At 36.9% G+C, this 72,089-nt stretch overlaps 4 protein-coding genes across 5 annotated transcripts in view; all 4 read right to left on the bottom strand.

Moving 5' to 3' along the window:
• Positions 1 to 1,852, bottom strand: part of LOC107780446 (putative transcription factor PosF21) — a 6,257-nt gene extending 4,405 nt beyond the window's left edge. The window contains exons 1-2 of the mRNA XM_075219360.1: positions 1,684 to 1,852; positions 307 to 1,373 (exon numbers count right to left, since the gene is read on the bottom strand). Coding sequence (XP_075075461.1) covers positions 307 to 1,007 — 701 coding nt within the window. The 5' untranslated portion in view covers positions 1,008 to 1,373; positions 1,684 to 1,852. The remainder of the gene's footprint in view (positions 1 to 306; positions 1,374 to 1,683) is intronic.
• Positions 1,853 to 24,920: 23,068 nt separating this feature from the next.
• LOC107788525 (F-box protein SKIP16) lies at positions 24,921 to 30,709 on the bottom strand. Its single transcript, XM_016610203.2, has 5 exons — positions 30,295 to 30,709; positions 28,063 to 28,785; positions 27,740 to 27,958; positions 26,551 to 26,657; positions 24,921 to 25,356 (listed from the first exon to the last, which is right to left on the bottom strand). The coding sequence occupies exons 1-5, from the start codon at positions 30,496 to 30,498 to the stop codon at positions 25,278 to 25,280; spliced, it is 1,332 nt and encodes a 443-aa protein (XP_016465689.1). The 5' UTR covers positions 30,499 to 30,709; the 3' UTR covers positions 24,921 to 25,277.
• A 1,256-nt stretch (positions 30,710 to 31,965) lies between these two features.
• LOC107788536 (flowering time control protein FPA) lies at positions 31,966 to 44,913 on the bottom strand. 2 transcript variants are annotated; one of them, XM_016610213.2, is made up of 6 exons: positions 44,470 to 44,913; positions 41,179 to 41,424; positions 40,064 to 40,204; positions 38,505 to 39,373; positions 36,604 to 37,994; positions 31,966 to 32,226 (listed from the first exon to the last, which is right to left on the bottom strand). In XM_016610213.2, exons 1-5 carry the CDS (start codon positions 44,713 to 44,715, stop codon positions 36,623 to 36,625), a joined length of 2,874 nt encoding a protein of 957 aa, XP_016465699.1. In that variant the 5' UTR covers positions 44,716 to 44,913; the 3' UTR covers positions 31,966 to 32,226; positions 36,604 to 36,622. The 2 variants fall into 2 exon arrangements, with proteins under 2 accessions (XP_016465699.1, XP_016465707.1); XM_016610221.2 differs by lacking the exon at positions 40,064 to 40,204 and having other exon boundaries at positions 44,470 to 44,912.
• A 9,195-nt stretch (positions 44,914 to 54,108) lies between these two features.
• On the bottom strand, positions 54,109 to 60,312 carry LOC107784170 (putative hydroxyacylglutathione hydrolase 2, chloroplastic). Its single transcript, XM_016605252.2, has 8 exons — positions 60,155 to 60,312; positions 59,326 to 59,508; positions 57,801 to 58,004; positions 56,983 to 57,106; positions 55,841 to 55,941; positions 55,213 to 55,287; positions 55,024 to 55,122; positions 54,109 to 54,539 (listed from the first exon to the last, which is right to left on the bottom strand). The coding sequence occupies exons 1-8, from the start codon at positions 60,209 to 60,211 to the stop codon at positions 54,393 to 54,395; spliced, it is 990 nt and encodes a 329-aa protein (XP_016460738.1). The 5' UTR covers positions 60,212 to 60,312; the 3' UTR covers positions 54,109 to 54,392.
• Between the last annotated feature and the right edge of the window lie 11,777 nt (positions 60,313 to 72,089).

The following is a 72,089-nucleotide window of genomic DNA, read 5'->3' as shown; positions in this document are numbered from 1 at the left end:
CATATAGATAAAATGCCTCACCACCAATGGAACAAATGATTATCTTCAGAAGGAGCAGGCATTCGCAAAACAGCACTGTATACTGTAGCACTAAATCTAACTTTTTTTTAAACATCAAGAACATATTCAGGAGGCTCATAGTTTAGGCCCCTCCATCAATAGTCTGCCCCTAGACCTCTACGTAAGATTTAATCCCAAGCAAGACCATGTACCAGAAAGCAAAATGCAAAGGTATAGCCAAGCTAAAATAACGTGAAACAGACTGCAAACTTAAATGAGAAACAACATTTCCATCTAAAGCCTTACCGCTTGGCACGTTTTGGATCAACAAGAGCGAGTTCAGCAAGCTTCGCTGCAGACGTTGCTTTCTTAGTTTCAAGTGGAGATGCCTCATCTATACCTGACATAAGCATCTCCGGCTTGATTGTAGTTGAACCATCCATGGACTGGCTATGCTGATGTCTAACCCTTGGCTTCGCGCTAGCAGTGGGGCCCACATTATCTGACCCTGAAGCTGCTGAAGCCATTGCTGGAATTTGCAATGAACCTGAAGCTGCAGCTGCCGAAGAAGAAGACTCGCCCACTTGAAAATCAGAAGACACAGATGAAGAATTAAACTTATCCATGTCAAGGTACATTGAGAGGAAGTCCTCCTCAGTCTCATCCGACAGAGACGGTCCATCCAGTCCACCAACAACACCAAGATCACTATCAAAGCTAATATCATCAGGAAGAGTAAGAATCTCCGAGTGGGCACGCCGATGACCAAATTTCTTAGGCGGATTATCAGGCATTCGGCTTATATCATGACTAAATCGGCTAGAATCAGCCGACAAACCATGACCAAAATGACCTGATTCTGAAGCATTTCCAGGGCCTAAGGGAGGTAAATTAGCTAATCCAGATTGTTCCAACTTTGCATTGGAACTACCCCCAGGAGGTGAAAACAATGAGTATCTCCCGAGTGGAGGCAACGAACCTACTGTATGGCTTGAAGACTTATCCATATAAGTTCTCCCAGTCCACACAGTATATATTATAAAACCTACCCTTCAGGTTAATGATCTTCAAATGCTAAAATATCACAGAGCCAAAAAATCCAACTTTTACACATATACAATATATACTCCAGACCGAACAACCTTGATAACAGAAACACAAAAATCAACAGGTAATAATTCGTTTTTCGCTTAAAGCAAGAACCTTCTCACAATGTAAGTTGTTTTATTCTGCATCTAAAATCCTGAGGTATTCAAATTCCACCAAAACTTAGCTATAACAGAACATGAAACCCCTTGCTGAGACCCTGTATTGTTGATTTCAGAAATGCTGAGCAAGCTTATCTCAGATCAATTTCCTCTGTAAAATGCAACCTGAAAAATGGAAAGAAAAGGGAAATGAGCAAACCCCATAATATCTTTGATAAAAAAAAAAAAAGGGATATTTTGTTATCAGAAATCTCAGATTCAAGAAGAGACAAAAACACAAACACGGAATTCAAAGATTCAAAGAAATTTGAACCTTAACAACCCTTTTGAAGAATTTAACAGACACAAAAAGGACAAAATGCAGAGCACCAAAATGAAAGAGATATATAATAAAAAAAACGAAAAAATAAAGATTACAAATTCATTTTAAAAAAAAAACAACAAAAAAGAGGAGAAGAGGGAGAAATTCTTACACGGTTTCTTTTAGATCTCCAGAAAAGGGAAAACAGAATCAAGCAGCTTTTCACATGGGGATAAATCATACGCTAGAGAGAAAAAAGAGAATGTGAAGAGAGGATAAAGAAAAGAGGCAAAATCTGAGAAGAGTGTGCTGCGCCTGCGGTGGAAGGAAAGTGCAAATTTGTAATTATAATAATGCTTACGGACATGCTATAAATTCGGACAGGGATTCATATCCGGACATGTTCGGACATGTTGACATGGGCACCTTATTCTTTTGGAATCATTGCACTTTTGATCCCTCAATTATTTATGAATTAAGTCATTTTTGGTCCTTGCATTATAAGCATGTTTAATCTTGAATTGATAAAATGTGTGTTTTTTTGTCCCTTTACATATGATATATAAATATTATATTTAGATTGTTGTAGAATTACATTACCTTCAAATATGGAGTAACAAAACAAATTTACTTTAAAAATATTAATGATATTACAGCTAATATTCGATAATCTTGTAAAGATTCACAAGTATAAGAATCAAAAAGCATCATTAAAGGTCGAATATGCTTAACATAAATAACTGTTTGAAGTTCAATAAGACAACAATTACTGTGAGACTATTGAAATTTCAACTCATATATTGTCAGCATCGAATGTTATTTAAAAACAATTGCTTCATGTCGGTTTAGAATTGCATGTGTAATTACTAGGATAGTAATTGCATAACCTAGTAACTACACAGTATAGTAATTATAATGACTTGTTTATTTGTCATAACGTAATTACAATTTAATTTTTACTATATGATAAACATATATGTAAATAAGAAATATCAAATATTATGAGGTATTCAAAATGAATAATTTTTTGTAAGAATATATTAAATTATTATAAATTGATAAATAATATCATAAAAGTATCTTCCAAATAAATAATATTATTATTTAAATTAATTAATAAAAATTTCAATAACGGATTTATAACTTTTACCAATTCATGTGAATATAAGAAAGTTAAATATGACCTACGAAAGTATTTTATATTAAATATTTGTATTAATGATTAGAAAATAAACCTAGTACAATAAAATACCGTCTTTTATTGGGATATGAACAATCTAATGAAATATCAAAATCTAATACAAAACAATCACATGAGTTGTTAGAGCTGTCAAAACAGGCAGCCCAGTCCAAGCCTCGTAGGCTTTTAAATTTGACGGGCTAGGACGGGCCGGCCCGCCATATAAATTGGCCTTAAAATAGCCAGCCCAACCCAACCCTAAGAGGGCCGCGGGCTAAGGCGGGCTGGCTCTTTATTTTTTTTTAATTTTTTTTTAAATCCTTAAATATTTTTTCGTGACATAGTCGATTAATCATGTAAACAACTTCTATTTGCTTAGAGCGTACAAAAATGTTGATATTTGACGAGAAATCTCGTAATTGAAATGCAAATTCTCTATATCTCTTGCTCTTCTTTTTTAAAGTTACATGAATATTTTCTTAATACCTTTCTTTTATTTTCCTCAGATTCAAGGATTATTTTAATAAGCTTATGTGCTGAGGTTTTTTAATGTAGGATTAATATCATTTGTTGATTTCATCATTATAGTCCATAAAAATTTTAAAATTCTTGAAATTTGCTAGTGGTCAATTTTGTTTGTGTATTTAAAACTGATCTTTATCTATACTGAAGAGTAGTTTAAATAGTAATAATATATTAAAGTAATCCAAACTGATCATTGGTTACTTAAAGTAATATTTTCTTTTGAGAAAAGATTTTATTGGCTACCTAAGACTTTTCGAGTTCGTTATTAATTAAGCAAAAGAAAAACTAATTTTGTCATATTACATGCATATCAAAAATCTAAATTCTAGTTGATATCGAAAGGTAAATGAACAATTTAGGGTTGGGAATGGGGATTATAGTTAATAGTTTTTTTACTTTTTACTTTTTTTAAATATTAAATATTTAATAGTAATTAATTTGAATTTAATTAATATTTGACCCACGGGCCGGCTCAGGCCCAGCCTCGGTCAAGCCTCAAGGGCTAGGGGGAAGTGCACGGTTGGCCACTAATAACACATGTATTTATTTTTAAGCCACCGTTTAAAACGTCTTTAGTCTTTAGCCACTGCTTTAATAAATTTTAACTGCCCGGACGAAAATACCCTTCTGCTCATGTCCTTAACTTCAGGACTACATGTCCTTAACTTTTGAACTTGAAACTCTAAGTTCAGGACTACATGTCCTTAACTTTTGAACCTGTAACTCTAAGTTCAGGACTTCAGGACTACATGTCCTTAACTTTTGAACTTGGAACTCTAAGTTCAGGACTTCAAGGCTAAATGTCCTTAACTTTTGAACTTAGAACTCAAACTTCAAGACCAAGCGTCCTTAACTTTTGAACTTGTAATTGTAAGTTAAGGTCTACTTGTCCTTAACTTTTGAACGTGTAACTGTAAGTTAAGGATTGTCTGTCATTAACTTTTGAACTTGTAACTGTAAGTTAAAGACTGCTTGTCCTTAACTTTTGAACGTGTAACTGTAAGTTAAGGATTGTCTGTCCTTAACTTTTGAACTTAGAAATCAAAGTTAAGGATCTATTGTCCTTAACTTTTGAACTTGTAACTGTAAGTTAAGGACTGTCTGTCCTTAACTTTTGAGCTTGTAACTATAAGTTAAGGACTGTCTGTCCTTAATTTTAGAACTTGTAACTGTAAGTTAAGACTGTCTGTCATTAACTTTTGAACTTGTATCCTTAACTATTGAACTTAACTTTAGGACTTCAAGACTACATTTCCTTGCTACCAAGTACTTGAATTTCATCTGAAGTGACTGAAGGAGTTTTCTGTTCAACATTTTGCGAGACTATTTCTATCTCTAGATCAATATCATAAGGAACTTCTTCGTCACTATCATCATTTGACTCAGAATCCACAATCTTTGTATTAGCAGTTGTTTTCAAAACCAAAAGCATCATTGCCAATCATAACAGTAGTGAACAAGCGCAAATTAAAACGAAGTTTTTATGTTTTGAATGCATCAGTGTATTTCCGTTTGGGGAGGAAAGGATAACACGGTCTTTTCATATTATTTTTAATAGACTAGTGGCTACTATTGCTAAGTATTAAAAATGTTGGATAAAAAGTAAATACCAGCTTAAACAGTGGCTACCCCACGCCATTTCTACCCAGCGGGTTGACTTGGGCCGGGCTTATAAGTCTCAATTTTAAATGGGCTCAATAAATCCTAGCCCAACCCTACCCAAGTAGCGGGTTGGGTTGGGCTGGCCTCACGGGCCAAGCCCATTTTGACGGCTTTATGAGTTATTCACATAGCAAGAGAAATGAGCTCTATTATTAGCATAAGCTGCATTATGCAATAAATTAGTGTTGAGTATTTTACTGTGATATCGATTATTAATATATTACCTTATTGACCATGTCACACCTCCTTTTTCGCCCGCGCCGTCGCAAAGGGACGCGGAGGGGAGTTTTTTCCAATTAAAGGATAATCGAAACGGGATTTATTTATTTATTTCAGAGTCGCCACTTGGGAGATTTATGGTGTCCCAAGTCACCGGTTGAATCCCAAATCGAGGAAAAGAATGACTCTGTGTAACAGTCTGCGCACCAGAAATCCGGATAAGGAATTCTGTTAACCCGGGAGAAGGTGTTAGGCATTCCCGAGTTCCGTGGTTCTAGCACGGTCGCTCAACTGTCATATTCGGCTTGATTATCTGATTTTATACAATTATGAACTTATGTGCAAACTTTAAACTCTTTACCGCTTTTATTATTATTATTATTTTAACAGGGAATTACAACATTGTGAAAAACGTATCTCGAACAACGTCACATCAATGTACCCGTGGTTATCGACACATTTCGACTCTGTTGAGATTTGGATTTGGGTCACATAAATGTGCACCCGAGTTTAAGAAAGTAATTTGTTAAAGGCGCGCCTAAAGCGACTAGCGTATCATTATTTTGGGTAAGGCCGTGAAATTTGCTGAACGGCCAATCCTGAAGTCTATACAATTATTAACCAATTATTGAGGGCCCCACAACTTGTGCGTTTTATTGGGCGAGACTCATCTCATTTATTTTAAAAGGATAATCCTAAAGTGCCTAAATTTTTTCTATTAAATTTGTCTCTAAAAATGAAAGAAAAAAGGTCCTAATTTATTTACATGCTTACGAGTTGTTATAGTCGGGTTCCGAACTCAATTTGTTAAATCAGAATGTAAACACAATATGGACAGCCCGTTAGCCAACGTGGGCCCTGGCCCAACGTGTATGGCACAAAACTGGACCTGGGTCATCTCATTCACATGTTACTACCTAGTTACATTATACTACGCATGCTCACAGTTTGCCAAATTAAAGAACTTGGCAATCTAATTTAATCCTAAACCATTTACATGCTGAAATTAACAAATAGTATCTAGCTAAACAATATTCCTACAAGTTCCGAAACGGGCTATTCGTTTAATGAGCTAACTGTTGAATGTTTAAGAATAGTCTAAATCAGCTAACATGAATCAGCTAACATGCTTTTTGAGACATGATAATCATCAAACAATAACGAACTAACTGAACAGAGCTACTACACCATTTTTTTTACTAGCAATACATAGACAGTTCGTCCACTAAGCTACTGTCAGATGTTCCATTATATATATTAAGCAACTACATGATTCTGATTAGAGGAAGCTAAATAATGTATATATACAACTAAAATTCAGAATATAACTAAGATAAATTCAGAACTTCAACTCTTCATTTCATAGTCATGTTTCATGTTTCAGCTTACAGTAACCAGCGTGTCAGTTGTGTACCTGATATTGGAAGCAAAAGAAGAGGAAGCTCAGCAGAAATGCAGTAGCATATAACAACAGCAACACCCCGCAACCAGTAACAAATTGAACATCCAGGGATGGATTTTAAAACCAACAGAGATGATTCCACATCCAATAACAAATTCAAAAATAACCCGATAGCAATACCAATACCAGAAACCCAAACATTCAATGAAACAGCCCTCCAAAACCAAAAGAAAACCCAAGAAAACCAATCTGAAAATCAGTAGTACCAAATGCAAACCACAGAAGCAGTAACAATATTCTGATCCTCAGTAGTAAAGAAAGGCTTCACTTTCAGTTTTTTAATTCTCAAAGACTGAATTTCTTAAGTTCTGACAAATCAGTTTTCTTTTCAACTTAAGCTCTGAATTCTTTTGATGATAAAATCTAGTCTATTTTTTTTAACTCTCTAACTCTGACTCTCCAAGATTTTTTTTTTAAAAGTCCCTCCTTAATTCTGCCCAAACTCCCCTTATTTATGTCCAAAAACAGACCACTTTAAACAATTAAACAAATAAAGAAAAGGTCACATCTTCTTGAGCCCCGTAATCCCACTACTACATGTCTTGTCCCCTGTAAGCACGTGATTTTTGACCCTCCCCGGGAATTTTTACATTCTTAGCTTAAATATTTAATTTAGGACTAATATAGCTATTTTGACTATTTTTACTTTATTTTTCTCGCAAAAGAAAAAATTACAAAAAAAATATATATATAAATTTTAGTTTATGTATCCCTCATAAACTTGAAAAAATCAAAAATTGCACTTTATTTTGGTACTTTATATAAATTCGAAAATTACAAAAAAAAAATATATATATATATAATTCTATTAATGTTTTGTAGTCGTTTTAATACAAAAAATATTATTTTATATTTTGTCTTTATTAAAAAACGAAAATTACAAAAAATAGTTTTATTAATATTTTATAGTCATTTTAAATCTTGAAAAATATTTTTTAAAAAAAAGATATAGTTTTGTTTAAATACTAGTCTTATTTTTGGTAGTTATTTTGTTTACGTAGGACTAGTTAAGCAACGTTTTCTATTTCTCGGGTCCGAGCAAAAGAATAATATTCGGGTTCAAACTACCCGGTTTTAGGCCTAATTTCGGACCTAACCCATAATAAACCGTGTCCAGGACACATGGGGAACCTCACCACGCGTGGGGGACATAAACCTTGAACCCCACCACGCGTGGGGCTCATTTTTCTTGGCAAAACATTACAAAACACGGACAAACACATTTGACAAGGAGGGGAACAAAACAGACTTGGGAAATTTTTAAAAGAAAGAAAAAACGGACAGGAGGACTGGGGGATTTTTTTTAAAAAAAAAAAAAATTGGTTGGAACGGTACTGTTCATCTTCTTCTTGAGAAGAAGAAGCAGAAAAAACCTACGACGCCATAACCGAAAACCCTCACGTCCCGCGACCAACCAGTCACCACCGTCCGACACCACCACAAACGATCCCCTCTCGTCGTCCCTAACCAACGCCTAAACCCCAGCTCCCCCCATCCCTTCCGGCACCCCCACGCACCATCCCCATTGACCTACTGTCACAAACGCCCACCTCCATTAACGCCGGCACCCCCACTGTCGAAAACCATCAGCTTCACGTCCAAAACCACCAACATCACCAAACGTCCGACTCCCTCACGTCAGCTTCCCGCCATTGCAGCCTCATCGCCTTGCCTAAAACGACCCTTCAGCCCCGTCAAGCAGCAGCTATTGCTGCTGCATCGTTCAGCGCACAGTAAACTCCGTTCAGCCTCGTCGACCCTACTGTCGCTTCGTCGATCGGGCAGCAGCTGTAGTCGCGTGCTGCGTTGCCGAGCAGCCGTTGTTGCAGCGGTTCGTTTCATCACCTCCATACCCGTTTCTTCCTCACATCCAAGCGATCCCTTCTGCTTTAACTTCTCGTATCAATCTGTGGCGTCGAAAGAATAAAACCAGCAGTCAGCCAACGCCTCGGGTCGTCGACAGTCTTGGTCCGAGTTTTCTGTTTCAGTCCGTTGAGGTCGTCTCTTGTTCGTCGAGGTCCGGTACGTTGAGGTTGTTCGTTGAGGTCGATGTAGAGGGTTGGTCCGTGGCTCTATCCATTTCTGTTTTTTTCAGGTTAGTAAACCTCAAGTATAGATAGGGAAACGTTACGTTGAATGTTCGAGATGCAATATAAAAAATTGGTATGGAAATTTTCTGCCTATGTTTCACTGTCTGCATTTTGGTTCATTTTTATGTTATGTTACTCCTGTTTATTTGATGTCATTTAATTAAGTTGGACTAGTCGTTCTATGACACAAGTTTGACGTTAATCTGTTTGTCCTTTCCTTTGCTTAGGACATTCGAAAAAAATTATTAGTATTAGTGCATGTTGTTACTTCCCGAAACACTCATTCGCTAAACTCCTTTTATTAAACTTCTAACAAGTTATGGGATTTGAGTTGTAAAGAGGCCGTAAGGTTTAGTATTGTTAAAGGCGTAAAAATGGCATCCTTTTAAAAATAAATAATAAAAAAAACGAGACAAGCTTCGCCAAAAAATAAAAATGTACAGATTGCGGAGCCCTCACAAAATATATGTATTAAATACTTAGATTCCGGGACGGGCCGTTTAACAAATTTCACGGCCCTAGCCCAAAATAATAATGCGCTAGTTGCTTTAGGAGCGCCTTTAATAATGCTATCTCCCTAAACTCGGGTGCACATTTATGTGACCCAAATCCAAATCCCAACGAAATCGAAATGTGTCTCTAATCACGGGTACATTGACTGTGACGTGGTCTGAGATGCATTTCCATGACGTTGCAATTTTTTTAATGAATGAGACGAGCCTCGCCAAATAAAAATGCAAATTGCGGGGCCCTCAATAATTAGTCATAATAAATACTTAGAATTTGGGATGGACCGTTTAGTGAATTTCACTGCCTTCCCTAAAGATAATAACGCGTTAGCCTCTTTAGACGCGATTTAATCAAATTACTTTCTTAAACTCGGGTGTGCATTTCATGCGACCCAAATCCAAATCCTAAAACATCAAATAAAATATGTTTCGGATTGTGGGTGCATTTCATGTGACACAGTCCAAGGATATGTTTTAAGCGATGTTCACATTCCTAAAAAATAATGATAATAAAGCGGTAAAAGATAAAATTTGCACATGGTTCATAATTGTATTAAAAATCAGATAAATAAGCCGAATATAACAGTTGAGCGACCGTGCTAGAACCACGGAACTCGGGAATGCCTAACACCTTCTCCCGGGTTAACAGAATTCCTTATCCGGATTTCTGGTACGCAGACCGTAATATAGAGTCATTCTTTTCCTCGATTCGGGATTAAAATTGGTGACTTGGGACACCCTAAATCTCCCAAGTGGCGACTCTGAAATAATTAAACCAATCCCGTTTCGATTGTCCTTTAATTGGAAAAAACTCCCTTGTACCCCCTCGGGTGCGGAAAAAGAAGGTGTGACATCCCCCACTTTTATTAAACAAATGTATTATTCCCCACTAACATATGTCTTGTCCCCCACTATATTATTTTAATACCTTATTTTAATATTATTAGTGCTTAGTGGACAGAGCACTCAAAATAAATAATAGTTCAAATTTTCAATTCCAAAAATACCCCTCTGAAATTACTGAAATTACCATTCTACCCCTGAAAATACTGCAATTTACCATTCTACCCCCATCAGCTATAACCAATTCCTAATCAAATTTCATCAACAAATTTAAGCTAGAAACTCAGATTATGTCAAATATCATCAAAACAAAGACTAAGAATTCAGGGAACCAAACCATATGATGAACAATAAAGAAATAACTGAAATCATTTTGACTGAACAATATTTTTAACAACAAACATATTTTCCGATTCAATAACAGTAACAAATTGAACATAACAAACAAGTAGATTCAAATCACTAAACTCAAAAATCAATTTAACTTCAAATTAAATCTAACAACATTACAACCAACACACTTCTATATTAAACTAAACAAGAACAAATGAATAAAAACAAACTGAAGAAATAATCAAGAAATGATAAACAACGAACAAGAAAAGAATCAAACATATACTGATTTCAGATCCGAGAATATCAAACAAAATACAGACAGAAATGAAACTTAAACCAACTAACCGGAAATGACCGCAACGGAACAAAAACTCGGACAACAACCTCGACGTACCGGATATCGACACAACGAAAACCCACCTTTTCTTTTAACCTCGACGAACTCAGAATAACAAACGACAACCTCGACGGATTGAACCTGAAGAATGACGAGACAGCAGCTGAGTTTGGTGTTCGATGAATGACGAAGCAGCTATGGTTGTTTGGACGTGAGGCTGTGTGTGTGTTGAGCAGCTGTTTGACGACTAGTGGTCGCTTGGGATGAGGAGATGAAGCAACAGCAATGGCTGCTGGACATGGAGCTGATGGTGGTCGTGGGACTGTTTGGTCGACGGGATGGAGGTGTCGTACTGGTTTTTCCGGCGACTGGAGAGGTCGTTCATGGATGAAGCTGGACGTTGGGTGGTCGTTCATGGTTGAGCTGGGGAAGAATAAGAAGAAGGAGCAGCAACCATGGGGAGTTGGTCGTCGATGGCTGTTCGTGGTTGGTCGACGAAGTTGCTACTGGTGGACGACCTCGACGATGGTTAACGCTGCTGCTGGTGGACGACCTCGACGATGAGATGAAGCTGCTGCTGGTGGACGACCTCGACGATGAGATGAAGCTGTTGCTGGTGGACGACGAGGCAGCGTGACTGGTCGACGCAGCAGCGCTGCTGCTCGTCAATGGCGGACCACGGTCACCGCTGCTGGTTGAGGGTCTGTCCGGCGTGACAGTAGGTTGGCTTGGGTGGTCCGACGACGGAAAAGAAAAATGGACGGGGAGGGGGGCTGGACAGTGGTGAACGGAGGGGGGGCTGTGGGGTTTCGTGGGGGGGTGAAAGAAGAAGATGAAGGGAGGGAGGATGCATGGGTCCGGCGGCTAAGAGAAAGAGATGGGGTGTCTTTAGGGGTTTTTAGGTAGTGAGTAGCAAATGAAACAAAAATGAGAGAAAGAGTGGGGTGGGGCGGTTGGGCTTGGGTCAAGGTGTTTTGGGTTGGGTAGAGGTGTTTTGGGCCTAGGTTCAAAATTGAAGAAGAGACCCAATTCCGATTTTCTTTATATTTTTTGCTCCCTTTTCTTTTACTTTCTAATTAATAAAACTAAAATTCTAAATTAAGTTATAAACTAAATTAACTTATCAAAAATACTAATTAATTCCTAGCAACAATTATCATACATAATTAAACACCAATTAAAACAAAATTGCACAATTTGACATTGAATGCTAAAAATGCAAACGATGCATATTTTTGTAATTTTCATTCTTGTAAAACAAACTTAATTACTTCTAATTGTAAACTTAAATCCTAAATGCAAATGCGATATATTTTTGTATTTTTATTAATTTAACAAATAAATATGCACAGACAAATACTAATAATTATCCAAAAATGCCACGAAAATTCTCAAAATTGCACACAAAGGAAAATTATTTTATTTTGAATTTTTGGGAGTAATTCTCATATAGGGCAAAAATCACGTGCTTACAGCTGCCCCTCTTTGTCCGAAAACACGAAGAGTTTTCGTGCAAAGATAAAGTGAGCGATACGAGCGATTTTTTCCCATCCGAGTACTCCGTGTGAAGCATTTTTTTGAAAGATTTAATCGAGCCTTTGCTTCGAAGGTTTCCTACATATCCCTGGCTAAAAGGGAATCAGGTTAATGTAGTTCGGGAAGTTTTGGTAGCTGGGACTACCATGAGACTGCAATGTTTCTGCTGTTGCATGTTGTTATTACTGCTTGTCGACCTCCTTATTACACCATGCTGAAAGGAAACAAGAAGCTAGACTAAACTATAGTCTATGAATTACAAAATCTTATCTAGATCTTCAGTCGTGCTCTTGTGTCTCTTGTTGCTTTGATGTCTCGGCGACTCCTCGGGTATTTCTTTACTTCTGATTTGTCTTGTATTCTCCCTTGACTGCCGATCTCGAACTGCTTATTTCCTTCTCGTGAGCTTTGCATTATTTTTCATCGAATCTTGAACTGCCTTCCTCTGCTGGGGATTTTTGTTGTTTCCCGCTGGGGATTTCGGTTGTATTCCGCTGCTTTAGTGACTTCAAACTTCAATGTATTCCTCTGTTATATGGGCGGGCTCCCAACTTCAAAACTTGAGATGTAAAGACTGAAATGTATTCCTCTGTTATATGGGCGGGCTCCCAACTTCAAAACTTGAAATGTAAAGACTGAAATGTATTCCTCTGTTATATGGGCGGGCTCCCAACTTCAAAACTTGAAATGTAAAGACTGAAATGTATTCCTCTGTTATATGGGCGGGCTCCCAACTTCAAAACTTGAAATGTAAAGACTGAAATGGGCAGGCTCCCAACTTCAAAACTTGAAATGTAAAGACTGAAATGTATTCCTCTGTTATATGGGCGGGCTTCCAACTTCCAAACTTGAAATGTAAAGACTGAAATGTATTCCTCTGTTATATGGGCGGGCTCCCAACTTCAAAACTTGAAATGTAAGACTGAAATGTATTCCTCTGTTATATGGGCGGGTTCCCAACTTCATAACTTGTGTTATCTTCCATCTTCCCCAAGTGGGTATTTGATTTCAAGAAAATTTTCGCAATGAGAGAAAATTTTCTGCCCCAGTTTGATAATCTTCTTTGTGGCCATGTCTTCCTACTGTCAATAATATTTCCTTTCCATGTTTCAAATCAAAGAGAAATTTGTTAGTTTAAAACGTGGTGAGTGGTCGTGCCACTTCTGCTGGGATGGTTTTTCCCTTTTTCCTTTCCCTGCATTGCTACAAAACTTGCTGGGGATGATATTATTTGCTGAGGATGATACTTCTGCTGGGGATGGTTTTTCTTTTCTCTTCCTTCCCCGCTCTGTGTTGTCCGATCATTGCGGAACTTGGTCGAGAATCTGTCAGAGTTGTTCCTATATCTCGCAAATCTGCTGGGGATCCTCATAACCTTTTAACTGTTGCTTTTTCCGTTTCTCTCCAACTTCCCCTGGAAATTTGGTCCTCTTGGGATCTAGACCCATTCATCATTTGGTCTTATAACAAACTTCTTTTCGCTTTGTCGCCTTATTTTGGCCTGTCCTATTCGCCTTTTTGCTTTGCACCGTTTTGGGCAACTGGTAGTAAGCTCTGAAAATCCTTTTCAAAAATAGATTGCTGGGTAGGTAAAGTCTTTAAACCAAGAAATGAAAAAGTGATGATTTCAAAAAATAGAAAAAGAAGAAGTCTTTCTGAACAAATGCTGGGGAGAAAGAAAGAAAAGAACTTATCTGGATGATATAACCGATCCCAACGATCATGTCGTGCATTCCGGATTAATCATCCCAGTCTATTTATATCAATCAATCCTTCGGACAGCCTCATCTTGCTGGGGATAAACAATCACTCAACTCTTTGCCAAATGCGGATCTTTCCCGCCAATCTTGTCTTGTCGCCTCATAGTGCCCTTCGAGGAGTTTTCACTAATAAAACTCTCTCATTTCTCTCAACTCCCGTCGTCTTATGGTGCCTGTGAAGGTTTTCACCGATAAGACTCTCTCGTTTTATTTCTCTCATCTTCCGTCGCCTTATGGGGATCAGAGTGTTACCGATATGACTCTTTCTGCTAGGGATTCTTTTCGGCTATCAATTCATTTCCAGTTTATGATCCTCTTCTCTGCTGGGGATCAGAGTGTTGTTCACGACTTCCGTTTGCATGACTTGGCACTTCTCGAATATTGATCGGGAGGTCTTTTTTGGAAATCAATATGGGTTTTTGTGTATGGGTAAAGGGGTATCAAAAGTTCAAAATAATTTGGAGGGGCGAAACAGTACAACTCTTGGAATCAAACTTTCTTTCCAAAATTATAAACACAACTTCTGCCCCAGTTCTTCTTGCTTGGGGATTTTTATTTTTGTTACACTATGACCGAGCCGTGAGGCGCCTACGTATCCTTCTTTGAGGAATCAGGTCAAACGTAGTTCCCAATTCCTTTGTTTTTCTTGTGACTTTTGTTGTGTTATATTTTTTTTTTATTTTTTTTCATTTCATTTTCGATACTGATTCCGAGAGAGGGGTATGAAAGAATAAATAAGGCTCAAAAGGGGAAGCAAAGGTTAAAGTGTTTGGATAGAAGAAAGAATTGCCTCCGTCATTTCATTCTCCGATAAATGCCAAATACAAACAAACAACAATTACAATTACAAGAAATCATACATAATATCTCTTAACTGCGTCAGAATTGATAGTCATGTCGACGCATTTCCCTTCTATATCTGTTAAACATAAAGCGCCAATGGTCTTGCTCTGTTCAGATTGCGATAATCAACACACACCCTGATTTTTCCATCTTTTTTGGCACTGACACCATATTAGCCAACCGATCAGGATATCGAGTGACCCGAATAACCTTAGCATTCAGATGTTTGGTTACTTCTTCCTTAATCTTCACACTTACGTCGGTTTTGAACTTCCTCAATTTTGCTTGACGGGAGGAAATGCCGGGTCGGTGGGCAATTTGTGAACTACTAGATGGGTGTTTAAACCCGGCATGTCGTCATATGACCATGCAAAACATCTTTGAATTCAATAAGTGCTTTGATTAGTTCTTCCCTGATGTTTGATTCAATGTGGATTCTTATCTTAGCTTCCCTGATATCATCTGCATCCCCTAGATTGACGGCTTCCGGGTCATTTGAGTTGGGTTTGTTTTTTTTTTTTCAAATTGGCTCAACTCTCTGTTAATTTCTTCGAAGGCCTCATCCTCATCGTATTCCGACTCATCATCCAATCTTGTACTATAAGTTCGAAATCAGATTGATTTTTTTTAGACTAGGTTGAAGATCCGTCGTGCATGCCATGTCATTAGAACCAGTATAAAGAGAACTGTTCAGAAGAGAAAGAGAAGAAGAAAAATTAAAACAAAATAAGGAATGAAGAGGAAAAAAAAACTTTCACTTTATTAAAATACGGGATAGTAAGGTTTCACACTTTGGCGAGCATAAAAAGAAATCTGGATTACAACCCTGGAATAATCCTGACAACAAGAAAGAAAATCAGAGCCCACTACTAAGACTCCCTTCGGATAGGAAGAGGAGTAGCCATTCAATTGTTGATTTTTGCTTTCACCCCCATAAACTGTACATTCGCCTTGCTGGAGCCTTCCCCCATCACCATAACTAGCTTGTCATCTACACACTACACCACTTCTTTTCCACTGGTCGGTTTTTCTTTCGAACTATTTTCACTGGCACGGATCGTCATTACCGTTTGTGAGGGCTTCTTAAGCTCCCCTCCCTTGTGCACTAGTTCGATCATGTGGGTCTCATGGTATGCTGGTAGCGGATTCTGATTAATGTTTGGTGCTTCTGGAGCCTGAACCTCGATCCTATTCGTATCAATAAGCTCTTGCACGGCATTCTTCAACTTCCAACATTTCTCAGTATCGTGTCCCGGAGCCCCCGAACAATATTCACAGCTCGCTGAAAGGTCAAGATTTCCAGGAAGGAGATTTGGCAATTTGGGCTCAATAGGATTCAACAGGCCTAACTGCCTCAATTTGTGGAACAGAGTAGTATAGGATTCTCCCAGCGGAGTATACTTCTGCTTCCTCTCATTCTTGAAAGCTTGATTCCCACGGAAACCTGACCCTGGAGGATTTTTATAGGCCCTCGGAGGTGGATATGTGTTTTGTGGAGGTGGGTATGTATTTTGGGGAGCCAGCGGACGCCATTGCGGGCGAGCCGGAGGCTGGGTGTAAGTTTGGGCGTGATGGACAGAAAAATATGGCTCTTGTGGTGGGTAGTAGGGTTGTGGAAGGCCATATGGAATGTATGGGTAATTTGAGTGATGGGGTTTAGGTTGGTAGTGAGGGGGGACCTCTGGATCTGGACCAAGTACCTACCTCGACTGTTGTGACATCTTCCCTTTTCTTCTTTCCGAGTGCACCTCCCGTGCCGCTCTGGATGGACTGAGTGGTTGCTTTAATCGCCGAATAGCTCAGGATTTTGTCGGACTTAAGTCCCTCCTCAATCATACCGCCCATTTTTACTACTTCGTTGAAAGATTTGCCAACTGACGTCACTAGGTGACCAAAGTAAGTTGGCTCTCGAGTTTGTAGAAAGTAGGACACCATTTCCCCCTCTCTCATCGGAGGATCAACCATTGCTGCCTGTTCTCTCCAGCGGAAACCAAATTCTCGGAAGCTTTCTCCAGGCTTTTTCTCCAGTTATAACAGTGTGAGACGGCCGGGGATGATCTCAAGGTTATACTGGAAGTGACCTACAAATGCTTGTGCTAGATCGTCCCAGGTATACCACCTGCTAGGATCCTGCCTCGTGTACCATTCCAGTGCGGACCCGCTTAAACTTTGACCAAAATAAGCTATCAGCAGCTCATCCTTCCCACCTGCCCCTCTCATCTTACTACAGAAACCTCGCAGATGTGCCATGGGATCACCATGTCCCTCATATAGATCGAACTTTGGCATCTTAAAACCTGCCAGCAATTGAACATCGGGGAATAGGCACAGATCTTTGTAGGCCATACTGACTTGGTTGCCTAAACCATGGATATTCCTGAAGGACTACTCCAGGCTTTTCACTTTACGAAGCACTTCGTCTTGCTCCGGATTCTTAGTCGGCCTCTCAGTTTCTGCCGGTAACTGAAGGTGAGAGGTGTAAGTGTATGGCTCGGGTGCTTTGAAGGTGAGTTCAGAATGGTAGTATTGGTTGTCGTGAACCTGAAACACTGGTTCATCGGATGATTTTTGCAACGTGGCGGGTGGAGGTGCCACGAAAACAGGAACATTTTGTGGGGGAGGGTTTTGTTTGGGTGGTGGAGCTTGGGGATTATAGGAAGTTTCCCCCTGATAGTATTGGGCAATGGGGAAGCTCGTTGATGGACCAGTGGGAGGGTGTTCCGGAGTTCGAGCTGGTGAGAGAGTAGGAGTAGGGGGAATGATTGATGATGTTTGTCCCCTAGCCCACGCTAGGTGCATCCCAGCTATCTCTTGTCTCAACCTGTCTACTTCCTCCTTCATCATTTGCATCTCCGTCTTTTCCTCCTCAACACTTTTGTCCGAACCAGACATGCTTTTTGGAATGGGCCCTTTAGATCTTGTGTGGTAATAGTAATCTGCCAGAACGTTCTAACGATCTAACTGTTTCGAAATCTTTCTCTGGATAAACAACAAACTTGTTAGCGTTAGAGTTTAACACATATTGCAATTTCACGTTGGGGAATGCAATGTTCCTAGGCAGTTTAACCATTTCTAACATGTCTTTGCTTCGACTGCATCTTAAAACCACGGGCTTTGGTGCAAGGCCCCTTTGCAGATCCTTAAAATCTTCCACGATCTGGTGGACATAAATCCTTATTAAGGTGATTAAGCAAAAATAAAATTTATTTGACTCAACCAATTGACTATTTTTTTTATTTTTTTTTAAAAATTTTCACAGATAATAAGAAAGATCCGGTTCCGAACACGACCTTTCAGCACTTTGGGAATGAAATTTTTTAGTTTCAGAAAGAAAGATCTGATTTTCTGAACACGGCCTTTCAGCACTTCGGGGATGAAGATTTTAAGGCTGTGAGGGTCAACCGATCAAAACTCTAAAGGATGATCAAAAGTGGCCGTTTATGCAAAGTCAGCCTTCCGGCGTCCCTTTCGGGAACATTCGGCTATTCTTGCAAAAAACAGCATCACCCGACTTATTTATGTTGACAATTAAAAAATGACGTTTTTTGGCTATTTTTGCAAAAAGGGAGGTTGGACCCGATGAGGGCTGCCTACGTATCTCACATCCTGTGAGAATCAAACCGGCGTAGTTCGGGCCGATCAGGAATAAAGGAAATAAACTAACTCTTTTTCCCGAATAAAATACTTACAAAGAAGAAAGAAAATATTTTTGGATTTCGATTTGATTGTTTTTTTTGAAAAGAAAGACGTCTAAAGAAATATTTTTTTTGAATTTTAACTTCTTCTTTTTTCTTTTCTTTTTTTTGGAAATTTCGAAAAAAAAAACTTCTAAAGAATAAAGGAAATATTTTTGGACTATTACTCTGAATTTATGAAAGAAATACTACGAAAGAAAAGAAAAAATATTTTTGAATCTTGAATTTTCTTTTGAATTTTTAAACAAATATTTGGATTTTGAGAGAGATTAAAAGGAAATATTTTTGTATTATTTTTTTTAAAAAATTGATGTCTAAAAGAAAGACTTTCTAAAGAAGCGAGTAATGGAAAATATTTTTGGATTTTTTTGAATATGGTGGGCCAGAACCGAAGAGGTTTGCCTACGTATCTCACATCCGGTGAGAATCAGACCCGCGTAGTTCGCCCAACATAAACTAAACTTGTAAACAAGACTCCTTTCTTTTGTTTTTCAAATAAATCAAACTAAAAAAGACAATTTTTTTTTCATTTTTTTCAAAATTTCGGCAGGGTTTTGACACTACTTGGACATTGGTTTTATTTTTCTAAAAATAAGTAGTTATCTCCCTACACTGCTATTTTTCTTTTCTTTTTTTTTCACAATTTTTCAAAAAATTCCCGATTTCAGAAGCCGATCAGCATGCAGATCTGAAGCAAATAAATGTGCAAAACAAACAGGATGCAGCAGGATGGTCTTTTTTCATTTCAGGTTGCTTGTCCTAGACGGACCCAACCCCTGTGTTGAGTCCCCTAAGTCAAATGCAACATGATGCAAATAAACGTTCCTACTAGGGATCCGGCATGAAGTCAAGTTATTCTAGGTTCAACCTGGGTATATGTTCTAGACAGTGTACCCGAGCGGACAACTCGAGTTGAGGAAGGAGCTCCTTTCCGGGAACCAAAAGGCCAGCCGGCTTAGAAACTTTCCAAGCCTCTTTTATTTCAGGGTATGACACTAACAGAATAGGGAGTCTCAACCAGTAAGCACATCCCTGGAGGTGAGAAGAGAAGGTTTCGGCACAGTTTATATGTACATTTCAAATAATATCAAAGCGGTAAAAAGCATCATCTTGCACATTTAAGCTCAATCACACGATAAAGCCAAATACAACAATTATTCTAAGCTCGAATTTCTAACCCTGAACTAGTGGTTCTGGGTTAGGGTCCCCAACAGAGTAGCCAAGCTGTCACACCTCCTTTTTCGCCCGCGCCGCCGCAAAGGGACGCGGAGGGGAGTTTTTTCAATTAAAGGACAATAGAAACGAGATTTATTTATTTATTTCAGAGTCGCCACTTGGAAGATTTATGGTGTCCCAAGTCACTGGTTGAATCCCGAATCGAGGAAAAGAATGACTCTGTTTAACAGTCTGCGCACCAAAAATCCAGATAAGGAATTCTGTTAATCCGGGAGAAGGTGTTAAGCATTCCTGAGTTCCGTGGTTCTAGCACGGTCGCTCAACTGTCATATTCGGCTTGATTATCTGATTTTATACAATTATGAACTTATGTGCAAACTTTAAACTCTTTACCGCTTTTATTATTATTATTATTATTTTAACAGAGAATTACAACATTGTGAAAAACGTATCTCGAACCACATCACATCAATGTACCCGTGGTTATCGACACATTTCGACTCTGTTGAGATTTGAATTTGGGTCACATAAATGTGCACCCGAGTTTAAGAAAGTAAATTGTTAAAGGCGCGCCTAAAGCGACTAGCGTATCATTATTTTGGGTAAGGCCGTGAAATTTGCTAAACGGCCGATCCCGAAGTCTATACAATTATTAACCAATTATTGAGGGCCCCACAACTTGTGTGTTTTATTGGGCAAGACTCATCTCATTTATTTTAAAAGGATAATCCTAAAGTGCCTAAATTTTTTCTATTAAATTTGTCTCTAAAAATGAAAGAAAAAAGGTCCTAATTTATTTACATGCTTACGAGTTGTTATAGTCGGGTTCCGAACTCAATTTGTTAAATCAGAATGTAAACACAATATGGACAACCCGTTAGCCAACGTGGGCCCTGGCCCAACGTGTATGGCACAAAACTGGACCTGGGCCATCTCATTCACATGTTACTACCTAGTTACATTATACTACACATGCTCACAGTTTGCCAAATTAAAGAACCTGGCAATCTAATTTAATCCTAAACCATTTACATGCTGAAATTAACCAATAGTATCTAGCTAAACAATATTCCTACAAGTTCCGAAACGGACTATTCGTTTAATGAGCTAACTGTTGAATGTTTAAGAATAGTCTAAATCAGCTAACATGTTTTTTGAGACATGATAATCATCAAACAATAACGAACTAACTGAACAGAGCTACTACACCATTTTTTTTACTAGCAATACATAGACAGTTCGTCCACTAAGCTACTATCAGATGTTCCATTATATATATTAAGCAACTACATGATTCTGATTAGAGGAAGCTAAATAATGTATATATACAACTAAAATTCAGAATATAATTAAGATAAATTCAGAACTTCAACTCTTCATTTCATAGTCATGTTTCATGTTTCAGCTTACAGTAACCAGCGTGTCAGTTGTGTACCTGATATTGGAAGCAAAAGAAGAGGAAGATCAGCAGAAATGCAGTAGCATATAACAACAGCAACACCCCGCAACCAGTAACAAATTGAACATCCAGGGATGGATTTTAAAACAAACAGAGATGATTCCACATCCAATAACAGATTCAAAAATAATCCGATAGCAATACCAATACCAGAAACCCAAACATTCAATGAAACAGCCCTCCAAAACCAAAAGAAAACCCAAGAAAACCAATCTGAAAATCAGTAGTACCAAATGCAAACCACAGAAGCAGTAACAATATTCTGATCCTCAGTAGTAAAGAAAGGCTTCACTTTCAGTTTTTTAATTCTCAAAGACTGAATTTCTTAAGTTCTGACAAATTAGTTTTCTTTTCAACTTAAGCTCTGAATTTTTTTGATGATAAAATCCAGTCTATTTTTTTAACTCTCTAACTCTGACTCTCCAAGATTTTTTTTTTAAAAGTCCCCCCTTAATTCTGCCCAAACTCCCCTTATTTATGTCCAAAAACAGACCACTTTAAACAATTAAACAAATAAAGAAAAGGTCACATCTTCTTTAGCCCCGTAATCCCACTACTACATGTCTTGTCCCCCACTTTTATTAAACAAATGTATTATTCCCCACTAACATATGTCTTGTCCCCCACTATATTATTTTAATACCTTATTTTAATATTATTAGTGCTTAGTGGACAGAGCACTCAAAATAAATAATAGTTCAAATTTTCAATTCCAAAAATACCCCTATGAAATTACTGAAATTACCATTCTACCCCTGAAAATACTGTAATTTACCATTCTACCCCCGTCAACTATAACCAATTCCTAATCAAATTTCATCAACAAATTTAAGCTAGAAACTCAGATTGTGTCAAATATCATCAAAACAAAGACTAAGGATTCAGGGAACCAAACCATATGATGAACAATAAAGAAACAACTGAAATCATTTTGACTGAACAATATTTTTAACAACAAACATACTTTCCGATTCAATAACAGTAACAAATTGAACATAACAAACAAGTAGATTCAAATCACTAAACTCAATAATCAATTGAACTTCAAATTAAATCTAACAACATTACAACCAACACACTTCTATATTAAACTAAACAAGAACAAATGAATAAAAACAAACTGAAGAAATAATCAAGAAATGATAAATAACGAACAAGAAAAGAATCAAACATACTGATTTCAGATCCGAGAATATCAAACAAAATACGGACAGAAATGAAACTTAAACCAACTAACCGAAAATGACCGCAACGGAACAAAAACTCGGACAACAACCTCGACGTACCGGATCTCGACTCAACAAAAACCCACCTTCTCTTTTAACCTCGACGAACTCAGAACGACAAACGACGACCTCGACGGATTGAACCTGAAGAACGACGAGACAACAGCTGAGTTTGGTGTTCGATGAATGACGAAACAGCTATGGTTGTTTGGACGTGAGGCTGTGTGTGTGTGTTGAGCAGCTGTTTGACGACTAGTGGTCGCTTGGGATGAGGAGATGAAGCAGCAGCAATGGCTTCTGGACATGGAGCTGATGGTGGTCGTGGGACTGTTTGGTCGACGGGAGGGAGGTGTCGTATTGGTTTTTCCGGCGACTGGAGAGGTCGTTCATGGATGAAGCTGGACGTTGGGTGGTCGTTCATGGTTGAGCTGGGGAAGAATAAGAAGAAGGAGCAGCAACCATGGGGAGTTGGTCGTCGATGGCTGTTCGTGGTTGGTCGACGAAGTTGCTACTGGTGGACGACCTCGACGATGGTTAACGCTGCTGCTGGTGGACGACCTCGACGATGAGATGAAGCTGCTGCTGGTGGACGACCTCGACGATGAGATGAAGCTGTTGCTGGTGGACGACGAGGCAGCGTGACTGGTCGATGCAGCAGCGCTGCTGCTCGTCAATGGCAGACCACGGTCACCGCTGCTGGTTGAGGGTCTGTCCGGCGTGACAGTAGGTTGGCTTGGGTGGTCCGACGACGGAAAAGAAAAATGGACGGGGAGGGGGGGCTGGACAGTGGTGAGCGGAGGAGGGGGATGTGGGGTTTCGTGGGGGGGGGGAGGGGTGAACGAAGAAGATGAAGGGAGGGGGTGCATGGGTCTGGCGGCTAGGAGAAAGAGATGGGGTGTCTTTAGGGTTTTTTAGGTAGTGAGTAGCAAATGAAACAAAAATGAGAGAAAGAGTGGGGGGTGGGGGGGCGGTTGGGCTTGGGTCAAGGTGTTTTGGGTTGGGTAGAGGTGTTTTGGGCCTAGGTTCAAAATTGAAGAAGAGGCCCAATTCCGATTTTCTTTATATTTTTTGCTCTCTTTTCTTTTACTTTTTAATTAATAAAACTAAAATTCTAAATTAAGTTATAAACTAAATTAACTTATCAAAAATACTAATTAATTCCTAGCAACAATTATCATACATAATTAAACACCAATTAAAACAAAATTGCACAATTTGACATTGAATGCTAAAAATGCAAACGATGCATATTTTTGTAATTTTCATTCTTGTAAAACAAACTTAATTACTTCTAATTGTAAACTTAAATCCTAAATGCAAATGCGATATATTTTTGTATTTTTATTAATTTAACAAATAAATATGCACAGACAAATACCAATAATTATCCAAAAATGCCACGAAAATTCTCAAAATTGCACATAAAGAAAAATTATTTTATTTTGAATTTTTGGGAGTAATTTTCATATAGGGCAAAAATCACGTGCTTACAGACCATATTTACTTGTACCGATGACAAATAGAATTCATGGAAAGATTTTTCATTGTCTTTATGAACTGAAAAGGTGAGAAAACGACAATTAGAGAAATTTGGATCACTTTCCAATTTTGATAGAACAATTTCACAAGCATTATCCGACTACTACTAGTTTTGGAGTTAAAATATCATTAGAAAAATTCTCACTTAAGAAAAGTCTTTTTTTTTCCAGAAAAATATATGATTTTTTTTTGAAAAGTTACCTTGTAATTACATCATAATTTCACCCAATTCTCACTCCTTCCACTTGAGAATTGCAGAGTGTAATTACTCCCTCTCAATTACATCCAATGCCCAACAAACCATGAAATTACTTGGACAAACAAACAGCGAAAGTGTATAATTACATTTAATTATACCTTGATTCAATTCCCTTGTGGCTTTCCGAACAGGCTCTTAATATTGCTGTCCAGGATGGTTTTAAACGGCTAACCAAAGTGTGTGAACCGATAATGATACAAGTTTCTGAACTATTCCATATCTTTCTATGTGTTCCTCGCAATCAATAATATTCATGAAAGATAACTTAAGTACCAGAGTGACAAGAAACAATATTGAAAGCAAGTACAGTGCATGATATTTTTTCCAGTTGCATTTTGTCAATCATTTTTGGACTGGATGTTTCTATCATTTGTTGCTTTGATTGAACTTATCCAGACATTTAGTGATAAGACAACTGTAAGTTTCATTTGTCATTTTATAGCCAGGTCATGCTTGATGCACTATTAAATTTATCCCATATAGTCGTCCGCCAGAAAACAAAACAAGACCCAATTGCTCTAAAATTAGATTCCAAGGAACTTAAAATCCTTATCAGTTTTATATGGTTCTTACAGCACTCTAGCCTAAAATGCAAAATGTTAAAAGAGCCCGGTCATTAGGAGACTCTGCTGTTGGTTCTTTGGCTTACTCAAGAAATTGTTCCCGTTTTAGGGGTGACTGTAAAACCAAAGAAAGCACTACATGGCAGATTGACACAATAACAAGAATAGCCGGGGCAGGGAAGAGCGCGAGTATCACAGAGCAAAGCTTGGCGTTACATGTTATATCAATTTCTATAAGACAGTATAGTCAAAATAATTTGTTGCACAAAAAGGAACACAACAGTAAACCAAAGAAGCACTCAAAGAATATCACAACCTCAAGGGGAAAAAAGCTAAATCCCCCATGAGAAAAGAAAAAAGATCACACATTAATAACAAAGAGTAAGATAGTGCTTATTCACTATAGACAACTGCATGACTTAAAAGAAGCCAGGGCTCTCCCTCTCAAGTTCTGGACATTCCTCGGCTACTTGCTGAGAGCTTAACGACAACTTCCATTCCTGGCCCAGAAGGAAAGAGACGAAAGCATTACACTTCGAGCGAGTTCCATCAGAAGATATAGTCTGGCACCAGAAGGGGAAATCTTGCCACCTCTGCTTCAAATGCACTACCTTTTGGATCTGCTAATCTGCAGAGAAAGAAATACAAACATGTTTTAGCAGCCAGCCAAGAACAAAAGTTATCAAACTCTTTCATATCACTGAAGTATTCTATACAACAAAAGGCATCGCAAAGTAACAAATGATTAAATGCAAAAAGTAAATATGAAGTGATAAAATTGACAAATTATTGGACTGACATTTCCTGTTCCTTCATAGAATCAGATGTATACCAACCTGAGCTTAGAGATTCCATATACCTGTATAATGATGCACCTAGCCTTTGGGTAGAACTCAATGAAGAAGAACAATAAAAACTCTGTTGTCTTCATCTATTATTTATTCATTAAATCAATGTAACCAAGTGTTGAGGCAGAAAACAGCAGATCCGGTTTTCCTAGTTAAAATCTGACTACTGCCTTCAGTCAAATGAAAAAACACATTGCCACATTCTCTTATTTTCTTCCGTTATAAAATATAACTATTGGACGACTATGTCATATGTGCGACATTTTCTTGTGAGAATGAAATCTCACCACATAAAAGAATGGACAAACTCTTATTGCAGTGGAATAAAAAGCCTTAAATATCTTTTTTTTACTTTTTATAACTGTAGTGTCCGGACTAGCTTGCATGCACCTCGACTAATTTTACGGGATACCTGCCACCTCCCAGTAGCAAAAGGTGTACCAGGTAACTCTATCCACCAAGGCTTGGATAGATCGGAAGAAATCATTTAGTGTTTTTGTTTCCGCTGGGATTTGAACCCGAGACCTCAGGTTCTCAACCCACTAATATCTTGTTCAACTAATTGTATCTGTCCTGCTCAGACGCTCTCTGACTATGTCAAAACACTGGCTTTGCCCTACCACTTAAAAGCCTAGCAAATGCTCACCTGATTATTCAGGTCACACATGTCACTCCAAGGACACATATTTGAAGCTGCTGTTCGACCACATCACTGAAGTGAACCAAACTTTGAATTGCTTCAAGCAATGTTTTCTATGAAGCTAAAAACCTAGTAAGGCTGCAAAACTGTTGTTTCACTTCAAGATCACAATAAAACTATATCGGATTAGGATCTACAAGTTGGCTACATAAAATGGGTGTATACATGAAAGAACTGCAATTAACATCCACTACAGAGTGAAAGGTGTAATATTAAACTCATTTCAAAAGAACTTCATCTTGATGGTGTAGCAATTGCAGTATGTGTGACATACCTCCCCGGTACGAAAGTAAAAGCTCCTTCAATTGAGCCTGGTGAAGATGACTGTGCTGTGCAACTTTCATAGACAAATTCTTCTTCACCTGGTCGCAGTAGTGGAAACTGCAAATATGATAATAAGTGCAAAAAATGAGATGATCTCAGCACAAATGAAGGCTGGGGCCAATTGGTCCAATAATGCCCAATACAAATAGAAAGAAAAGGCAGCAGCTCCCATAGTTAACCTTTGTATCTCTGGGAAAAAGGACTATGCATATTGCTCGAAAGAGGTCACTGGTACAACTAAAGGAGAAACAAACATTCAACGTGTGGTAAACGAGCAATAAGGAAATCTGCTTGTTGTTTAGTTTTTTTAACACTAAACAAGCATGTTCCCTCAAAATCTACTGTTTCTGTTTCTCTTCTTCCCTTTCTTTTTTGGTTGAATCAAATATTATTTCATTAATACCACACCAAGATGGGATCAAAAACTATTTACAACAGAAGAGTGTGCCACCACCATTTCACACAAATAATCCCACCCACTACATTGTGCTCTTTCTTTCTGTTACATGCCGATTTCATCTCAATTCTCAAACATTCTTTTGATACAATGTTGAAATTATTTAGGTCACCTGAATATAGAGAAGAATCACCAACCTTGGTTTGGGTGGGAGAAGGGGAAAGAGGAAGGAAAAGAGCCTTGCTGCTGTTAATTCAAGGTGAGTTCTTTGATATTAACTTAAGTTTCTTTTGCAAAAGTATGACAGAAATATGAGAGTTTTGAGATGTCCAACAAAAATCCTGTGGAACTTCAGATTCATAAAAGTAAATAGCTGACAGCTTAAAATGCTTTTTCCTCTCTCCTTTGTAATAAACAAATATTCTAGTATTTCACCATATCTCTTTCACACATCTTTAACCCTGTAAAAGATCAAGGTAGAGATACTTCTCAACTGACTAGAGCACTAACATTTTCGTAATTAACTTAAAGAGAAAAAATGAAAGATCTCAAGTTCATTCACCACTGACAAACATGTCCCCTTCTTTCTTTTCCAAAGAAAACAAAAACATCTTATGACACATGAGAAAGGTGCCCACAATGAATTTGCTAAATAAAGTTGACAGTTGAAAGTCAACAGTAAGCTTCGACATTTTAATTAATAAGGATTGTTCCTCATCAAACAACTTCATGAAAATGATACCTTTCCTATCACTGCTTCTCCATTTACATCATCTACAATTCTGTTATTGCCGCGGATGATCCAACGTCTCCAATATAGTTGGCAAGAGCTGAAGGTCATTCCATTCATTTTGCATCCTTCAGGTGAAAGAGACATGCGGATAGAATAAGCAAATAAAAACTTCTCAGAATCATCTTGAAGGTTACTGAACTCTGGGACAAACACAGAAGAAGCACGAACCTGACATGATTTAACTATCAGTCTTCAGGATGAAAATTAAAACCCAAAAACAACTGACAAGAGCAATGTCTATTTGGTTTGCTCCATCGTGTCAGAACAATTACCTTTACACCATTTGTTACAGCAAGAGAACAAATTGGAGGTTCTTCTGGAAAAAGACTGATACTTCTGACTTTTCCTTCTTTACGGACTTTGATCATGCCATTTTGCAAACGACGGCCATGTTCCTCTAGCCACAAGAGCACGGCATCTTGTTGTTGACTTCCTTTTACATCATGAACCGAAGTTATCAAGGCATTCGGTACACAAGGGAGCATTTCTCCATCAGTTGAGAGATTCCTAGTACCAACATAAAGTTGACCATTGGAACAGTTGAGGAAGAAAATCTTTTCATTGTAACCACAAGAGGCTGCTACAACGATGTACTTAGATCGATTGCCAAATCCGAGATGTCTGATAATTTCTTTAGTTTCTATTATCATCTGATGTAAAGGCAGCAAAGATACATTCACTAGATGGTCATAAAAGGAATAGCCTCCTATGAGGCCCAACAAACTCCCAGGCGCGCTTCCACTGAACTCCTCCCTTGTCAGTTCTTGACCATCACAGAACCGGTAGAGAACCCTAGTAGGAAGAGGCAACTTTACTTTTAAACTCTTCTCCAACTCCTGTATTTCATCCTCAGATGCACCTTTACGCAATGTAGACAAAACTTCAGGGAAATTCATTGCTAGCCAGTCTCTTAGTCTGCCCCAACATCTTTTAACTCGAGTGACCAAGGGCCATGGGTAAAGATTAAAAGCTTCCCGCCATGTTTGATAAGATGCCTAAGTAACAATATAAACATGGCAAGATGTCAAAAGTGTTTCAGGAATGCAAACTAATGGCAGATATGTCTGAAGGAATGTAGATGCATGTGCAAGCTGTGAGAGACCATTTACACAGTGTATATTACAAGCATCGCAGGGTTACTGTTAACATGATCAAAAAGACAAGAAGTAAAAAATGGCACATCAGAGATTCGTCTCAACCTAGAATAACCTGACACTTGGACAACACATACTACCAGACAAATGTTCCACCTCCTCATTCTCCAACAACATAAAGCAGGCAACAAATGAAAACTAATCTTAAAGAAGAGAAAAAAGATTCTGAAGAGAAGCAGCCTCATTTCCTTTAATTGCAAAGCTTAAATATTAAATCTAGTGATTATGCATGACAGAGCAAAATGAAATTCACCAAGCAGTCTGCTTCTTTCAATCAAGAGAAGAAAAGACAGATACTCTTATTCAATTGTATTTCTCAAATTTTCTACTTTACATAGAACAACATAAAAGAGGCAACCATTGTATCACTTCCCCAAATACTGAGCCTAAATTTGATGTAGAGGTCTAGATTACTTTTCTTCTTTTATAAATTGCAGATAAGTCAGGTATAGATTACTACTACCCGCGTTGCCAATAACGATGATATGGTCCCTTGACACCTAGAACTAGACAAAAAATTGTCCGCAACTGCTACTTAATGCAATATTTTATGACTGGAAATGGAGAAAAACTATTCTTGTGTAACTATTCAGCATTTAATGAGGGTAGAATTGATAGTTCTCGATTATCTAGAAGCAAAGGGAGAAACAATGTTAAAGCATCATTTGGAGCAATGTAATAGCAGCACAAGGAGTTCGTATTAACGAAAACTCACCCAGTAAGTTCAAAAAGTTTCTATCTTGATAACATTTTTAACACTACCAAACACCTAAGACTAAGAAGTACATTATACCCAACAATCAAAACCCAAGTTAGAAGTTAAGTTGCTTTAATCCAATCCTATTCCACGATCTTCCGTGTGCTCAATCATCACATTTAAAGATGTTTACAATGAATTGCTCTTCTAAATTTTTCCTTTTTTTTTCTTTTTTTGTGGAGTTCTTATTTTCATTGATATAAACTAGTACATCCTCCGTCCCAATTTACCCCTAATGAATTGATTTAGGGCCACACAAATATCTATGCTTTATTTTAGACCAAAGTTTCAACGTCTTCTTTCCTTCGTTAAACTTAGTGCTGAGTCAAACACCGTCACATAAATCATGACAGAGGGAGTAGAAAGAAATTATTAGCTCAAGGAAGAAACAATCAACAATCACCACAAAAGAATGCTTCAATCACTTGTAATCATGTTACTCCCTATATCCCTGTACCAGTACTAATTTCAAATAACAAATATTAAGATACGTCTAAATTCACACCAAATATCAAATATTCCATATTTAGGACTAAAAGACTACTACTTTGGATTAAAACCTCAGTTAAATGCGTAAAATTGAGCAGCTATACCTTGAAAGAAGGCATGGGATTGTCAAGTGGGTCAAGTGGGGAAGAAAGGTCAAGATCATCAGCACAAAATCTGGACCAAAGCAAATCATCTGAGGCCCAATTCCTAAACCTCTTACTAACACAAGCTACTGATGCAGCATCTTGAGGTGCTAATTTGGATAAGATTATATGCACCGTCAGCCCACCTAAGCTTTCTAGATCCATCTTTTTCTCCTCCGTCTTCCGCCGCCGGAGATTATTAGATAATACAGAACCGTTGTTTTGCTATTGTACTTACGTTGACCTCTTTTGTCGGAATTAAAGCGGTCGTTGCTTTGTCATATGCTATATGGTAGGTTGGAACGGAAAATGAAAGGGGGTCAATTAATAAATAATCATTTCAGTGAAATACAAATTAATACTCCGTCTCAAATTATCTCTCGCCCATTTTTCATACGCTCCTTATAAAATAGTATTAATTAATCTATTTTATTTTTATTTATGTCTTTATAATTAAAGAGTAGTTTTCAAGAATAATTATTACTATTAAGAATAAAATAAAAAATAAAAAATTAATTTTATTTTGAACTTCTAAAATAATAAATAATTTAAGAGAATTATTTTTAAAAAATACGATAGATAATTTGAGACAGAGGGAATCATTTCATATATATATATATATATATATAATTTAAAGAAGGATCTTACTTTTCTTTATTCGTAAGTACCCAACATAAACTTTTAGATGGTATATTTAGAATTTAAATTTTATTACTTTAAATTTAAGATTTTTATATTAAGTTAGTATATTTTAAAAATTATAAAGTTAAAGTTATTATATATTTTGTATATAAATTTATGTTTCATATTTAAAGGAGTGGACTTCTTTTTGCCCCTTGAAAACCAGTGGTTATTCTCTGCTTGCCACAGCTTGGTAGTCTTGCTAGTTATACCGACTATTCTATTTTGTCCGTTTGCAGTCCCATCCCCTACTTCTTCCACGTGTTCACAGTTCAAAGACAACTCATTCATCGAAATAATATCTATCAGAAAATTGGAACGGGTTCACCAGAAAAGGACAGTTACAAGTGACTAATCAGAAACAAAATGAGAAGAAGTATCGCGACTTTTGACCAAGACAAAATCGAAATATCACCATTACTTTTACTTTTTTATGTCGAAATATCCTGAGTATCTGAAACTAAAATGAGTGCGGGTATTTTCACCCCAATATTTCCCTACTTTTTTATTTCTTCTGTTTTTATTGGCAAAATAGATCCAAAACTTTAATTTTTTTCAAATAAAATATATGTCCAAACATAATTTCAATTTTCAAAATTTATTTTTTAACACATTTTAAAAACTATTTTTTCAAATTCTCAATCAAATTTATGTTCAAACGCTAGCTAGATCTCTGTTTGGAGAAAACCATCTCTTTAAATAATTAAATGTTTGTGTGAATGACTCGAAACCAACTTGATTGTCAACAAAAACAATTTTTGTTTGCCAAAAATAAACTACAACGATCTTGATAATAAGATTAAGGAAACATCTCATTAATTTCTACCTGTCAAACACTTCTCCATGTTTTGGTCAAATTCATCTTTTCCGATGGATATGCTTTTAATCTGGCTTTTTAAACAAACAATGCACTTAAATGTCTAACAAGAAATTGAAACACAGAAAGAGAGGTAGAGAGAATAAGTTAAACCACCAAAAATTGAATTTCTGAACTGTGTTTTCACCTTTTTTTCTTTGGTAAACAGGAGAGGGGAAAAAAGAGGAAAGATAAGAAAAGAACTAACACCTAACAAAAAGAAAACAAAAAGGCAAAACACAGAACATAACTAAAAGACCAGTCGGCATATTGAAGGTTGAACTATCCCAAGCAACTATATGTTCCATTTCCTGTGCCTTTTGTTCTGAAATCTTGGTAAAAATGACGCCACTTACCTACCACACCAAAGAGGAAAGAACCATTTAAGTTAGTTTATAACTTCATATATCTCGAAGAAACAAAAAATACAAGTAATGACAAATTTTAATTTTCAACCATGAGATTTGTAGCCGATTGACAAAGGAGAATGTACAAGTATTGTCAGTTAAACGAGGTTAAAATTCCAATTTTTTTAGTACTGCTGGATAGTTCTCTTTTTGTGTGGAATAAAATTTAAAAGCCAGCTCAAATGAACTTCACTCTTATGCTCTGTCTTCGAGTTCTGTCTTCTTCAAAAATAAACTATTTTTAGCTTTTGGGTCCCACATGAAAGAGTCAACGCAACAACACCCAAATGACTCAAAATTTAGCACGTTATTGCTCCAAAAATCCCAACTCATTGCCTAAATATCGGAGTATATCCTATGAATGTCAGGACTATATGCGATACAACCAATAAGCACTGCTAAATAATAGAACCCACCCAACTGCTAAAACTGCAGATTCAGATCATTCGAATATTTTCCAGTCTATAGCTTTTTGCATCTATCAAAAAGTTTTTCCAAGAGGAAATCTAAAAACACCGTACCTTAACCCCGTAAAAAATTGTACGTATCCATTTGGCTCTGCCATTCGAAATAGTCTAAGTGGTAAAAACTGAAAGCAGAAGGCAACACTACTTGTTATGTTTGATTCGTTCAATTGGACCTTCAGGCAGAATCCAAGCTGAAACTACAAGGCATTACTACTCGCTTCATTTGATTAGTTCAATTGGACCTTAAGACAGAATCCTACGGTAAAAACGTTAACACAAACGAGGTTGATGCCTTGTTGCTTAGACTACAGCGTAAATCGTCCTACGTTTTACAATCTTCATTTGACAGGATCATTCTGATCCATTGCACGGAAGAAAAATTGATGCTCGGTTGCTTGGAGCGAACAAGTTTGTAATCAGTCCCCTAATCTGTGGTTATCAATAAATTGTAACGTAGCTGAGAATTCCATATTTCGCCAACTTCCTAGTCTCTGTCACAGTTTGATGAAGAGGAATATTGGGGAAAAAAAATAAAGGAAAGTATCAGGAGATAACCATTTCCTTTCGAGAAAAAGAGCTCGGGTTGGAACGTGATTCCGCTCCTAGTTTATGAAGCTTTCTGTTTCATGTTTAAATCACTTTGCTAACCTGTAACAATCTTTTCTGAAATCAACGATTTAGCTAAAAGAAACTGTTTCTCATTGCAAAAGTTTCTAATATTAAGATTATATGGTGAGAGAAGGTACTGTTATAAGATAAATATAGTACTTTTAGTAGCTCCTCCAGGCTTTCGTATTCCATTCCAGAAAAGCAGTCAAAGGCTGAATTAAACTTCACAGCATATATTGTGCTGATCAGAACACTCTCACCTTAGCTCCAGGGGCAAATCTAAATAATTGGATTAACCTAAGTTTCTATTGGAGAGGAACAAAGGGAAACGTTGCAGGTTGAGGGGTAAATATACAGTTCCTGACAACACTCATCCAACAAATCATTAGGGCCAGTAAATGTTGCATTCTGAAGGAAGAAGATCCATCATTTTAAACTATTTAGGTAAAGATATGCTAGATACCAGATCCCCTAAAAAATAAGTTAAGTAAAGCTCTGCAGACCATACAAGTGCACGTCGAACAATGGGAAAGGTTTGGTTAGGATATGCCAGATTCTACAATGGTTTAAACTTACATATCATTCCATTTTTCTTCTAAATAGTCACACTAACAATTCATTCTTCCTCTTCAAAGAGCGATTTTCTTAGGAAACAAAATTGGAGATTTTTGGAAAATGGAAGGACTGTATTCGCAACAGCAGAATGGAGCTCAATAAAATTTCTGCCGAACGAACATGGGAAAGAAGCACTAGGAGACCTCACCTATTTGGCTATTTGACTGAAAGACATCAATTGTAAATCAACAAACCATATTGTTAAGTCGGTATTGGAAACCAGTTTGTTCAGGAATACATTTACGTACTACTCCAATAGCGAGTCATAATATAGCAAAGATATTAAGCAGGTACGTTTAGATTGAATGATCTTTTTATATTTCAAGCGAGTTCTGGTCATTTATTTTTAGCTCCTATCCTTCCATTTTTTTGAAGGTAGAAAAGTTCTAATGTTTCCATTTATCCACATCTTTTTGGCTACTTTGCTCTACTCTGAAAGAAAATTAAAACTTAACATACTTATTATGCCTCGACTGTTTTGCCTACCACAAACTTGAGTTTCACGTGGATATTAGAGCAAGCTAAGTTATAGACACCCATTGAACAACCAAAATCCTCCAAAGGGGCCCGAATCCGGAGAACAGTCTCAATTACTTGAGAACTCACTTAGCTTCTAGCCTATCCAGCTTTAATAATGATCTCGTTTGTCGAATTGGTGCATCAACTGTTGTTATTGACTATATAGTTTGTCTTTTTTTCCTTATGGTGGTGGGTGAAGCAAGTTAAAAAAGCTACTAATTTGAGAGGACATTAGGTGATTGAAGTTAGATAGCCATTATTCACTTGGAAGATAACATTTTAAGTCCGTGTGCATGTTTGTAACTAGTTGCAGAGCCAACCAGCTATATCAAATTATTCATTTTTTCAAATGGAGCTGTATCAATTTATTCATGTAGTGTAAAAGATGTATTCATTTACTTTATAACGATACCCAGAGGTAAGAAACGACTTAGCGGGATGCTTCTTATATGTGCACGAAAAGCTGACAGCAAGACTACTCCCTCCCTTTTCTTTTATTTCCGTGGTTTCTCTTCTATAGGTAAAGGGAACTATATCTGACTTTTGTAGGGATATGGAGAACTCTTACTGAAAACATGAATATCAAATTTTGCAAGTGCTCTTGCGCAGAGTTTTGGATAGTTTTAATGAGTTTGCGTCTCATATGTCTTGGTATATTCCTAAAATATATATTAACGAGAAGGCATATTTAATAATGCAGGAATATAGGCTTCAGGAATCAGTAAAATTATAGGTCCATTAAGCCAATTTACAACTCAATCCAAATAAAGGTTCCTTAAACTCTTAAAGGTTCTACTAACAGCAAATATATATCAACTACAGACGAATTACCAAATCTCATCAGATCTCAAAGTGAGCTACATTATCATGAGTATAAACAATGCAATTCTAACTAATGCATATACCCAATATGAAACTGAAATAAAAGTAGAATTAGCACTAACAAATTATGCAAGACATTGGGGTAATCACACATGCAAAGATGGAAAGGCTCTCACTAAACCAATAATAATGAACTATAAGAGACAAATAAGATGATAGCATATTTAACTAATTAGTATGTTAGCTTGGAGCACAAGAAGGCGAAGATCCAGAAAAATAAAGTATAATAAGCATGTGAACAACAATCAATAGAAATAAATGGTCATATTGAGAAAGAGATCTGCCTCACAAAAAGCAATATGTCACAGGAAAAGAGAGAGGATCAATACTGAGGTTCACCTGATTTACAGAATTTCAGTGTAAGAAAGGAAAGCCAATAGCTCCTGAATACAACTGCTTCTCCACAACTAAAGCTCAACCTAAAGTCGGAGGCATGGTGCAAAAGGTACATGCTAGACATCTAATAGGGACCCTCATAAATTTAGGATGCAACTAGAACAGGAAAGAGCGCACTAGCAAGATCAAGCTTAATTGTTTACTTTTGCTTTCACTTTAGTGCATACAGGAGTTTAGTGAAGATGCTGACAGCATCATAGAATTTATTAGCTCCCATAAGGAAGAGGGTTCAATTGAATTCCCCCGTTAGAATTTATGGCTCCCTTCAAAATTATGGATGTATTTCTTTGCTTTTTGCTGTACATATTCAGCACGATCTTATTGCTCAATTATACCTTTATTGAACCAAAAAATGACTCCGGGAAAATTTGTCACAACACTAAGGAGGCTATAGGACTAGAGAAATAATTCCAATAATTACCAATTTCACAAGCAATTGCGTTCCAACTTTTCACGATTTTTTTCTACAGCTATTCAAGCTTTTCACCTCAAGCAAAACTTTCTCAAATGCCGAACTTTACACCAAAACCATCAAGAGTCTAGATTTTCACTTCTCATTCAGGCCTCTAGATACTGAAGATTTCATGAAATGGGAAAAGTCCAAATCTTCGTTCTCTTCCAAAAAGAATTACTAGCTAGCACATTGATCCTCTCTCTTTCCCTTGGACAATGGTAGTTCTTTTTTTCAAAAAAAAAAAGGCGGGACAAAGGAGATGGACTAAGCACCGAAACCAATTAAGAAGTTGGAAAGACAGGAGAGCACGTTATGCACAAAAATTGCTCAAAATGGAAATTTTTTTAAAGAACAATCCACATGAATCAAGAGTTGAGCAGTTACCTAGCTTAAGGAGATCTTCTCAAAGATTGCCTGACCCTTGCCCACTTTGACTACTTGGTTTCTGCTTATGTATCTGAGAGAGTAGATTAGCTGCAAATAATAGAGTTGCCTGGTAGCGTTCATTCTTGTCAACCTCTGATTCTGGTCCCTCCTGTACTGACCCATAAAGTGCAGATTGCAACTGATGCATTTGAGTTGCGAGCCCCATCCCAGAGGCAACAGGCATGCCAGCCTGTGGTTGAGGAACATTAGCACCGTGAGTCTGGTTGGGCAATGAAGCAAGATTTGTTGGTTGCTGAGAGACAGATGAACCATACAGTCCTAAGGCATCAGCGCTATGAGTCCCAGAACCACTCACAGCATCCTGATGTGTTCCAAGCTGAAGGTGGCGATCAACATGGGGCTGAGCTGAGAGCTGTGTACTTTGAGAAATCATGGTCGATGTCAATGTCTGAGGAGGACCACCCTGTGCTTGCAAGTTTAGGCTATGCTCTTGCATTTGGCTAAAACCAGTGGCCCCTTGAGAATAATGGTTAGGTGTGTTCAAGCCTGCTGGATGAGCTTGAAGCTGTGGTAAAACTTGCATCTGGTTGTTAAACTGGCTACCAAACTGTGCCATGTGATCGGCAGCTTGACCAGGAGCTTGATGTTCATATCTCCAAGATTGTTGCTGCACTTTACCAGGTGCAACAGCAGCATCTGATGCAGGCATACCACCAGACGCTCCTGCAGGCATGGTTGCCCCTTCCGCACTTGATAACTTGTTAGCTGGTAGCATCTTTGCTAGGGTTGCAATAAGTTCAGGTGTTAAAGTGACCCCCGCTTGGGTTGGCGCTGAAGTATTACTTTGATGCACAGGATTCAGAGGGTATGCTGCAGTATTACTTGGCTGCGCAGGATTTGCGGGGTGCGCATCAGTCAGAGAAGTGACTTCTTTTGAAGGCAGCTTCAGATCTTCTCGGGTAACCTGATTATAGTTCATCTGTGAAACCCTTTCCATGGATGGCATTGCATCATACGCAGCTTGAGAGGATGTTATCCGTGGTGCATCCACATATTGAGGTTGATTGGACTCGGGTGGCAAAGATGTGTTACCAGGTATATGATGTGCAAACTTTAAAACCACCCCATAAAGACGCTCTGGACCAACAACTTTCAGAACTTTCGTAAGGAAGTCAGAAGGTGGCACCAAGAACATGGTGGTCCCATCACCAAATTTTGCAACCCCAGCACGATCTTTTGAACCCAGGTACCTCAAAAACTCTGTATATGAAGCAAAATCCTCTTCGCTATCCGGCAAGAAATAAACAATATTGAACCCAACAGCATCTGCATAGTGTTTAGTTAGCATGTCTAATCCTGTTCTGGCGGAGCAATTGACTACCTCAGGACTGCAGAAAACAACATTTCATCACTTGACTGTTCCTTATTTATTTTGTGGTGGCATTTGAGTGCTATATCACAGGACTTAAATATATTAAACCTATTAGAAGTAATAGGGTGCATGCAACTGAATGAAGAAAAAAGAATAAAAGTCATACACATTAGTTCCAAGTTAGTTGTACCAAGCAAGACCATAAATATTATTTAAGAAAAATTTCAAGTAGCCAAAGAAGAATCATGCACATGCCAATGCTAACAGCAAGTTATCTTGATAACCTTTTCTCGAAAATATTTCAGAATAAGTTTCACAATGATTCTGTGAAGAACACCCCCCCCCCCCCCCAAAAAAAAAAATCCAACAAAAGGTTAGAAATCACTGTAGCGATCAATTGAAAAGCAAATTTGGAAAGATGAAAAGTGACCCCCATCAACAAGCTGAGAAATCTGTACAGTGTTGAATCAGTGAGGCAATTCAAAAACCTGATCTTTAGCAAACAAGAAAAATACAAAATACTTACATCTCCGATTCTATCCTTTCCCCAATAGGCACACAGCGAGCATGACAAACAGGTGTTCCACCCTTGGCGATAACGCCGCGCCATATATAGTCATGACCAGGAGCTCGACCATCTGTTCTTTTAGGAGGGAGAGAACTATCATATGGCAATGCCCCATCAATCCTTGATCTTTTAGTTTCCCTCTGAAGTTGACTAGAATCGAAAACATCCCAGCCACCAAGGGCAGATCTATTAGGTGGTTTCTGCTCACCTGAAGGAGAAGAAAGCACCCCCGGTGTTGGAGATGACTGCTTCCAATTTGGACCTCCAATCACAGTATGAGGACTTGTGTCTCGCAATTTCCGAAGCACTGGTGAATCAGTAAATTCTGGGCCTGAAATAACATGGTCAAACCTGCCTTGCATACTCAAAGGCCTTGCTGGGATATCAGGACCATGAATACCATAAGGTGGCAAATGCCCAGGTACATTAGAAGCCAACATAGGGCGACTATGGCCAAATAAGCCCATCTGTGCTGGTTGGAATGGGTTCTCATTGGGATAAAAATCAGGTGCTGGGCCCATAATTGAAGGATGATACTCCAAGAAATCTCTGCCAGGTGCAGGACCACTGCTTGAATATTCTATTGTGATTCTGGGATCATTGAAAAGCTTGCCCTGCAACCCCTCTTTAGCACGCTGGGCTTCCTCTATGCTTCTAAATTCAACCAATGAGTAATTTCTATCATAAAATGTTTTTATTCCATCAATCTCACCAAACAAAATCATAGCATTGTGTAGCATGTCTTCATCAACATGGACAGAGGGTGGATAACTTATACACAAAACTTTACTAGGTTGTCCACTTTGTCCCGCTGGCAACTGGAATGGCTGTGCAAAAGAAGATGCTCGGGGTGAAAATTAGGACTAACAAGCATATATTTCATTCAACATAAAACCATCTTAACCACCCAATGTTCTAATGGAATATCTATACTAATCATAACCACTGGTTAACCACCTAGTTTTCTAATGTCATATCTATACTAACCACTAGCTTCAGCATTTGGCACACACCACACCCAACTTTTGCAAATTGATGCAAACAAGTAACAGTACTAACAGGTTGTTTGGTTGGCCACATTAAGGAGAGTTAATCCCAGCATAAAATTTCCACATAATAGAACATAATTTGCCACATAAAACTCTGTATTACAAATGTAATCTACAATTTTTGGTTTCGGCATAAAATTCTACAAAACTATTGGCGCCTTTGGTTTGTAGTATTACCTGAAAAAGTGTATCTAAAGACAGAAATGCCCTTAAAGTAGGCAATCTCTATTAAACAATCCCTGAATCATTCACAACAAATCTTACATCATTTTTCACCACATAACAAATTCTACAATTCACCAAAAAATCCTACATTATCATTCACCGCATAACAAAATCTATATTATCATTCACCACACAAAAAATCATATTATCATTTAGTACCAGATAACAATCCATGTGTACCATCCCATGAACCAAACCACTCTTAAAAAAGATGGAAATCTTTCAAAGAAAAAGGAGCATTACATGTTGCCTTTTGAAGCCAGCATGAATAGGATCAGAGTAGTTCCTGACAAAATCTTGAGGCATAACCCGAGTGTCAGGATGGCCAATGCTCCTATTGGGAAATTGTCCATCCCTCATCTCCCGAAACTCCGGTCCTTGCTCCTAAAAGATTTAAGAATTCATTTTTTTATGAGGAATGATTTAAAAAAATTAAGAAACCACAAATCAACCAGAAGATTACAGGGTGAACCTAAAAGTTGTGTTAGCAAGAAACAATCAATCAATCAATCAATCAACTAAACTTCCACCCAAACTAGTTGGTTTCAGTTATACGAGTCTTAAACATTCAATCCAATCTATTTAGGAACGCATGCTAGGTAGGCATGCACCAAAGAACTTAGCATTCAGAAAGCTTATCATAATCAGACTATTTCTACACTTGTTGTCAATCTACCTATGACCCTCTTCCTTTATTCAGACTTTGGACCCACTATGCTTTGCTAAGCTCACATACGCAGAATTTACCACACCTTGGCTACACCGAACACTAAGACTATATTTTCCTCTTCAACTCAAACTTTGATTCTTACTGTTAAGTTCCACATTGGTTGAGGAAATTGATTGTGTCCTCCTTATATGGTCTTAGGCAACCCTCCCTCAAGAGCTAGCTTTTGGGGTTTAGGCACAAGGTTTGTTTCTCACATGGTATCACAGCCAGGCCTATCGATCCATGTTGTTATATTTCTCAATGTTGGGCCCCAGTGTTAAATTATTCATGCTCCAATTATCTAATCTTGTGTGCGGGGATGTTAAAGTCCCAAATTGGTTGAGAATGGATTTTAATCTCGCTATGTGACCTTGGGCAATCCTTCCCTCAAGAGCTAGCTTTTGGATTTGAGTTACAATTTACAAATTGGATTCTATATGCCTTGTACCAGCAAGGTGACTGTCGCGCAAAAATCTTTCTATAGAGTATAGACACCAAAACTCATTTACGAAAGCTAAAACCAACATTCTTAAGGTTGACAACTACTTCCATGATCATAGTATATTTTCCTCTACAAAATGTACCACTCCAGAAAACGAATCAAATCTCTACAGTAAGAGTAAACCATGCTGTAGAGAAAATAACTTACTCTTCTAGCAGGTTGTGACCTGAGATAATCCACGCGGATCTGTTCACCGCCAACTTTTTTGCCGTTCATGTTCTTCAGTGCTTCTGCTGCATCTTCCAGTCTAGTAAAATCAATATATGCGGTATTGCGATCCCTGATGAACTTAAATTCTTGAATTTTACCAAAACCCTTGAACTGATCTTCCAATTCTTCTTTTGACACAGACTTGCTAATCCCAGCTACCCACAAACTTTTGCATGGCTTAGCCTGCAAACCAGACAGCATAACTGTTGTTAGACTAACTACCTGACACAGTGCAATGCATAATGAGAACCACAGCAGAACAAATAACAGACAAGTAACCTAATGTCTGTAAGACAAAATCATGCCGGGCAAATAAACCAGCACTTGGACAACTATAACAAAATCTAAAATGTTTTCAGTCATCAAAGAATAGGAGTTGAGATACCCATAGCGTTAAAGGAACTCAACAAACATACAACACAACAATAATGGCATAGTGTTGCCACATGAGCACAAAATACAGAGTGCCCATTAACCATCAGTAAAGACGATCAAGTCGTTAAATACAGGTGGAGCTTCACAGAACGATCTCCAAGTCAATTTAGCATTCACATAAAAGTTTGTAACATTCTTTAATGAGCATATCCTGAAACAATACTATGCCATATATACTGGCCAAAATCTCAGTCCCAACAAATAAATGAACTCAAGTTAAGAGTGACATTGAAGAACCAGACAGGCAATGTGAGGCTAAGTACCAAATGCCCATATAGTAAACATGATTGTATGTGGTTAACCAATTCTAATGCATTGAGGTCAACATAAGGAGGAAAAAGTCAAGCTTCGGAGCAATTTATTGAATATTTCTTTTTCCTACAAGTAATTAACCTTCAATTCTCATGATAATGTCCAAACGTCGAGATGAAAGGGGAAAATCATTTCAAGAGGTAGAGCCAGTGAATAGTTTGTAGCAACGGACATGTCCTGTTTTTGTCTATCCCAAGTATTTTATCCATGACATGTATAGTTCAATTTGACTTCCCCCCAAACTACCCCTATGTGTATGCATCTTATACCAACCAATTCAATTAATAAACACATCACGTAGGGATCCCAAAGGGACCAGCTACCTCTGAGGTGGCATGCATGTAGCATGTATGATAATCAAGAAATACATGAAGATTCACGCCAAATTTATAATAGCTTGAAAAAGATATGATACCCTCCTTTGATGAATAAACATATCATTATTTTGAAGAGAGAACTAGCTCAAGCCATCAGGATGCATGTAATCCAACAAAGTTGTAGTTTGCTGACTATCCGGGGCATTTTTTTGTGCTTGGATGTTCATTCTTCCTATCTGCTTACCAACTATCTGCTCTTTCTAATGGTTCATAACCTTCACTTTTAATATCCAGCTATACCTCTAGCAACTAGAGTTGTAAAATATGTATCACCAGACACCCTCTACATCCAAACGTAACAACCCTTTAATCCCAAAGTAAATACAGGGAGTCATCATATATGCATATCATTTGTTTTTGTTATACCAAACACGTTTATAAAATAGAATATCTTAACTTTCCCTCAGGTGGCTGTTTTCCTGTGAAGACTGGTTCTCTTGTATTCATTCCCCAGAAAGTATCTTCAATAGGTGGTAAAACATGGTTATTTTCAGAAAGTATTATCAGGTCTTGACCATACTTGTGAAAAGTGAAAAGAATCTCCTGAACTTCATTTCCAGGGGGATGCTTATACAAGTACTAATTCTTTTCATAGATTTACATAATAACGCCTAAACATTCACATATTGATTCTTCTCTTTTCTTCTATTTGGGGGAGATATAACAGTCAATGCATTGATAAGTGAAATTTACTTTATACCCATCTATATTGGACTTCGTTGACATATAGATATTCCTTATTGAGAATAAACATTCGTTTCTAAAGGTTGTTCCATTTACTTTCATTTACTAAACTTTTAACAAGTAATCAGTGTAAGATAGAATGAAACTTCATCAAACATTTTCACAAGTCTTGAAATATTAAAGACAATTTGAGTTACTAGATACCCATATTTTGGAGCGGTGGCTAAACTACTACTCAACTAATTAGCATTTGTTGTATAATTAATTAATTACACGTATCAGTTGATCTCAATGTCTATTAAAATGTTACGGGAATTGCATTTGGAGGATGAAGCATCTGAGAACCCTTGAGAAAGGACGTGGACACAAAAAAGTCCAGAAATCTCCATCGGTTAGAATGGATATACAAATAAAACGGAATCTATAACATATATAGTACGTGGTTGACATTTACGTCGCAATTGATTTGCTTTTTTGATGGTATTGCAGCTGGGCGATTAACGTTCTGGGTTTTTTCTACAAAAATCTGTTTTAAGGCAATCTAGTTTCAAACAACAAATAGTGCCTATTGCAAATCGTGCTCATGGTACTGGATGTGTGAAGCGATCCATACCGTTCTAGAATATAGTAATGAAATATGCTCTTGTATAATTAATTTGCTCTTCTTTTTCTTTCTATTTTGATTTGATTTGATTTGATTACCTTTATGATTGCCAGACAAGCACAACATATTGGAACTTGGTATAAACTCCGAATAAAGATCCTAAAGCTTTGCATATTTGAGCACGTTTGAAGTCTAATTTCAACGTTCATTCAATTGCCCAGTTTTCTGCAACGTCCATAAAAGTTATTTGCCTGCTCTAATGAGCTGATTTTGTTCGATTCATAAGTTTAATGTACCAATCACCGATTTCGCAGCTGATTAAAAAAAATTCTCCCTCAACAAATAGACTGGTTAATGTTTGGGATGGAACTGCAAATAGATGTTGGCTAGATCTCCTAATTGCAAAATTTTGTCTTTGAGATTTATGGCAACGATCATTCGGGCAAATTTTTGATACATTGTTTCTTTAGTCGCATATTCGCACTCGAAAAAAATCGGCATATTTCTCCTACTTGTGCTCTTTCTTTTACGAAAATAACATCCATCAAGTGATTAAAAAAAATCTTCCTAATATTGTTCATCTATTTCGTTTTTCTATTTTCTACGCATCTACTTATCTCAGGCGTAAATCTTGTTCGGCTAGTCATTTTATCTTTTGTTTTGATTTTTGAGTGAGGGAAAAGGCTTAAGGACTTCCTGTATATGATCGGGAACACACAAACATTGACGACAAATACTAACAAAAATAAATTTATAAACATCGATGAAAAACCAACAAAAATCCATCTGATTGAACATAAAAACAAAAAAACAAACCGGTTTTGCGAACTCAATCCTAAGTGGATTGCCGTGAAAGAAAGATCCTTGAAGCGCGTCCTTAGCCTCTTTAGCGTCGTTGATGTTCTTGAAATAGAGAAAAGCGAAACCACGAGCCGAATATGAGGTTACGCTATCAACCGGCCCGTACTTCTGGAACAGAGCCGTTAGATCGGCTTCCGTTACGTCGGGGGTTAGATTACCCACCCATAGATTATTCGACGGCATCTCTCCCGGCGGCGCCATTATCGAACCCTAGAAAACTAGTTTAACACGAAAAAAAACTAGAAAAAATTATTAGATTGAGATTTGGAAAACCGAGAAAAGAGAGAAGAGAAAAGTTTGATAGCAATAGAATAAGAAAATAATTTTATGTTTTGAGAAAGGCGTTTTTTCGCTTTCGTTTTACTTAGAGGAGAGGAAGAAGAAGAAGAGGCGACGATAAGAAAGAGGGGATTGTGTGAATCCAATGTTATAAGAAGTCACATCTTTTTCGGTTGTATTTGTAAATGGACAACTTTAACCCTCTTGGTTGTATTATTTCCTTGGCAAGTTATCCTTCCTTTTGTCCCAAACGGGGACACGGCGAAGAAACATCGAGGAGTCCAACCAAATTAATATCTCCCTCTATGTGAACCAAGTATTATTTAAAATTGTCCTTTATATCATAAGGTCAAAAGATTCCTTATCGTTATAATATTAAACAAAAATATCTTTAAATTGACGGAATGGACACTTTAAGATAATATAACTTGAAAATATGTATATTTTCAAGCATTTAAGTACTGTCATCGCACAAGTTACGTCACCAAAAGATTACCTAGATAAGGTCAAATGGGAAGAATGGATGTCATACTATAACAACAAAAACTTACACAATCTAAGTCATAATATGACATCCAAATTCAGTACCAATATTAACAGTATTTTAGATATGACATAAAATATCAGTAAGTTTGCAGTAAATACATCCCAACAAAACATTAAAAAAAAGTCTAGCTTGGTCATCATTTTTCTTTCATTGGTCTAAGCTTCCCAATTCTCTCTTGCCTTTATTTTTCTAACTAATTTGCAGTTGTGACAGGTTTTCCCTTCCAATTTAAGGATGGTGGTGAGTATGGAAGGTTTTTCGGATCATTTACATCAGTATGATCATTAGTGAAGTTGATTGACCTTGTGCTAGTGGGTATTGGTACATTTTGTCTCATCTAAGTCTTATATTGATATCACTTTTGGGAGCAGTACAACATCTTCATTATATCCAATATCTGGGAATTCAGTGTCCAGATCCTTGCTTGATTGGCCAATAGTCCTAACTCTAGGTGTAGACATAAACCTAAGCCACTGTCTTTACTTGGTTGATTGATTGGAGGTGTTGAACAGTTAATTTCTTCTTCAATTTCTTCATCTATCAAAGTTCTTGGCCTCTTTCTTTGTTGTTTTCCCTTTCCCTTTTTGTTGCTGGAACAAAAACAAATTAGAAAAACAGAATTAAGTCCAAAATTCACTAAATAAATATTTAAATTACAGTTTACCTATCCACAAGTCCAATCATTGTGGGTTGTCTGTCACGCCCCGAACCTGGGCCTGGACGTAACACGACACTCGGTGCCTAACTACATGTGACCAAGCGAACCAACTGGCTGGCTGAATCAACATGTGGTATCATAACATACTGAATGCGGAAGATAAACTAACACATGCTGATATACTGAAAGTCTGGATGATATAAATCAAAGTGCGAAAATACTAATACAATTCTGAAACATATTTGTAGCCAACATATTTAATATGAAAAGTTTGAGACTCTGTCTAACTGTTACTCTAGTCTATGAAGCCTCTAATGAAGTACTGAAAACACTGACTGTCTAAAAAAATACTGAAGACTATAAGGTAATGATAATGCCCCGAAAGAACTGGGATCACCAAATAGCTGGTACGAGAATCCTAGCGCTTGGAATCACAACCTGTAATTCATTGCCTGCATTGTGAGATGCAGGCCCCGGGCAAAAGGGACGTCAGTACATTTGAATTGTACTGGTATGTAAAGCAACTGAAAGAAAGAATTATAAATGTTGAAACTGAAACTAAGCTGATAACTGAGAATTTATAATTGATAACTGAAATGATAACTATTCAAACTGAAACTGAAATGATAACTGATAACTGATAACTGAACTGATAACTGATAACTGATAACTGAACTGATAACTGGTAACTGATATGATAGCTGATAACTGAACGGTAACTAATAATTGAACTGAAAGGAAGTAAGGATATGAATACTCCCTCTTCTGAATGATGAACAACCTGTTTATCTGAATATTAAACTGCGGCCTCAGGCCCAATATATATATGTGCACAAGCTGCGGCCTCGGGCCCAAGTATACGTATACATAACTGCGACCTCAGGTCCAAAATGCATAAAGCATAAACTGCGGCCTCAGGCCCAAATACAAGTGTTCAACATTCAAGGATATAAAATCAGGAACTGAGAATCATACTGCAATACATAATAGTGAAATACTGAATCACGTTGAGTTACATAATACTGGAATACTGAATCACACTGAGTTACATTATACTGGGATACTGAATCATACTGAGTTACATAATACTGGAATACTGAATAGGACTAGAATGAGACATGTATTCTTGAACTGGTTATGAACACTGAAACTTCAACTGTTTATGACATGCTGAGTAAGCTATACTGAGACTTAGGGACATCAAGCCCAAGTCTATATTGAATACGAACTGAGCTCACAACGTTCAGAATGAAAGTCATGAACGAGTTATGAAGCTAGAGAATAGAAGTCCTACAACTATTCAAGGAACTAGGCTTAACTATATTTCTGAGGCAATTGATACGTCGTAAAAGAAACGTAGTGTAGGGAGAATCATTAAAATTCTCAAACATAGAGAGTTAGCCTCACATACCTTAACTTCCTGTTCTTGAGCGTAATACAACATTCGCCAACCCTTTCAACTTCAATCTATATAAATACAAGTCAAAGGGATTCCATATTAGCAATAATACTCATGTTTTGGTCACTTAGGCATTTTATCAAACACTTGGTAGCATAAAGCTTCATAGCCCTTATTAATGGTGTCTCTACACCCAATAACCCATTTTCTTGATTCTAGATAAATTCTAAAGTCTCAAATGGTTATAATCAACATCATTCTTTATTACCTATAAGATAATCAACACCCATAACCAATAATAACCTATCAACAACCCAGACCTATCACCGTTCATGCTTTTCTATCAAACCCATCAACTCATATCTCATGAAATAGAGTCTATAATCATTAATTCAATGATAGAATCAACTAGAGGGTGAAGATATTACCTTTTTGAAGTTCAACCTCATTGAATTCAAGTTCTAGGGTTTCGTCTCTCATCAATGTTGTTCCAATTGAATATCTAATGATATGGAGGGTTTACCCATGTTAATAAGATATTGGAAAATTGAAATAAACATAAAATCACCATTAGAACTTACCTTGGGTGGTGGAGGGACCCTTGAGGAGTTAGGTTTTTGAGAGTTTTCCTTTGTAGAGCAAGTTTTTATGTTTTGGGGCTGTGGGGGACGAAATAGGGCTAAAAAACGACTTCCCAAGTCGTCCACTGCGTCCCGGTTGGCGCGGACACGGTCCCGACCGCGGTAAATCGCTGGAACACTGCCTCGCCACCGCGGTCGCGGTAAAACGCGGTAGGACCGCGGTGGTTGCATACCATTTTGTAAAATGGGCATAACTTTTTGCACAGAGCTTATGTTGATCTCCATAATATATTGTTGGAAAGCTATTTCAAATTCCTACAACTTTCATGCTTTGAGTTTTTTTAGATTCCTTACACATTTTTACTAAAATCTGCTGGAAGACAGACCTTCTACATACTTAGTCGATTTTGCCAAATCTTATGCACCTCACTTTCCATCTTGATTTTGAAACAACTATTTTCACCCATAATCATCCCGATGGGACTTCACATGTTCAAAATATATCCTTACTACTCCTTTAACTCATTCATACCTAAGCCACAATTTTACGGGTGTTACACTGTCTCTCCATATTTGCTACAAGTTATGAATCTTTCTTTTCTTGTCTGTGACCATAATCCTTGCCTTTTAATTGCCTCATCCTTCTGCCTATCTCTCTTAATCTTAGTACTGCCAGCCAACTTCACCAACTAAGGTGGCTCCATTGCTTGTGATGAGTCAACCTTCCAAATAATTTCTCCTCTTACAAGTTGCAACTTGTGTTTGTAAGTGAGAAGAAATGCCTCCTTGCTATACCACTAGTTCATCTCTGTCATAGGATCACCCATGTTGTGAAGTACAACTTTAATAACATGTGGAGATGGGATTTTTAAGGTCTTACTGCCTACAAGTGCACTCCTTCATAACCAAATTAACACAATGCTTATCAGAACCTTCTATCACTTCATTGCTATTTTCTCCATTGGAATTAACTTTACAAGCTGTTTGAGCAATTTGCATGTACACATTGTAAAGTTCCATGCTTTTTTGGACTAAAGTCATGTCTTCTACTCCTCACTTCATCTTCATGTTCTCTTAACATGTTCGTGATTTAGATTCTACTATTCTCGCACATCTTTGTTATTGGCTTATGCCTTGCATCCAAAATCTATTTGTTGAAGGATATTTAGTCAAATTGTTATTAACTGACCGATTCTTGCACACTGTGTCCAGATAAGCTCTACACCAAGCCTGAGGTAGGTACTTCAACAAACCAGTTGTTACATCCTTATTCAACTTCCCTAAATTCTTCAGCTCGTCCTTGAAGTCCTCCTCGTAGGTAGACCATGCACACCACCAAAGTAGTTTTTTGCTTTTTCCAATATTGTATATCCTGCACCAGTTAGCCTCAATATGCCTAACATAATATCTATGTTGTGCTTGAGGAAGGACAATTCTAACAGCATCAATTAACCCATATTATAGTTACAAAAACATATAATCGCTTGGACATTTTTATGAACAACTAATGGACAAAAATAGGAAAAAATAGAAAAATATGTGGAAAGAAATAGAAAAGGACAAATATAATGAACATAAATAGAAAACAACAAAATATAAATGAACAAGAATAGAAAAAGACAGATATAATGAACAGAAATAGAAGAAACAGAAATATAAATGGACAAATACAGAAAAAGACAGAAATAGAAATACGTTTTGCATGTCTAGCATGAAGGTAACTCCTTCCCCATCCTTTAGGTCCCGAGAATGTTGAAACAACTGTAGGAACCAGTTCCATGTATTCTTTGTCTCCTTATCAACACTGCCCAAGTCAAAGGGTAGAAATAATTTTGTGAATCCTGTCCAACAGCTACTAGCAGTTGGCCCTCAGCTTTTCCCTTTAAGAAAATGCCAGTTAGATCAATAAAAGGTCTTACCCCTAGCTTGAACCCCATCTTTAAAGCTTGAAAGCAAATATACATCCTCAAGAATTCTTCTCCCCTCTTTAAGTTTATTATTTGAAAGGTTAATAACCACATCACTACCTGGATTATTGTCTCTCAATTCAATTGCATAAGCCTCGCGTTTATTGTACTCATCACTAAAATTACAATCTAAGGATTCCAAGACCATTCTCTTTGCTCTCTTGCACTTCCCATGACTAATATTTAGTTCAAAAACCCTCTTCAAATATGCCATCATCTCCTTTACCTTATACTTATGATTATACTATAATTTTTTTCTTGAAATACTGTGCAATGGTACTGAAATAAACTATGTTGTTGTCATAAGCAACACCATAAATATATTCTGTATTTAAGGTCTTGATTTTAACCCTACAATTCCTCTCTTTGGATATCAAACACAAAAAGGGACAACGAAAAATATCATATTTATACCTAAGCCTTATTTTGTCACTCTTCAACAATTCTAATTTTTTTCTTGTTTGCCAAAGCATACAACTTCATACACTTCCTGACTTCTGATATATCCTTAAAGGTCATACCCTTATACAACTCTGTGTATTCATTAAGTTCTTCAGCTATCTGCCTTTTTTTGTACTTTCAATGTTTCTAATTCTTCAGAATCAAATCCTCCTGAATCAGAACTAGAGTCAGACTCTAAGTTACTTAAGCTACAGTCAGTACCAGCCTCATCATCGTGGGAATATGATTCTTTATGGTGTACAATATCAATGATACCATGAATAATGGGCCCACATTAATCCACAACATAAAGGCTAACAACATTATATTCATCACATATCAAATATAGTAAATTTCTAATCTCAACATCCTCTTCGATCTCATAGAATTTACCAGAAGATCAACAATAATAAGTTGTTAATTCCTATAAACCCTAGCCCATTTATATATTCTTTCACTATGTCTATATATGAAAGTAGGTTTGAATCATAACATGTCCAAGTGTGCACCAGTTCCTTTGTGTATAAGACTTCAGGCTCTACAACCCAATCACCACCATAATTGAATATTATATCAATTAACATCATCTCTAATAACCTTCAAACATAGCAAATAGGTCCAGTTAGCGAACAATAAGGAAACCAATAAAAAGGCAGAAGTAAAAAGGGAATAATTTAAGTAAAAAATCATACTTCTTCCGTGTCAATTTATGTGAACTATTTCCTTTTTAGTTCGCGCCAAAAAGAATGATCCCTTTCCATATTTGGAAATAATTTACCTTTATGCAATGATTTATAGCCACATAGAATATATGTGCCTCATTTTACACCACAAGCTCAAAAGTTTTTTCTTTTTTGTTAAATTTCGTGTCCAGTCAAATGGGTTCACATAAATTGAAACGGAGGAAGTATAAGACTAAAGGTCCCCCTTCACCACCTAAAAGACCACATTCATCTCTGTCATACAACCATTGAAGGTGGTCCTACTCACAGAATAATCTAATATTTAAAAGTCATATAATTGGGGACAAATTCACTTAATAAATAAAGAAGAAATTTAGAATCTTTGGACTAGGCCACCTAAAAGTCCACTTTCAGGCCCACCCCTTAATAAATTATCCACAAAACCATTAAAGGTGGTCCTACTCACATAATTCTATAATAAGACAGTAACACAATTGGGGACAAATTTACCTATTAAACAACAGAAAAAGCTCATAATATTGGGACCAAAAGAAACCTTAAACCGTCTACAAAATAAAAAAATCACATCGGAGCCAAAAAGTAACTTCACATCAGGACCACATCAATACTAAAGCATTCAAATATTTGATGCAGATAAAAAATATAACTATATAACTGAAATTGCAGAAAAAAATGTATGGATGTATTAAAGTCAAGAAATTGATACCCTGGACGAAAAATCCTAGAAAACAGAAATACCCTTAACATACAAATACTGAGCAAAAAAAAGTTAAGGAAAGAAAAATGAAGCCTTTTCATGGAGAAAAATGTTACCTTTAGAGCATTTACAGTGAAAATCGGCAATTTTCGTCTAAGGTTCCAGCGGAGTCTTAGAGAGAGTAAAAGAGAAAGTGTAAGAAATTAAAGTGGTCCACTAACTTAGGTTTTAGTGTTTTTAGTTGGAGAAGGGTGGGTCGAGTTTGTGGGTCGAGAGCGGGTTCGTATCAATTGAGTAAAACGAAAGAACCAGATGGCCTTGAGCCTTAAATCCTTGCCACGTGCTCATTCCAGTCAATTTGGGAGAATTTTTGTTTAAAAGTGTAACGGTAATCGGTCTTTTGACCCGATAGTATAAGGAAGGACAATTTTAAACAATAGTTAATAGTAGAGGGACATATCAGACCCTTTCGATTAATATTTGACCAAGCTTCTACAATTAACTTATTTTGATTAGTGCTTTTTCTTAAGTGCTTTTTTTAGAAGTACTTTTAGTGAAATGTAGTTCATGTTTGTCTAATTAATTTGAAAAGTACTTCTGAGCAACAATTAGTATTTGGCTAAGCTTTTAAAAAGTACTTCTAAGTGTATTTTTTTAACAGTGCTTTTCAAAAAAGTATTTTTAGGAAGAGACTACTTTTTTCTGCTTCTACTCAAAAGCACTTTTTTCTTTTAAAAGCTTGACTAAACACTTCAACATTGAAAAAAAAGTACTCCCTCCGTTTCAATTTATGTGAACCTATTTCCTTTTTAGTCCGTGCCAAAAAGAATGACCCCTTTCCTTATTTAGAAACAATTTATATTTACACAATGATTTGTAGCCACACAAAATATATTTGCCTCATTTTACACCACAAGATCAAAAGTCTTCTCTCTTTTCTTAAACTCCGTGCCCAGTAAAGTGGGTTCACATAAATTGAAACGGAGGGAGTACTTTTTTTATATTAAAAACATATTTTTTGTCTTGCAGAAGCTTAGGCCAAACATGCTTTGGTGAATTAAACTAATGTGAAAAATCAATGTGTACATTTTATTAAAATTTTGGTTTTGGTGATTAATTTATTAAAATCGACGATATCTAATTTGATTTATTGTAAATAAGAAATCAAACGGCCTTGGTATCTTGTATATGTATGTAGAAAGATAATGCAAAACATTAGGGGCCGCTTGGCCGTAATTTTATTTTTATTTTAACTGTTATTGAAAAAAATTCACTTTTTTCGAAATCAGTGTTTGGCCATAACAATTTCAAATTTCACTTGAAGTTGAATTTCAGAATTTCTTGAAAATTTAAAAAGCTACAAAAAGTTATTTTTCAAAAATTTCAACGTCAAATCACACAAAATTTTTAAAATAGCTTTAAATTGTATTCATGTCCAAACACAACTCTAATTTTCAAATATCATTTTTACTTGATTTTTCTTTTATACTTTTTTTTTCTAAAGTTTCACTATTCTTATGTCCAAATGCCCACTCAATTTCCTTTTTGAAAGATATCAAGTTTTACTCTGAGATTAGTTGTTTCCATTAACTTCTGGGATGTATTGTCGAAATGAACAAGGATGAACGTGCATTTGAACATGAAATTCAGGGAAAACATGAAAACGATCACTATATCGGGAAGGGGGTGGAGAAGACAAGAGTGCAACTTAAGAATATCCTTGAAAAAAAGAAGAGGAGGAAAATGACTACCTATAATAAAGCATAGATTGATACGAGTCGGCTAAAAGAAGCAAGGTCTAAATTAACTTTTTTGCACTTACATACTCTATCTGATTCATCTTATGCATCTAGTTTGACAGAAAATTTTAAAATGTTTAAAAAATAAAATCGTCTTCTCCTAAATTAAAGGTGTATTATCAAAAACACTCCTCGAATCAAGAATACAATATGCCACCAATTGTCATTTCCAATGAAACATTTTTTAAAGTAAATAAATTTTCCCAAACAACATTCATAAAATACATTCTCATGTTCTCGCTTAAAAGACGGGTGTGGGAGTGGGATTTTTCTGGATTTGCAGATCCCTTATCTTTAATTGTATGTTTATATATTTTTCCCTTGATGGTAATCATTAAGAAAATGGGAGGGTGTTCTCCTCTTCTCGTTGGTAGTTTGGAATTGGATCCAGTAAGGATTCTGGCCATGTTCTCTCTTCCCTCGTCCTTTTTACAATTCAAACTGCCAAATGCTACGATTGAAAGAAATGGTACATAACAAGAACAACATATCAGTAAAATCCCACTAAAAATGGTACACATATTAGAAAATGAAAAAAGTAAATTTCAAACTTGATCCAAACAATAAATACAGTAGTAACTAAAAAGCATTTCTTACTAAATTTAACCATATGTGATATGTTATCAGAAAGACAGAGAGTCCAAGGCAGAATCTGGACTCTCCAAGCTAAGAGAAACATGAACAGGAATCAGGTATTCCTTGTCTGTTTCCTCACTTGTAGATGCACTTTCCCTAACAAAAATTGCAAGGCACATTGTATCTAACACATTGTCTGGGTCATTTATAGGCAAATTCACACGCCCGACCTAAAAGTTATCCTTGGCATGACGAATGGCTCCCAAGGCTTCTGTGTCATCAGCAGTGGGTGGAATGTTTAGCAACTTCCGGATTTCTGTACTTGAAGTTCGAAGAAATGGATTACATAGCTTCTCCGCCTTGAGCGTCGTTGGAATCTAAAGCACCAAAAGATATATTTAGCAAACACTGACAATTAGCAGATAAATATTCCTAGAAAATAGAGGGGAAGATATATACATGCTTTTACCTATTATTCATTTTTTTTTTGTGTAAATATCAAAGATGCAACATAGATATTACTGGATTCCTCAACCTACGAGTTCTAAGGTTATTGTAAAACTTGTAAATTTTAGAACCTTCTTCTTGCTGACGTTAGCAAATCCTTTATCTTACTAAGAAATTATTTGGCACTTTGGGCTACCAATGAGCAAAGTGTAAATTGGAAATATTTAACGGGGGTCAAATACAAAAACACCAAACAAGTTTTATTAAGCTTCTCAGAGATTAATTAAAATAAAGAAGATAAGACGCCTACTCAAATTTCATGAATCATTCGAATCATCCCAAAACATTTACAATTTAAAATTTAGGTAAACCGCTAGATTGTTCTCATTAGAGTTTTGAGGAAAAGAAGCTCACTGTTGGCAAGCCCTTCTTGCGGAGATTGACAACTTGTGTGGCATATGACTGCAATTCTTCATTACCAGGTTCTACAGAAAGTGCAAACTTTGAATTGCTCTGTTAAAACATGTCAAATAGTCAGGTCAGAAGTGGCTGTCAATGCTATCTTAATTATCAACGAACAACAATGTTCAAAAGTTAATTTACCAATGTATACTCGTGGCCACAGTAAACATTTGTATCGTCTGGTAAGGACATGATCTTCCTCAATGAAGAGAGCATCTGTAACATAAAGATGATTTTTCTATTATTATGCATTATTTACGGTTGGTAAGTGCCCTCACGAAAATCTTTCTGCACAAGGGACCTTGCTCTGTTAAGATAGATGATGCATCACTCATTCACATTCCAATTTCAGATTATACAGCAGACCATTTTAGTTCTTGGCTTCTTGCTCCACCCAAACAAAAGCAATATGCATAGTATTTAACACCAGCGTATGATAGGTAGAGATATTTCTTATATTTCTTCCTATACTACCACATTTTAGACTTGGCTAGCACACTCCAACAACTTTTATGGTTTTGATATGCTGTATAATTTTTCCTGGAAACCCCAACCACCGAAACCCCCTCCCATTGGGCCAACAGTGGCTTTTTCCTATTTTTTCTACTAGTTTTACTTATTCTACTTGATCGGTCTGACTCACTTGCTAGTTGAGAACCATCAACATCTGAAGCCAAATAGAAAAGAACATACAGAAGCTCAATAAAAGAAAAATAAAATGCAATACAAACTAGATGCATACGGCCCACAAAATAGAACTCTACTTTACCTGCTGAGGAGTCCCTTCGAATAGCTTACCACAAGACAAGCTGAACAGTGTGTCTCCTGTGAAAATTGCCTTTGATCTCGGGAAATAAAAACTGATATGCCCTGTCATGCATTTTTTCATATTAGTAATGTTGAGGAGATTTTTCGAGCATATAAAAAACAAAGAAGATCAAAAAGAGAATACAGTTTAGATCAGAATAATCCCCGCCTTTGCCCTCAATCTAAAAATTTCTCATCACAAATCATGTTAAAAGAATAAACAGTTGCGGTGAACAGAGAAGATCCTAGCTCTGTCCCAATTTTATATGACACTATCTCCATTTTGGAACATAACAAAATATTTGACATCATTTTATTAATAATTTCAACTTCCAACGGTTTTTCAATTCGCATCTATTTTAACTAAAATCGATTTTAATTTTGATGGTTCTCTTTCAAATTAACTTCTCAGATACTTACACTAATATATTCATCCAATATCACTCGTATATGTATTTACAAGTCAAACTAATATCTCTTGAACTACCCGATCAAATAGCGTGACATAAAATGAACATACCCAGTCAAATGGTGTTACACGAAAGGGAACACACGAACAGAGAAAGTAAACGGATCAAACGAGTATACAACTCTCTTTAATCGAATACATTCTAGTAGACATACTTCTTTCGTTGATCTATCATCTCTCTTCTTAATCTCTCCATGAATAACTGGACACAGGACAATAGTTATAGTGGTAAATGTCAGATATCTCACTTGTAAGATGTAATTATACTACTGGATGAGAATTTTCTGAAGGTGTATGTAATGGTAAACCAACTCCCAACTGGACTTAAAACACCCACACTAAACGGATACTTCCCACAGCACATATGTCCAGCAAGTAACATGAAGAACTAGTAACTAGCTAAACCCAATTATAGCAGAAGACATCTACACAAAGATGGTGCCGTTCTCTCCCAGTGAAATTGATATTTGACCTTAAAGGGAGCAGAAAAGGAAAGAAGGAAAAGAAAAGACAAGAAGCATGCTATTTGACAGGGAAATAGATGTCTGTTCCATCATATAGCATCACGAGCAAAAAGAAAAGACAATGAGACAGTTCAAGGAAATATCCAAATGATGTCGGCACTAATATACAACCTCGCGTATGACCAGGAGTCTCCATGACAAGCACCTCATGGCCTGCGAACATCCATTGGTCCCCATCATTTAGGGCTATATCAATACCAGGTATTCTATCACTGTCTACTCCAGATCCAATTACCTACAAAATCACGTAACGAATGAAAGCCTCATTGACAAAATTTCAACTGACACAAACATACTGACTCTTAATCTGCTAATCAAAGAGAAATGCATGTTATGTCTACATTAAGAGCTGATATTTTTTTTATTTTGTAATTTTGCATCTTCTGGATGCCCTTGTTATTAATACACCACTTCATCAAAAATAGAAGAAGAGAGAATTGCATGTTATAGTTACAAAGAATTTTTCAGTGTAACATCAGTTTTAAGTTAATCCTAATTTCTATCAATTCTAAAACCAAAATCATTGAGCTTGAAGGAAAATAATTTTTGGTATTTTAGTTGGCTTTTTTGGTTTCACTCCAAATTCAGTAATCTTAACTGGTCATGCGCGGTACGCCTGGCAGAGATACAGACAGAGGAAATTGTACAAAATATCACTTAAAGCATTTCACGAGATTTCTGGCAACAGATATGAAGCACTAAAGCAACTGTACATTCCTCCTTTTCAAGATCTCTCCGTTGAACCAAAAAACTGTAACCAGGTAAAATCCTATCCCCGCTCCCCTTCCCCCACCCCCCAAAAAAAAGAACCAAAAGAAAGAATTGAAAATGAAAAAAAAAATGAACCAATCGGAGTTCTCAGAAAATACTAGACATAAATTAATAGCTGCAATTGAAATAACTGCACCAAGAGGAAAACCTCATCATACCTTTGCCCCATACCTTGCTTTTAACTCCATGTTGCCACCAGTGTGATCATAGTGATGATGTGTGTTCAAAATGTAAGTCAAATTGCGGTTGTTTCTACTCAGTGCATCGATAACAGGAACAGCTTCAGAAGGATCCACAACACCAACTGTTCCAGTATCCACATCGTGCAATAGATATGCATAATTATCCTGGAGACATGGTATCTGGCAATAGACAACAGAAATGATTAGCAAAACTTATCAGGGTTTCTCAACAAAGAGATGGAAAGCTTTGTTACACTATAAAGTCAAGATGTAGATTTCCTATTTGTGCTTTCTTGTTCGGAAAAAGAGAGCAGAAACACAATAGGAAAAAGAAAGTGGAAGAGAAGCAAGAAATTATATTATTCTTTCTCAGCTAGTAAATCTGCTTCCTGAAAAAGAAAAAGAAAAAGCACGGAATTTCTCATCTTTCCCAACCAAAATGGAAGTAGCACACTACCATTTCTGTGAGCTGACTTAGATATTTGATTATTTTGTACTAGCAACACTAATATAAGAGCATTTTGCCTTCCTTATGGTAAAATTTAAACAAAAAGTTATTACCCAGCAAGAAAAAGAGGAATACGTCTGCATACCAGAGAATACAAGGCACTAAAGAAAGGAATCTCATTCAAGAAGTTCATCGAGTTGTTCATACAAGTTGGAATGTCATGAGCACGCCAAACAGATTCAGTCTTCAGTTCAGTCCCTACAGCTATTGTCAATGCCCTTGATAGATCTTCAGTTTCAGTCTTCAGTCCAGTCCCTATACTATAGGCCATATTTAGAGCATAAGGGACAACGATCCAGCTCCTCCTATTCAGGCCTCTAGAATTTCAATAATTGACCAGTCGTGCAGCAGTTACTTTAGAAATTGTGGGAAAACCCCCCATTATATTGCAAAGATATTGAACATTAAGATCCATCCTTTGAAGCTATCTCCCACAGAGCAGGTGAAGATATGATAGACAAGCAGTTTTGCTATGCCAAACAGTATAATCATTTCTAAATACTCTACACGGGGCAATATAATCCCTGTTTTTGTCCAACTAGGTGTAAGCCCTTAACTTTCAAGATGTCAATTAAGTACACAGATAACTCCCAGGAGGATCTGTGTATTACCTCTAACAGCTGGCTATGATCAGTAACAGTGATCTCAGGGTACTCGGCAAGATTTTAAATATACAAAGTCCATTAATACCAAATTGCAATACCACCCGCCTCTCGGCGTCTTCAAATAAAGTGTAAGCATTTTTGCTCATCACCAAGCAAATATGATCTTCTTACTGCTTGAACAATTTTAAATCCCTCTGCATCAGTACTTTCTATCTCAATCACTTATTTGAGATAATTTACAAAAAGGACATTCAATAATGTTCTAAAGCCACTAATCGATGCAATATTTTTCCATTGAGAGGAAAGAACAAACAAATGTCTCCAAACAATAAAACGACACAACAAATGACATTATACGCACATAAAATACGTGTTAGTGAGGACTCACCAGTTCGATTTGCAAACTAGAAGACGTACTGGTAATGCTACAGAGATTAGAAACTCCAAGCGTACGACTAACTCCACGTATGGTCTTAAACGGCATTGAGAAAAGCTGCATAAATCCATAGAGGAGATTCTTCCTAAGAGAAAGCTGTCTCAAGCCAGGCCATACACAAACCCCTGTCCGAGTCTAAGAAAACCAACAAAAAGAATTAAGTCAAAATGCAAGCAAAAAGACTAAAGATCAAAATACTAATAAAAGCAGCACATGTAACTAAGTGCCCCCCACCCCTCCCCTTAAAAACCCCAATTTATGAATCACACTAACAAAAAGAGTCCCACAAGAAGATCAAATAGAATCAGTAAATAGCTGACAGAGAAGCAATTCTTGTAAAACCTTAAACCTTAAAATCTCAGACCAACATAGTAATTATCAAAAGCTAATCAAGGATACAATAAAAAGTGAGAAAGATCCCAACTTTAATACAAACCATCCATACATTTATACATATCGCTACTCAAATTACACAGTAGGTAAAGACTCACAGTAAATTCACAACCAGCAAGGAAACATGAATTCAAATTTAGGGACAGCAAAAAAAACACGGGCGAAATAAACTCATCATTTCTCCAATTCACTTCAACTATTTTCCGAAAACTGCAGAATAGTTCAATTCATCCACACCAAAAAGAAATAACCATAGTCTTTCAAACACATAACAAAGCTCTCTACTATAAGTCATAGTTTTAGAATACTCCACAAATTTCCAAGAATATCTAAAGAGTTATGTATTCAAATTAAAGGGGTGGAAGATAGAAAGAAAAAAAGAAAGAACCTTAGAACAAGGGAAGGAGGCCATGGCGGAGGGTGCAATTCTACAGAAGGTTTGCATAATTTCGTATTTGCAATAAAAGAGTTGTGTAGAGGAAGGCAACGGTGGGGCTGTCGCACGCTTTCACACACCCACTTTGTTTTTCGGCTTTTCGGAATATTTTATATCAAATTGCTAATTAATTACAAGGCAATACAAAAATCTTCTTAGAATATGCTCCCTTTTCTATTCTTAAAAAAAATGTTTTATTTAATTTTATTTTGTTATTCCCACCCTATGTACTCTCTTGGGGATACTGATTATTTCATATTCAAGCGGTATAATACTCATTAATTGATAAAACCAATCAATATTTTATACACATAGCTTAAATCCGAAGTACCATGGGTCGAGGGATTCTATCTATTCTACCATAACGTATATAATAAAATTTTTCAGTTAATATTAGTTAGTTAGTACTAGAGATCCGACATAAGGCTCTGTTATTCTAGGTTTAAAATCTGAGTTTATTGTTTTAGACCTGGTTTACCCGAGCGGACAGCTCGAGCCGAGAGGGGGCAGCGTACCGGGAATACAGAAGATTCACCGGCTTTACAACTTGTCCGAACCTCGTTCTAAAATTGGGATATGATTCTAACAGAAAAGAAGTCACACGAAGTGCACACTTCCCAGATGATTTAGAAGACTCAAGGAGAAGAGGATTTCATAACAATTTATATACAGTCCAAGCAATATCAAAACGGTAAAAAACGGCATTTAGCACATTAGGCTCAAATATGTAAAAATCAGATAATAAATAAAGCCAAGTATAACAATTATTCTAAGCTCGAATTCTTGAACCCTGAACCAGAGGTTCTGGGTTATGATCCCCGACAGAGTCGCCAGAGCTGTCACACCTCCTTTTTACACCCGAGGGTGTATGAGAGTTTTTCCAATTAAAGTGACATAATCGAAATGGGATTATTTAATTTATCAGAGTCACCACTTGGAATAGTTTATTTGGTATTCCAAGTCACCGGTTTATTTTAAAATCCCAAATCGAGTATTTTTTTTTTAAAGTTTGTGAACCAGAAATTCTAGATTAGGCATTCCCAAGTTCCGTGATTCTAGCACGGTCGCTTAAACTGTTAATATCGGCCTATTATCTGACTAATTACGCATTTTAAACCTATTGTGTATTTTTTTTAACTTTATAACCACTTTTATTTATTTAAAACTGCTTTTTAGGATTTATGAAATTTATTTCTTAAACAAGTTATGATTGTCGTACACTTGTTTGTTTTGGAACACACCGCAAATCATGCTACATGAAATGCATCCGCAATTTGTGACATGTTTATTTTATTAATGTTCGAAGTTGTTATGATCGGGTCACATGAAATGCACATCCGAATTGGGGATTATGTATCATGACTATGCCACGGGAACCATACCCATAATCACGATAGTTAATTAATCGCGCCTAAAGCACCTACGACATTCATGATTTTCCTAAAACTAATTTTGAGATTATTGTAAGACAATAGATTATGAATATAGCATTCTTGGAGGCCAAGAAATGTTTTAGCTATTTGATGTATTGACAAGTTACCTATATTAGAAATATTTACAACTTACTACTTTATCTTTAAAACTATGAGATATTTATCTACTATGAAAAATGGTCCATCTAACATGGAATATTACTCGGCCCAAATTTCTCTAAGAAAACACTTCATAGACCAAAAATGTTCAAACCCCCTACACCCTATCAAAATTTTGAGTAGGACTCTCAAAATTCTAACATGAGGAAGCTGCAATGTCTCTGAAATGTGTTACAGTCACTAGTTCATCTAAAACTAGTTAATACTCTAATATGTTTCTAAAACAACTCTATTTTTCATAACAGTCATGTGTTACTCAGGGAAACTGAAATAAGGCCTCCAGAATAGCCCAATGGACAGAAGCGCGAACCAACCTCCCCTCATAAAACTTGTAATTTTTCTTTGAACGTAGGCACATCTGACGTAGCGATAGCATTCGTATACATGTATACATAAAACAAAATCACTATCAAACAGGTCATCAGACATCGAATGTATCTCCAGCTAAGAAATATACTACTCTTATTTGCTACTCTCTCTTTGCATGGGACTAAGCCCTGTCCCACATACTTGCTTGAGGCTAATCCTTGCCTCCGTACCTGTATGAGGCTAATCTTTGCCTCTGTATTTGCATGTGGCTAATCCCTGCTTCCACACCTGCATGAGGCTAATCCCTGCCTCCACACCTGCATGAGGCTAATCCTTGCCTCCACACCTACATGAGGCTAATCCCTACCTCCACACCTGCATGAGGCTAATCCTACCTCCACACCTGCATGAGGCTAATCCTTGCCTCCACACCTACATGAGGCTATCCTTGCCTCCGCACCTGCATGAGGCTAATCCTTGCCTCCGTATTTTCATGAGGCTAATCCTTGCCTCCATATTTGCATGAGGATAATCCTTGCCTCCATATTTGCATGAGGCTAATCCCTGCCTCCATACCTGTATGAGGTCAATCCTTGCCTCCATATTGCATGAGGCTAATCCTTGCCTCCCTACCTACATAAAGCTAATCCTTGCCTCCCTACCTGCATGAGGCTAATCCTTGCCTCCATACTTACATGAGGCTAATCCCTGCCTCCATATATGCATGAGGCTAATCCTTGCCTCCATATCTGCATGAGGCTAAACCCTGCCTCCACATTTGCATGGGACTAAGCATTGTCCCTCCTTGCATAAATATTGCTCTATTCCAATACTATCTATTTGCTTTTCGATCGGGCGAGGCTCTGCCATTCATTTCACAAGGCTAAGCTTTAGGTTGTTAACATCATTACTGCATATCATGGGCTAAAATATCGCCAATCCATCTGAAGGCGTCATTGTCTAAAAGGCATCATCCTCATAGCCGGAAGACACCATGCCATGGCCTAAGGATCGCTCAAATTTGCATATCATTATTCGAAGGCGTCATGGTTCGGAGGCACCATCATTATGGCCTCGAGAACATCATTTCATGGCCTATAAATCCCTCACTAAACAATTCATGGCCTAGGACATCATGGTCTGAGAACGTCATCCTTAATCGTCCGAAGACAACTTTTCATGGTCCAAATGGAATCTGCATCATATTTAAATTTTTGCACAAATACATGTCTGTGGCATCTCTTTATCTGCAGGTGACCAGCAAGCAACCGCTATCCTAGCAGGAGCGACCTCGCTCCAGTTCCTTCAACTATCTCAAACCTGGACCATTCACCATAACCACTCTTGCATCCATTCTGAAACCTCGTGTCTGTTCTTGTAATGACTTCATCGGTACATTCCGCCAGTGAATTCAGAACTACACATGACCTAATTCCTGTAAAACCAAGGATATGTAGGCAGCTCAAAGACCAGAGGCCGACCTCTATCTTTCAAAACATCCCATCTGGTCAAAATTGACCATCATTTCTTTACCTAGAAACTCTTTCATCTTTCCTAGGTAAAGAAGGGCAGCTGTTGATACCCAATTTTTCCCATAATATTTTCAAAACTATCCTGGTCATCAATTAGTATTTTTCATACAATTTCTGCATTTTAAAAATATTTCAATTAATTTATCCCAACATTCATTTTATAAAAAAACAATCACTAATTGCATCACAAATAGTTTTATAATAATTTTTGTGGCTTAATTTTATTATTTGCATTTGTACCAAGTTTCAATTATTGCACAAATAGCCACATTTGTATTTTTAGAATGCAATTGTAATTACTTTGCAATTATAGCCTATGCATGCATTATTACATTATTTTACAGGAAAATAGCCTTTTATATTTTTAAAATATTAAGTAATTATTTTAAAATATTTTCAGGCATAAAAAATCATTTTTACAGCTTATTAGTTATTTTAAGAATTATTTTATCAATTAAATAGGATATTTAACAAATGACCCCTTATTTTCAAATTTAGCCTAAGTACCTAACCCAATTTTAACCCCAATTTCAAAATTAAACCAAGCCCAAAATCTACCCAGCCCAAACCCCTTATCTACCTGACCCACCTCTTACTAAATCTTGACCGTTGATTATTTTGATCAACGGTCCAAATTCCCCCTTTCCTAAATTAAACATTGATGACCTCCCCCCCAGACCTCTCATTTCCTTTCCTCTCACGCCGTCATCTGTTCCTCTCCTCTCTCAAATGCTCTCAAAAACCTAACCCTAACTGACCCTCATCGCTACTCATCTGCTATCATTCATGGTGGTTTCTCACCACCATCAGACCTCTAATGGCCTCTCTTACGCTGGTATTGCCATCTCTAAGGTCCTCGAGGGACCATGGTCAGTCCACTTACACCTATGGCCCTTTCTTGCCTGTTTTAGGCTGTTCCGGTTCAATTTCGAGTAAGATCTTCCTATTTCGCTTTAAACTTATGGATTTCTAAGCCTACTTCTTCATATGTGTGTTGTTATTCTCGAAACCCTAATTTCTTCCTTTGAACTTCTCAGATCTATACAGATCTGAGATGGTTTGGACTTATTTCACCGGTTTTTATGAAAATCTTCTAGTTTTACGAGTGGCTTTCCATTTTTCTCAAACTAGGGTTTGTCGCACCCCTTTTTTCTCACGAAATCGGGTTTATAACATTTGGAGGGATAACTCGTTCCTTTTGGGAACTAGTTTATGCATTTGAAGAGTCGCCACCTAATGATTAAGGTGCATTAGGACACCAATAAGGTTCATTTATAACTATGTCTGATAACCAGATACATGGTAAGGGCTTGAAATTATCCCAAGGGGAAGGTGTTAGGCACCCCTCAGGATCCATTAGTGTGGTTCCCGGCCAGACAATTATTGTGAATTTGGGGTGCAATTAGCATATAAGCAGATAAGGCTCAAATAAGAGGGGATTTCAATACACAATAGTTTGAAGGTAAACAAAGTTTGAAAGAACAATTAAAAGAGTTGATTTTAAATAAGGAGTTACAATGCTAAAAAAAAAGAACGGAGGAAATAAAGAAAGAGGTCCTAGGTTTATAAAAAATATGGATCACATCAATGGAATACCCGATAATCACTCCTCAAAAGAGGGGTTACACGTGGCATTAGCACACCGGTCATCATATCCATAACTACCCTTCTCACCCCGTTAAGGTATTACAGTGCGGATTGGTCTCGATTATTATTGCATGCTATTACCCGTCCTATTCCTATCAGTTCCGGAGGTACTTAGGACTACTATTCCTAAAGGGAGGGGATATTAGGTTGATTGGTTTCAAAGGATAAAAATCTAAGGCGACATACAAAAACAGATAACATGGCATATAAACGGGAAGCATGTAAACAGACAAAAGGCTCATGTATACCTCCTCAAAACAAAAGCACATAACTAGCATGACTTGCACATACTTTTTAGGTCTGATTTATAGCACATAAAGACGAGGGAAGTAAATTGTTGAGGCAGATTAATTTATTACATAACTCAGATAAGAAGTCCGAATCAGGCCTGCTTGTTGGTTGTAACAATTAACAAAGGCGGATTCACTTTTACATTATTACTCTAAATTTTGCCTAAGTGTTTAGACGGGGTCCTGTAGGCATGATATCTACTTAATTCAGAAGGTGGCGAAACAATGGTAACTCAAAACGTACTGCCTGAAGGATTGGAGAACCAATCCAATTGTGTCAGAGTTCAGAGGAGTCTCATGGACCCTAAGCAGTGCTTACATTGGGGGTGGCAGGATCCGAGACAACTAAGAGTAAGAGTTGGAAAATAGTACACAAGGATGTGGGATAGTTTTATGAAAACAGTTTATTTTCAGAAGTGAATAAAAAAACTGGTTGCAAACAGAACAGGACCATGTTTCAACAGATTGATTTAGACTTAGTTACCAGTAGTTAAGCAAACAGGAACACTGAAATCATAGACAGAACAGAGTCACAAACAAGGTTTCACATTGCTAAAGCTGATTAGTCTATTAACTATTACCTAAATGGAATCATATTGACATGTATTTAACAGATAGGAACATACTAAGGCAAATGACTAATCAGACAACCATATAGAAAAGATAGTGATAATCTAAAGCACCTTATTCTTGAAAGAAGGACAAAGAAACCCTAAACAGGACAAGAATTGGGGCATGCTAGTTGAAAAATGGGCAAATAAGTGTCATGGGTAAAATAGAAGCATGTTATCATATAGAACAAGACAAGACCTAAGTCATGCTGGTTAAGAGAAACATAGGGCAGAACAGAAGCATGTTAACCACACAACCACATGGGCAAGACTAAAGAATACTAGTTAAATAAGCAAGAAGCATATAATAAACATGCATAGGTTGCAGTTCAGGGCGAGCTAATCATATAAGTTATATAGAATAGGAACTGAAGCATAGTAGTTGATAAAGAGATGGCTAAGAGGCAAGTATCAAAGCAAAATTATTCTAAGACACATAGAACATAAAAGAGATTATGGTAACAGAAATAGGGGCATACCAGTTAAGAGATAACAGACAAGAATGTGAAGGCAAGTTGAATCTAATAGCTTAGCCTTGGCTTTCAACCGGCTAGACAGTGCAACAAACACAAGTAATAGAAAGAACTATAGTGGAGAGTGTGTGTGAACACGAGTTTATGTGTGTTTCTATATCTTTTTGAGTGTCTCCGTGTGTCAGAATAATGAAAGGCTTTTATAGCATGTAATAAAGTAAACAAATAAGGTAGGAAATCAATTGCACACAAATAAGGCAAATAGATCAGTTAATCAGTCAATTAGGGCTAACATGAATCAATTAATAAGCAGAATTAAGTAAGTATCCCTTAAATTAAAGAGAATCTCACACGGAGTAAATCAGCAGACAAGATTGAGGTTTAAATAAGGTAAGTAGTAAGTCTAAAGATCAATCAAAACACAGAAATAAGATCGGTAGCAGAACTAAGGGAGGTAGTACCAATCATTAATCACACATAAGGAAAGAACAGGTAAAAAATAATCCTACAAGGAAATATCAGTTTTATAGGGAAGCACAATTTCAAACCCTAATTAGGCAAGTAAATCAATTAATACGTTAATTGACAGAGCTAGGTAAGCAGGCAAAACATTATAACCAACAGTCAAATAATTGAAAACCCTAAGGTGTAAAGCCATAGAGATGAAACTTCAGTAAGATCGGTCGAAAGAGCAAGGAAGAAAACCAGAGTTGAAAAAATGCCTAAGTGTTTAAACATTTTGCAGAAATCTCTTATAAAAATCGAAACCCTAGCTTTTAGGAAAAAATGAAATAGGTTGACAATAATAGTAAAAACCGAAAAATCTTATAGGAAAAATACCAAACAAACTCAAAACCCTTCAGATCTAAAGAGACCTAACGGATTCAACCAGAAATAACTAAGTTTATATTAAAATATGAACAAAGGAGGAAAATCTGGTTTGAACCAGATGTTTGAAGTCATGAAAACATGAAAGTGATAGAACTCACATACATAGCGATGAACACGAAGCAGGGTCATCAAAAAATGTCTTCTAGGTCTACTCTCAGTTGAATCTCTTTGAGATTCCTTCAAAACACGAAGAAATCGAACAACCAGTAGAGGTAGGAGGTCGGATAAGGTGGTAAATCACCAAATGATTCCATATCCGGTTAGGAATCAAGGGGATTTGGAGGGAATTTTGTGTGACGACGCTCTAGAGTTTGAGAGTGTCTGAGAGAGAAGAGAGGAGAAGAAGATTCAGAGGCGACGTAATTGGAGAAGTGAGTAGGGTTTTGGGTGTTAGGGTAATTAAAAAAGGAAAGAGAGTCTTGGGCCGTTGATTTTTTGAGATCAACGGCCATGATTGATTCCGGGTTGGGGCGGGTTATTTGAAGATTGGGTCATGGGTTACATTTAAGTGGGATAGGGTGGATTGGGCTAGGTTTTAATTGGGCTGGGGTAGGCTAAAGTCCGAAATTGATTAAGAAAAAGGGGCTATTATTTAAATACCCAATTAACTTAATAAAACAATTTTATAAAATATTTTATAAATGATAAAAATATTCTTTGTGCATAAAAATGATTTTCTTTTATGTGGATCGTGTGATTTTCTTGGGTTTTGTAGTTAGTTCTAAAGGAGTTGAAGTTGATGAAGAGAAAATCAAAGCAATAAAAGAATGGCCTAAACCTAAGATTGTAATTGAAGTAAGGAGTTTTCATGGACTTGCTAGTTTTTATAGGAGGTTTGTGAGAGACTTTAGTACCATTGCTTCTCCTTTAACTGAAGTTATTAAAAAGGATAAGATTTTTAAATGGGGAAAAGAACAAGATGATGCTTTTAACTTGTTGAAAGAAAAGTTATGTTCTGCTCCATTGTTACAATTGCCTGATTTTTCTAAATCTTTTGAAATTGAATGTGATGCTTCGAGCAAAGGAATAGGTGCTGTTTTGATGCAAGATTCTAAACATATTGCATACTTTAGTGAAAAGTTAAGTGGAGCCACATTGAACTATTCCACTTATGACAAAGAGCTATATGCTTTGGTAAGGGCTTTAGCCACATGGCAACATTACTTGTGGCCAAGGGAGTTTGTCATTAAAACTGATCATGAATCCTTGAAATACTTGAAGAGTCAAGGTAAGCTTAGTAGAAGGCATGCTAAGTGGGTTGAATTCATTGAAACGTTTCCTTATGTAATTTCTTACAAACAAGGGAAAGAAAATGTTGTTGTTGATGCACTTTCAAGGAGGTATGTCTTAGTTTCTACCCTGACTTCTAAATTAATGGGTTTTGATCAAATCAAGGGACTTTATGCTAATGATGTTGATTTTGGCAAAATTTTTGCAGATTGTAAGTTGAGTCCTTTTGAGAGGTTTAACCTCCAAGATGGCTTTCTCTTTAAGGAAAATAAGTTGTGTATTCCTAATTGCTCTTTACGTGAAGTATTTGTAAGGGAAGCACATTGTGGAGGGCTTATGGGACACTTTGGAGTCCCAAAGACACTAGACATACTGGCCGAAAATTTCTTTTGGCCTGGAATGAGAAAAGATGTTGAAAGAATGTGCGCACAGTGTTTGGAATGTAAACAAGCTAAATCTAAAGTGTTACCACATGGTCTTTACACGCCATTACCTGTTCCTACTTCGCCTTGGATTGATATTTCCATGGATTTTGTGTTAGGTTTGCCTAGAACAAGATATGGTAAGGATAGTATATTTGTTGTGGTAGATAGGTTCTCCAAAATGGCTCATTTTATTCCTTGTTTAAAGACTAATGATGCCTCACATGTTGCTGATCTTTTTGTAAAAGAGGTTGTCAAATTTCATGGTATACCTAGAACTATTGTTAGTGATAGGGATGCTAAGTTTTTGAGCCACTTTTGGTGTGTGTTTTGGGGGAAGTTAGGTACTAAATTGTTGTTTTCTACTTCTTGTCACCCACAAACTGATGGACAAACTGAAGTAGTTAATAGAACCTTAGGAAACATGTTGAGGGCTGTTTTGAAAGGTAAATTAACTTCATTGGAAGATCACTTACCTATGATTGAATTTGCTTACAATAGAACAATTCATTCTTCTACAGGTATGTCTCCTTTTGAGGTTGTTTATGGTTTTAATCCCTTCACTCCCCTTGATTTATTACCATTACAAACTAATGATATTGCTAATCTTGATGGTAGGACAAAGGCTGAGATGATGAAAAAAATTCATGAACAAACAAGGCTTGCAATTGAGAAGAAAAATGAGCAAACTGCCTTGAGAAAGAATAAGGGACGAAAGCAAGTTATTTTTAAACCTGGAGATTTAGTTTGGGTTCACTTTAGAAAGGAGAGATTTCCTTCCAAAAGGAAGTCAAAGTTGCATCCTAGAGGAGATGGCCCATTTCAAGTCCTTGAAAGGATTGGAGACAATGCTTACAAGTTGGACCTTCCTGGTGAGTTCCAAGTAAGTGCCACATTTAATGTTGCTGACTTATCTTTGTTTGATGTAGGATCGAATTCGAGGACGAATTCTTTTCAAGAAGGGGGGAATGATAGCATCAAGAACAAGGATATAATTTAGGACAATGATAGAGATGATAGAGTTTTGGAAGCTCCAAGGCCATTTACAAGATCTCAAGCTAAAGAGTTGCAAGCTAAGGTTGCTAGACTTCAATGGCAAATAAAGAAGCTTTTAATTGTAGAGGAAGAGCTCAAGCCCAAAGGAGATGAATTGTCCAAGTTTTACAATTATTTGGTAGTCCAAATTGAAGTCCAAGAGGAGGAAGATTGGGTTACCAAATCAGCCCTTGAAGTCCACCAATAAGGCTCAAAATGACCTTAAAAGAGGTCCAAAAGGGGGTGTTTCAAAAGGAGCCCAATTGGAGTCCAAACCAATGGCCCAAACTAATAGTTTTAAGGCCCAAATCTGCCCCAAAAGGATTTGGCCGCCCCCCCCACTTAATTTTGATGGCTTTTGTTACCCCTTAGGAGCCACCTACCTAAGTTTGATGGCTATTGTGACCCCTAGCAGCCCCCTACCTAATTTAGATGACTTTTTAGCAACCCCCTACATTATTTTAAGTGCTTTTAACTCCTATAAATAAGGAGTTCTTCTCATTCATAAGACACAACATTTATTGATTAAGTATATCATACTTTGAGAGTTCTTTTGAACCTTTGTTACTTGTGCTTTGAGATTTATCTTTCAACCTTTACTAGTTCTTAGTTCAAGGTAGTAAGATTACTTCTCTTTTATGATATCTTTGATTCCTTTGTGGTATTCTTAGAAGGCGATTAATACTAGTTATTAATTGTTGTCTCAAGTTACTCGTAAAGTGGTCAAGATCCGAATCTATTGTTTTGATTTGCTTTTTAAGTAAAGGCGTTTGATTTCTTCCATAAATCAAGACGTTGTTACTTTGATCTTGTCAAGGCTATAGAACTTACGTTCTTGGAAGTTCTTGGAATTCTTTCCTTGAATTCGTCCCATATTTTCGTCTCTTTAATTCTAGTTGTTCAATTCCTTGTTGTTATTGCTTCCGCATTTACTTCTCAAATTCTTACTCTAATTTGGATTCCCGATAGTTGTTATCAAGTGGTATCAGAGCGGTTTTTATCAAGATTTCGTTCTTGGTAAGTCTTGGAATTTCTTGAATACTAAGAGCAACGAAAAGAAAAGAAAAAAAAATTAAAAAAAAACGAAAATCAGTTTTTAGAACAAAAAATAGACTTGCGTGCTCTCCGGGATATTTCTTTTTTATCTAATTTGTTACCAAAAATTAACAAAGGAAACAAGAAGAGGGGATCCTAGATTTTCTTACTCTTTCTAATCTAAACATATAATCCTTTCCTTTTTGTTCGCGTCATGTTTCAACCGAGCCTAATAGTTCTAGGATTTGGTTTTTCTTTCATTAGTTCCCCAAAAATCTGAATTTTACTACTAAGAATTTCATACGAGTTGGGTTTAATTATAAATCTACAAAGTATTTTGTTCAAAGGTTATTCCGAGAAAAAAAAAAGAGAGCTAAGTTTTGTGATACAGTTTACACTTTTTTTTTAAAGATGTCGCGTACAGGTAGTGATGATGAACGAAGGGTTCTCCAAGAAGCTGAAATCAAAGCAAGAAATGATTTTACCTTGCAAGCTATGCATCAACAATTTGAAAGGTTGAATTTGCAACTCCAAGAGATGAGGGATACCATTGCTGATCAAAATGATACAATAGCTGAACTTAGGAGGGAAAATAATGTTAGACCCCAAGCTAGGAGAAATGTACCCCATGCTCCCATTGTAAATCAAGAAAACCCTATAGATGATTTTAATGATATTGATTTTGATAGGGTGGGAAGAGATAGGAGGGGACGAAGAGGTAGAGTAGAAGATGATAATATAAGTAGTATAAAGATGAAGATGCCATCATTCAAGGGAGCAAGGGACCCAGACTTGTACCTTGATTGGGAGAGAAAGGTTG

This window comes from Nicotiana tabacum, chromosome 8 (assembly GCF_000715075.1).
Source record: "Nicotiana tabacum cultivar K326 chromosome 8, ASM71507v2, whole genome shotgun sequence".
NCBI lineage: Eukaryota > Viridiplantae > Streptophyta > Magnoliopsida > Solanales > Solanaceae > Nicotiana > Nicotiana tabacum.
Note: the sequence above shows the minus strand (reverse complement) of the source record. Positions and strands in the feature narration are given on the sequence as shown.

Excerpts from the sequence above, each read along its gene's own strand:
- LOC107784170 (XM_016605252.2), bottom strand. The coding sequence starts at position 60,211 with ATGCAAACCTTCTGTAGAATTGCACCCTCCGCCATGGCCTCCTTCCCT. Across the intron at positions 58,005-59,325 it reads CTAGTTTGCAAATCGAACTG|ATACCATGTCTCCAGGATAA; the intron begins GTGAGTCCTCAC and ends GTCTATTGCCAG. Across the intron at positions 55,288-55,840 it reads TCGAAGGGACTCCTCAGCAG|ATGCTCTCTTCATTGAGGAA; the intron begins GTAAAGTAGAGT and ends TTTATGTTACAG.
- LOC107788536 (XM_016610213.2), bottom strand. The coding sequence starts at position 44,715 with ATGGCGCCGCCGGGAGAGATGCCGTCGAATAATCTATGGGTGGGTAAT. Across the intron at positions 40,205-41,178 it reads GGTCACAACCTGCTAGAAGA|GAGCAAGGACCGGAGTTTCG; the intron begins GTAAGTTATTTT and ends TAAATCTTTTAG. Across the intron at positions 37,995-38,504 it reads GAAAGGATAGAATCGGAGAT|TCCTGAGGTAGTCAATTGCT; the intron begins GTAAGTATTTTG and ends TGTTTTCTGCAG.
- LOC107788525 (XM_016610203.2), bottom strand. The coding sequence starts at position 30,498 with ATGGATCTAGAAAGCTTAGGTGGGCTGACGGTGCATATAATCTTATCC. Across the intron at positions 27,959-28,062 it reads CTGTAACAAATGGTGTAAAG|GTTCGTGCTTCTTCTGTGTT; the intron begins GTAATTGTTCTG and ends AAATCATGTCAG. Across the intron at positions 25,357-26,550 it reads TTTACTTTCGTACCGGGGAG|ATTAGCAGATCCAAAAGGTA; the intron begins GTATGTCACACA and ends CTTTCTCTGCAG.